Source organism: Schistocerca americana, chromosome 2 (assembly GCF_021461395.2).
Source record: "Schistocerca americana isolate TAMUIC-IGC-003095 chromosome 2, iqSchAmer2.1, whole genome shotgun sequence".
Taxonomy (NCBI): domain Eukaryota; kingdom Metazoa; phylum Arthropoda; class Insecta; order Orthoptera; family Acrididae; genus Schistocerca; species Schistocerca americana.
The window spans coordinates 425,442,425-425,514,513 of NC_060120.1; positions in this window are offsets into that span (position 1 = coordinate 425,442,425).

Consider the following 72,089-nt stretch of genomic DNA (forward strand, 5'->3'; position numbering starts at 1 on the left):
ATGTCGGTATGGTTCCTCCATCTTTTTTTCCCCCGGAAAACCGTAATAGATTATACCGGTTAAATGTCTGCGTTTTGAAACCTCAAAGGGAATAAATTTTCCAAATTGTGATTCATCCGATTTGTTTTACAATTTGATATCTCATCTCGCTTGTATCTAAGGATGGAGTGAGAGAAATATGAACCTGCCTTATGGCAATAATTCAGGTACGCCGCGTATGGTTACCAGCAGCGCTTTACATTCCATCATTTTCTTTTCACGTTAAAGCAACAGTGGCGGTCTTTGTACGTACATTCTCTCTACACATTTTTAACTGCAGCACGCAGGTTGCATATTGAACCACCTTTGAAAAGTGCCCCTTAATGCTAGACATTAGTGATCCACATTTCACTACTATGTATCTTGAATCTTTGGTATGTGAATTATTATAGGCAATCAAATATTTGTAGTAATAGTATTTGTTACTGCAAGAGACTTTAAGGGAACTCTTTGATGCTTGTAAGTTTTCATCAAGATAGACTAAGGAAGTCACCTTCATTCCGCTTATGTAAATCTGAATTCACTACCGTAGTAAAAATGTTATTCTTTCTTATTGTTCATGAAATGAAGAATGTGCGCAATTATTGATATACACAAGCAATATATTTTCGGCTAGTTATTCTTTGTTTCTCCCCCATGAACCATGGACCTTGCCGTTGGTGGGGAGGCTTGCGTGCCTCAGCGATACAGATGGCCGTACCGTAGGTGCAACCACAACGGAGGGGTATCTGTTGAGAGGCCAGACAAACGTGTGGTTCCTGAAGAGGGGCAGCAGCCTTTTCAGTAGTTGCAGGAGCAACAGTCTGGATGATTGACTGATCTGGCCTTGTAACAATAACCAAATCGGCCTTGCTGTGCTGGTGCTGCCAAAGGCTGAAAGCAAGGGGAAACTACAGCCGTAATTTTTCCCGAGGGCATGCAGCTTTACTGTATGGTTAAACGATGATGGCATCCTCTTGGGTAAAATATTCCGGAGGTAAAATAGTCCCCCATTCGGATCTCCGGGCTGGGACTATTCAAGTGGACGTAGTTATCAGGAGAAAGAAAACTGGCGTTCTACGAATCGGAGCGTGGAATTTCAGATCCCTTAATCGAGCAGGTAGGTTAGAATATTTAAAAAGGGAAATGGATAGGTTAAAGTTAGATATAGTGGTAATTAATGAAGTTCAGTGGCAGGAGGAACAAGATTTTGGTCAGGTGAATACAGGGTTATAGGTACAAAATCAAATAGAGGTAATGCAGGAGTAGGTTTAATAATGAGTAAAAAAATAAGCGTGCGGGTAAGCTAGTACAAACAGCATTAAAATTAAAGAAACTGCAAAAAAGTGGGAATTTAAGGAGATGGGACCTGGATAAACTGACCAAAACAGAGTTTGTACAGAGTTTCAGGGAGAGCGTAAGGAAACAATTGACAGCAGTGGGGGAAAGAAGTACAGTAGAAGATGAATGGGTAGCTCTGTGGGATGAATTAGTGAAGCCAGCAGAGGATCAAGTAGGTAAAAAGACGAGGGCTAGTAGAAATCCTTGGGTAACAGAAGAAATAGTGAATTTAATTGATGAAAGGAGAAAATATAACAATGCAGTAAATGAAGCAGACAAAATGGAATACAAACGTCTCAAAAATGAGATCGACAGGAAGTGCAAAATGGCTAAGCAGGGTTGGCTAGAGAACAAATGTAAGGATGTAGAGGCATATCTCACTAGGGGTAAGATAGATACTGCCTGCAGGAAAATTAAAGAGACCTTTGGAGAAAAGAGAACCACTTGTATGAATATCGAGAGCTCAGATGGAAACCTAGTTCTAACCAAAGAAGGGAAAGCAGAAAGATGGAAGGAGTATATAGAGGGTCTATACAAGGGCGATGTACTTGAGAACAATATTATAGAAATGGAAGAGAATGTAGATGAAGATGAAATGGGAGATACGATACTGCGTGAAGAGTTTGACAGAGCACTGAAAGACCTGAGTCGAAACAAGGCCCCAGGATTAGAAAACATTCCATTAGAACTACTGATGGCCTTGGGAGAGCCAATCCTGACAAAACCCTACCATCTGGTGAGCAAGATGTATGAGACAGGCGAAGTACCGTCATACTTCAAGAAGAATATAATAATTCCAGTCCCAAAGAAAACAGGTGTTGACAGATATGAAAATTACCGAACAATCAGTTTATTAAGTCACAGCTGCAAAATACTAACACGAATTCTTTACAGACGAATGGAAAAGCTGGTAGAAGCCGACCTCGGGGAAGATCAGTCTGGATTCCGTAGAAACATTGGAACACGTGAGGCAATACTGACCTTACGACTTATCTTAGAAGAAAGATTAAGGAAAGGCAAACCTACGTTTCTAGCATTTGTAGACTTAGAGAAAGCTTTAGACAATGTTGACTGGAATACTCTCTTCCAAATTCTAAAGGTGGCAGGGGTAAAATACAGGGACCGAAAGGCTATTTACAATTTGCTCATAAACCAGATGGCAGTTATAAGAGTCTGGGGGCATGAAAGGGAAGCAGTGGATGGGAAGGGAGTGAGACAGGGTTGTAGCCTCTCCCCAATGTTATTCAAGCTGTATATTGAGCAAACAGTAAAGGAAACAAAAGAAAAATTCGAAGTAGGAATTAAAATCCATGGAGAAGAAATAAAAACGTTGAGGTTCGCCGATGTCATTGTAATTCTGTCAGAGACAGCAAAGGACCTGGAAGAGCAGTTGAACGGAATGGACAGGGTCTTGAAAGGAGGATATAAGATGAACATCAACAAAAGCAAAACAAGGATAATGGAATGTAGTCGAATTGAGTCGGGTCATGCTGAGGGAATTATATTAGGAAATGAGACACTTAAAGTAGTAAAGGAGTTTAGCCATTTGGGGGGCAAAATAACTGATGATGGTCGAAGTACAGAAGATTTAAAATTGGCAATGGCAAGGAAAGCGTTTCTGAAGAAGAGAAATTTGTTAACATCGAGTATATATTTAAGTGTCAGGAAGTCGTTTCTGAAAGCAGTGTATGGAGTGTAGCCTTGCATGGAAGTGAAACATGGAAGATAAATAGTTTGGACAGAAAGAGAATAGAATCTTTCGAAATGTGGTGCTACAGAAGAATGCTGAAGATTTGATGGGTAGATCACATAACTAATGCGGAGGTGTTGAATAGAATTGGGGAGAAGACGAGTTTGTGGCACAACTTGACGAGAAGAAGGGACCGGTTGGTAGGACATGTTCTGAGCCATCAAGGGATCACAAATTTAGCATTGATGGGCAGCGTGGAGGATAAAAATCGTAGAGGGAGACCAAGAGATGAATACACTACGCAGATTCAGAAAGATGTAGGTTGCAGTAGGTACTGGAAGATGAAGAAACCTGTACAGGATAGGGTAGCATGGAGAGCTGGATCAAACCAGTCTCAGTACTGAAGACCACAACAACAACAATTCTTCGTTTTGGTTACAATATTCTTTAGTTTTTACGCACTCAAAGTTTGTATAACTCGCTGAAAATTTGGAAGGTGTTACCTGCTAGTTAGGTACATAACAGATATCATAAAGTGAGGGTTGTTGCTGTCTTACTGTCATTTATACACATTACTTGTTTTATTGTACTTCCATTACTTAAGGCTATGCGTCTTATTACAAACAACACCTGCACGATACTACGGTATTCAGAGTGTTCCTACACACAGAACCTGCATGTTACTACAGTATTTACATATTAACAAGCGACAAAACACGAAGTGTTTAAATTTCTAGTAATTAACTAAAACACAAGAAAAACAAATAATACGTAACTGTTCCAGTGCACTTTGTAGAAAATATCGCAGAATGACCGCAGTAGAAATGACAATCGATAAAGCATTTCACAGTAATCTCTCACCCACTATGTCACTGGTAACACCTTTTAAATGTCGCCGCTGGACATTACCATATACTGATATGACGGGCTGCTTCGCACAGTAGGCCTATCTGAAAGTATGTTTCCTTATCAGTGGACGGTGAAATTAAGCCAATGAATGTAAAACATTTCATACCTCGATAATGTCAGTGATAGAAGCATAACAAACACTGGACATCAGCACATTATGCATTCATGTATGTTATGTCTGATTCACCTATCACGATTCGCAGCCTAGTGGACATTCAAATCGCAAAATTTTTCGTTTCACTTCGGATAATAAAGGTCAACATCCACGAATTTACTCTCAACAAAGCAAATATGCTTTTCAAAAGATACGTTCATTGTTCTTGGTTCTTAAGCACTATCTGATACGTATAAACGTCTGACGACTAATACTGATGTGTTAACACATTCTCTGTACTGTCGTTGAAGCACGCAAACCTTCCCTCCTTCCCACCACTCCATCTCCCCGTACAGTTTAACCTGTTTCCCTGAGAATTAGAATACCTTGCAACATTTTACATGGTCGGACGCATTTTATAGGTCGGCAGATTCTATGAACGTGCCTTAATTTTTTTAAAGTCTTGCTTCCATTATCAAGTCCAGCATAAGAACTATCTTGCTAATTGCCTTATCCTTCCTAAAGCCAAATTGATGGACATCTAATATATTCTTAGTTTGTTCCCCATTCTTTGTATACAATTGGTGTCAGGACCTTTCATGCACTATTGTTAAGTCTGTTAAGCTGTAGTTCTCACATTTATCTGCTTTTGAAGTCTTCGGTAATGTGGTGATGATATTATCAAGTCTAGACTCATGGACTTTAGAAAAAAATGGTCGTTTAGAAATTCGAAGAAAATACTGTTCACGTTATCCATTATACCGCAGAACCTCCAAAATTGTCTTAAAATCTGATACTGGAGCCACTATATCTTCGATGTGAATTCGTATATCTTTTATCTGGTTACCAGTTCCTCCCACTCCCAGATGCCTTCAGCACTCTCTCCTCCTATTCAGTCCCTCTCCTGGTTTGCCGGCCGAAGTGGCCGTGCGGTTAAAGGCGCTGCAGTCTGGAACCGCAAGACCGCTACGGTCGCAGGTTCGAATCCTGCCTCGGGCATGGATGTTTGTGATGTCCTTAGGTTAGTTAGGTTTACCTAGTTCTAAGTTCTAGGGGACTAATGACCTCAGCAGTTGAGTCCCATAGTGCTCAGAGCCTCTCCTGGTTTTAACGGTGACGTTCCTCCTGCACGCTTAATGTCAACACCTCTGCTTTCAATTTCACCGTAGGTTGTATAGAACCTTCTGTACGCTGAATATGTTCTTCCGATTACAGATTTTTTTTAGAGTTCTTCACAGAACGCCTTGGGTTAACTGCACCACTTCTTCAAGTCATTCTCAAACATCTTATGAATCCGTGACCGAAGGGAGGCGTCGTTGACCAGTAAATAAAACGTCCCGTGTTCAGTCTCAACCACCGTTTCCATTCTGAATAAAAATTGTCAACTATAACTTCCGAAGATTTTCGTTACAAAGAGTCACCCTCATTAGACCAACGAGCCTGTGAAAGATGGCGAAAGAGCAGACAGAGTTCCACGGCAACATTTTGATCATGGGGCGTAGAACTGCCTCTGAAAGGTGGAGCAACCAGCGATTGTCAACAGTATGAGCACGTAGTAGGCAATGGAAACCACTACATTTAAGACACCTAATACGTATCCGCAGGACGTTTGACTGTAATAGGAAAAGTGTCGTGATATTCTTTCATTCGGCAAGATATCCGTGTTAGATCGCCATTAGGAACACTGGAGGGGACTATCAAGAGAGAATTAGCTATGGGAAACGATTGACTAACCTAAGAAAAGATAACATTCCACGAGACGGAGTGAGGGATGTCAGAAGACCGAATGTGGTCGAAATGGTTGATTATCTGAGAATGGGAATAGAAATAAAATGAAGTGGAAGAAAGACAAAGGATTTGTGGTCAGATGAATGTTGAGTAATATCATGAATAACAGGAAACTGTATAAAGGGAATAGCTTTTGTCATGAACTGGAGGGTAGCACAGAGAGTGAGTTACAAGAGAACAATTCAGTGATAGGGTTGTTCTCAGTAGAATTTATATCAGTCCAAAGCCAGCAACAATAGTTCAGGTATACGTGCCAACGCTGCAGGTTGAAGAAGAAGAGATAATGTCTGTGAGAATATTGAAATGGTAATTAAGTAGGCAAATTGAGATGAAAATCTAATAATCATGGGTTATGCAGTAGGGGAATGAATGGAAGATAGATTATGAAAGGATATGGGGTTGGTAATGACACTGAGAGTATGTTATGCTGTAGCATGGTAAGGAATAGACGAAAGAGCTACGATAGAATATGGAATTGGCTGTGACACTGAGAGAAAAGAAAGGCTAATCGAATTCTGCAATAACGTCAGTAACATAGAATTCAGAGTTAAACCATGGCGAGAAGAGGGAATAGTAGGAAAATATCCGGTAGCACAGAAGATTCCAGCTACTTTACCTTTTGGTAAGACAGATTCAGAAATCAAGTGTTGTGTTCTAGGGTACACTCAGGAGTAGAGGTGATTCAGATCACAATTTAATAGTCACAAACAGTAGACTGAAGTTTAAGAGAACTGTCTGGAAGATTTGGTGTGGGAAGAAATGGGATACTGAAATACTTAGGAATGGTGAGATGCGTTTGAAGTTCTCTAATAGTATGCGTAATACGATATGGAGTACCACAGTAAGCTTCTCTGTTGTAGAGAAGTGCACAATTCTAATAATAGCAGTCACAGAATTTGGACAGGCAGGTACAAGGAAGTCAATAATGGATAAACTATCGGTATCAGAAAAATCACTCAGCTGATCGATGAAAGGAGAAAATACAACTATGGTTGGGGTTAGAGAGGAATATACCAGTATTAATCACTTTGTAGTGAAGTAAGTATAAAATGCAAGAAAGTCAAGGCAAAGTGCCAGCAGCAAAATTTCGGTGAAAGGAGAGATTTAACATACGGAAAGAAAGAAAGGAGAACCTTCAGGGACTGCTTTGTTTGTGTGGCCTTCATCCACAGTTAACATAGAAATATTTGATTGTTAAATAAAAACCGCCTTTTTGTAGCTCAAATGCACTTTATTTATTCCATACACTTTTTCCATACAGACAAATAAACAGTAAAGTGGGATAACTAGTGGAGAAATGATTAAAATACTATGTAAATTCAGAAATAGAAGAGGATTACATAGAAAATTTAATTATAGAAACAGGAAGTACATCGGCAAGTGAGGATAGCAGAGAAAAGAGCAGTGTCAGTATTGGATTAACTGGAGAAATAGTAAAAAAATAAATATATTGTATAATTACCCATACCAAAACACAACCACAAACACAGAATCTGTAACTTTCAGAAAGTGTAATAAAAAACTTCAAAATCAAAATGTCGTTGTCTCAAAAGCAAACAATGCGAATACAGTAGCACTTACAGACAAGAGACAATATATTTAAAAATACAAGAATTTGTCTCAAAAAATAACATTATAAAATTGATTTAGAATCCACATATAAATTCAAGACAATAATGAAAAACCCTCTAAAAAGTGTAGATATCCTAATTTATAAGACAGAAAAAAGAAAATTGACAATGAATAATTTCACTGCACCTTTCTTCTGGAGCCAACTAATAATCCATAAACTGAATATCCCAGGGGAACCAATAGTAAATTTCAGAAAATCCTCCAGCTACAAGCTTGGGGGATATGTGTTGAAATTTGAAAGCTTCAAAGTACAAGAAGATTTAACCATTCAAAACGCTGCGCAGATATGCAACAAATAAAATATATAAATATTGCAGAACAGCAATACTCCTCTCATTTTATATAGAAAGCATGTTTTCCAGCATACCAGTAGCAGAAGCAAGAGATATGATCGAAAAAATCCTGATAACGCACAGTAGATCACTTTTACAAAAACAGCAGCAAAAGAATACAATATATTGTCCTGGTTCTAGTATGCGGATGACATCCTCTGCTTAACAGATAAACTACACACAAAAATTGAAAAACTGTTTGGTGATTTGAATAAGGTACATGAAATTATAAAATTCATAACTGAAAAAGAACAAAATAATCAAATTAACTTTTTAGGGAGAACAGTCAAAAAACAACCCAATAAGCATATGTTTGAAATGTACTGTAAACCCACAGCAGCTAGTATTATCACACCCATATCCCCAAACTACTCACACTCTCAAGAACAAGCAACACTTCGACACATACTCTGTAGACTCAACACATTTCCACGACACAAAGAAAACTACCAAAAATAACTTGACACAATAACGCAGATAGTGAAAAACAATGCTTAAAATACTAACATAATCAAAAGCTAAACAACAAAATCGCAAGGAAAATAAAAACAGTAACACAAAACCACCAAAAACAGCAAAACAGAACCGAACAGAACCAGAAGCAGTTAGTACCGTAAAAACTACACAGAATAACCAGGAAAATGTAACAGAAGACACAAGACTGTGCAAATGACATACAGACACAAACTCATACATAAAATCACCTACGTTTACAAAGGACAGGACACAAACGTAGCACATACATAACAAAATTCTATCCAAAAATACGCCGCAAAACCGTCAAGTCATAGACACACATCAGAAACCAAATATGTATCAATTACAGTGTAACACTTGTGATGGCAGATCCGTAGGACAAACATGCAGATTGTTTGATGTCACGAACATAGAACACATGAGAGCCTGGAAGTATGGGACAAAACATTTAAAGAATACCAAGAGAACACAATCATAAGCCAACCTCTAGAGAAGAAGCCATGAATCATATACAGAAAACCGAAGCAGAATAGAAACCAGAGTTTAATACTCAATTAACATGACAAACAACTCACTGTTAACATTAACAGATGAAATATAGAATAACACTCCAACAGTGGATTATTGCCGTAATAATGCCACCCAATCGCTTTACACTCACTATTCGACGAACCCCTCCATAAAACATTTAAACCAAAAGTTAAACCAGCTGCACGCCAGAACTTTCAACTATTCTCTGACAGCTGTTGCATTCACATACAACTTTTCACAACTCGCCCTGGTTAACATCAACCCACCCACCTACCCGGCCACCAAACCACACGCATACACACACTTATAGATATTAGCTTACACTTTGTTATGTTGGCTACATGTATGAAAACATAACTCAGTAAGAAGATATATAAAATGTACACTGAACACACTGTAGTTACGACTTTCAACAAAGGTTCCGGTAACATATCTACAACTTCTGTCATCAGAGTAATAGCGTTCTACAGAAATTAGCAAAGAATTCGAAAACTGTGAAGAAAAAAGTTCGTAACGTGAAAATTTGCTTATGTTTCGTACGTGAAATTATAAAGCGTCCACCAGCGAATGACCAGATGAGAGCAAACGCACATGCCAATCAAAACTTCGTATTACTGTAAGTAATCACTTATTTACGTAAAGAAAACGACGTTAAATGTTCTATAATCTACAAATATCTCATATCAAACCAAAGTTGCTGCGAATTCCACTGAAGGTGCCTTAAAGTAAAATGGCGAAACACATCTGTAATAAGTAAAATATATGGTAACAAGGAAAGGTAGTTTTTATTTAGAAAACAAGTAAGCCTTGAGTGAAATTAAAAGTAACAGCGTCAACAATTAAAATCGCTCAAAAGAGGAAAGGCCGCTGGACCTGATGGGATACCAGTTCCATTTTCCACAGGGTACGCGAAGGAACTTGCCCCCCTTCTTGCAGCGGTGTACCGTAGGTCTCTAGAAGAGCGTAGCGTTCCAAAGGATTGGAAAAGGACACAGGTCATCCCCGTTTTCAAGAAGGGACGTCGAACAGATGTGCAGAACAATAGACCTATATCTCTAACGTAGATCAGTTGTAGAATTTTGGAACACGTATTATGTTCGAGTATAATGACTTTTCTGGAGACTAGAAACGTACTCTGTAGGAATCAGCACGGGTTTCGAAAAAGACGATCGTGTGAAACCCAGCTCGCGCTATTCGTCCACGAGACTCAGAGGGCCATAGACACGGGTTCACAGGTAGACGCCGTGTTTCTTGACTTCCGCAAGGCGTTCGATACAGTTCCCCACAGTCGTTTAATGAACAAAGTAGGAGCATATGGGCTATCAGACCAATTGTGTTATTGGATTGAGGAGTTCCTAGATAACAGAACGCAGCATGTCATTCTCAATGGGCAGAAGTCTTCCGAAGTAAGAGTGATTTCAGGTGTGCCGCAGGGGAGTGTCGTAGGACCGTTGCTATTTACAATATACATAAATGACCTTCTGGATGACATCGGAAGTTCACTGAGGCTTTTTGCGGATGATACTGTGGTACATCGAGAGGTTGTAACATTGGAAAATTGTACTGAAATGCAGGAGGATCTGCAGCGAATTGACGCATGGTGCAGGGAATGGTATTTGAATCTCAATGTAGACAAGTGTAATGTGCTGCGAATACATAGAAAGATAGCTCCCTTATCATTTAGCTACAATATAGCAGGAGGCAGTTAATTCCATAAATTATCTGGTAGTACGTATTAGGAGTGATTTAAAATGGAATGATCGTATAAAGTTGATCGTTGATAAAGCAGATGCCAGACTGAGGTTCATTGGAAGAATCCTAAGGAAATGCAATCCGAAAACAAAGGAAGTAGGTTACAGTACGCTTGTTCGCCCACTGCTTGAATACTGCTCAGCAGTGTGGGATCCTTACCAGATAGGGTTGATAGAAGAGATAGAGAAGATCCAACGGAGAGCAGCGCGCTTCGTTACAGGATCATTTAGTAATCGCGAAAGCGTTACGGAGATGATTGGTAAACTCCAGTGGAAGACTCTGCAGGAGAGACGCTCAGTAGCTCGGTACGGGCTTTTGTTGAAGTTTCGAGAACATACTTTCACCGAGGAGTCAAAGAGTATATTGCTGCCTCCTGCGTATATCTCGCGAAGAGACCATGAGGATTAAATCAGAGAGATTAGAGCCCACACAGAAGCACACCGACAATCCTTCTTTCCACGAACAATATGAGACTGGAATAGAAGGGAGAACCGATAGAGGTACTCCGGGTACCCTCCGCCACACACCGTCAGGTGGCTTGCGGAGTATGGATGTAGATGTAGATGTAGAACATTAAAACCGCAGGGCGTAGTTCACCGTTGAAAGCAGAGGGGAGAGCTAGCAGTTAGAAGGAGGACACTGGATGTCCGTACGACTTATCTGATGAAATGGAAGCCGATATGGAAAACATAGGTGATGCATTATTAAAATCAAAATTTATGACGGCGAGGAAATAAGTCAAAGGGTTGGTAACAATTCTATTGAAATTTCTAAGATATTTGAGGAAAGTGACAACATGGCTGTTCAAGGTGGTGTGTGGAATCTGTAACACTGGAGACATTACCATCAGACTGTCGGAATAATATCAGCTACACGTTAAACAAGAAAGAACTATAGCACAGTAAGCATAACATGTTATTCATCCAAGCTACTGACAATAATATAATACTGAGGAATGGAAAAGCCAGTGGAGGAGCGGCTATAAGATGATGAGTTTAGGTTTCGGAAAAGTGAAAGCACTTGAAAGGCTGTTTTAATGTTGGGCTTGGTAATGGAGGAAAGATTGAAGAAAAATCAAACTGCATTCAAAGGATTTCTCGATTTTGCAAGAATGTTCGACAATGTAAAATAGTGCATGATATTCGAAAATCTGATAAAAAATAGGAGTATGCTATAGGGAAGGACGGCTGATGTAAAGTGTGTACAAGAACTCAAACAAAACAACAAGAATGAAAGGCGAACAACGAGACACAGAGATTAAAAAAAGGTGTAAGGCGGGATTATATAGCATTTCATCTTTAGTGTCTCATCTGTACATCGTAGAAGCAGTGATGGACATAGAAGAAATGTACAAGACTGGGATTAATATTCGGCATGAACGGGTATCATTGACGAGATTCACTGAATACATCATTACAGTCAGTAAAGTGTAAAAGAGGTACAGGACTTGTTGATTTAAATGAACTGTCTAATCAGCACAGAACATACATTGAGAATAATCCGAAGATGAGTAGCAGAAATCAGGATGGTGATCAGCTTTACAACAAAATTGGTCTTTTTAGGAATGTACTACTATGAAATTATGGCGTGGGATTTTGCAATATGACTGTAAATGTTCATCTTGATATTTATCTTCGTGTGCAAGCAAATCATGATAATCTTAGAAAGCTGGAACTTGTATTTTGTTCTACAAACGAATACCGGGAAGGTAACTGGACAGAATAGAAAAATGTTAGAAGAATGGCCTAGGTGAGAAACACATGGAGAACGCTGAAGCATAAGGAGCGAGAGGCTATTGATATATCAACTGTGGAGGAATTTCAGCGTGGAATGAGCAGCAGAAGTAAACAGAAAGGCTAACATATTGTTCATATAGTATGCACGTAACTATGGTAACAATACGAGGTAGGAAGTGACGAAGGAGTTTAGATTATCGGTAGAAAGACTAACCCCACAAACAAAAAACAGAAAGATTGACGCTGTTTGTGCGACTTCTGTACGAGGTATGTACGGTAAGCTTCATAGCAGTTGTTGACCAAGTGTGCTTCTACTTAGAATTTAATTTTCACTCCGCACCGGAGTGTGCGCTTGTGTGTAACTTCCTGGACGACTAGAACAGTGTGCCAGACGGAGACTCGAACTCAGCACATGGGTCTTTCCCTGGCAAGTTCTCAACCAAGTGAGCAACCGACCCGTCCTCACAGCTTTACTTCGATCAGTAATCTACGTCCTATCTCTCAAACTTTACAGAAGATCTCCTGAGAAACTTGCAGGATTATCACTTCTAGAGGAAAGGATATTGCGGACACATGGCTTTGTCACAACCTGAAGGATGAAATTTTCGCTCTGTAGCGGAGTTTGTGGTGATATGGAAGTCAATGCCAGTGCTATTACTGCTTTTCGCAGTCTTTTTTCTCCTTTTTATTTTCCTGGTATCGACTTTCGATAGTGCTGGGCCCGTAGCTACCCTCTACGAACAAATACTCCTACATCATTGTTAATGTAGCAAAATTTGTTTATAGAACTTGCACACGATATATTATAAAGTAAAATTTAATGAGAGGTTAAGTTTCAACCTGCTTTCCGAAGTTTTGTTTGTTTTTCAAAATAAATTTTGACTCCTTGAAGAACATAGTTAAAACATGATAGTAACGTACGTTTTTCCTCTTATTTATTTTGTGAGACGAGTTGACATCATACAGAAGAGAAATTTCATCAACTGGAGGCCATGGTTGCTGCCAGCAGGCTCGTCTTCCATATTTGCCGCTAGCACTCACCTGCCACGGGTTCCCTAGGGCGGAACACGAGAAGGCTGCGGTGGTGGAGATGCAGAAGTCTGCTCGGTGCAGAGTCGCTGCTGCTGCTGGAGCAGTCAGCCGCTGCCTGCAGCAACAACACACCAGTTATTGGAGAGCTAACCGTTGAATGCCTCAGCGTCATAAGGAAACTGATTGGCGACTCTATGGCGTGTTGTGTGCACCACGACCAAAATAATGGATAGAATTGGAAAGAAAATCAGCATTGGCCGTATTTTGTTGTTTTATTGTCAGCAATATCGATTTTCGGTCCCTTAGTGACCATCCTCAGTGCTGTAATATACAATTAAAATTGGTAGGCACTGGTATCAAGCAATAACTGGTATCAAGCTTAAAGCGATCACATAACAGTACCTACCAATTTTAATTGTGATCGCTCTAAGCTTGTGGTTATAGCTTGTTACCAGTGCCTACCAATTTTAATTGTGTATGACAGCACTGGGGATCGATTTAGCTGACAATAAAACGACAAAATAAGCCAATGCTTATTTTCCTTCCGATTCTATCACAAGGAAATGTTTTGTAGGTGCTTCGCCAGTGGCGAGCAGGTACATCATGTAACACCTTAATTTCTGACTTTGATGTAATGTGCCCAGTATGTTAGCTACATGTATTTAACACGTGTAGTTGAATGGAAAGAATGATAACAGTATTTCGTTCATTTTATGGTATATCTTGACAGTGCTAAGGTAAGCGCGTTAATCATGTCTTGCTACCTTCTGTGGTGAACCCGCAGCGCTATAAAATGAACCTCATCTAGCTGGCCCGGTTAACCGAGCAGCGTAACGCACGGCTTTCCGGGGTGGGAAGGAGCGCCTGGTCCCCGGCACGAATCCGCAATCCGCTCGGTGGACTTGTGTCGAGGTCCGGTGAGCCGACAATCTGTGGACGGTTTTTAGGCGGTTTCCCATCTGCCATGGCTAATGCGGGCTGATTCCCCTTATCCCACCTCAGCTACACTATGTCGGCGATTGCTGCGCAAACAAGTTCTCCATGTACGCGTACACCACCATTACTGTACCACGCAAACATAGGGGTTACACTCGTCTGGTGCGAGACGTTCCTTGGGGGAGCCCACCGGCGGCCGTACCGCACAATAACCCTGGATTTGGTGTGGGGTGGCGGAGGGGTGAAGTGGACCGCGGCAGTCATCGTTGGGTCGTGGACACTGCGGCTGCATCGGGGACGGAGCCTCTCCGTCGTTTCTAGGTCCCCGGTTAACATACAAAACAATGCAATTCAGCCTCATCCAAGATCAATGTTGTCACACCATCTATCTCTTTTATTTCTACTTGCGAGACAAGATAGTCCAGAAGGGCTACACCCATTGTAACATTGAGCACGTCCTTAACACTGCTTCACATGGCTAAATAAAAAAAAATCCATCTATTGACTCGTTTTGGGCATTTCAATCTTCATAATAACAGAAGTAAACTTGATACAAACTACAGTGTTAAGTGGTAACAGAGCAGATGTAGAGTTCATACCTCACACGACGCTTTGTATCTGTTTCTTATATTCTGGCAGTCGACCATGCACGAAACAAAAACAAACACCATGGTAACAGCCGTTGATGGTCCGACGGTGCCGACCGGCCGCCATGCCATCCTCAGAATGGAGGTGTCACTGGATGCGAATACAGAAGGGCATGGCGGCACACCGCTCTCCCAGTCGTTTTCACTTATCGTGGCCAGTGTCACTACTTCTCAGTCAAGTAGCTCCTCAACTGCCATCACAAGGACTGACTACACGACGCTTGCGAACGACACTCGGCAGACCCGGCCGGTGATCCATCCTAGTGCTAGCCAAGCCCGAGAGCGCTAAACTTCGGTGATCTGACGGGAACCGGTGTTATCACTGCAGCAAGACTGTCGGCATACACGAAACGCGTGATTAAAATTTTTATGAATTATTGTTTGCCGATATGAAGCAGTGTTAAGGCCACACACAGTTAAAAATTATCACTAAAGCACCCAACATGCAGCCACATGCCGCTAAATATGTATTGAACGTGTACAACAGCAAAGTCTCTCTTTTGTTGAAACTGGCAGACACGCTTTGTAATTGACCCCTCACTGAAAATCATAATTTTGTAATTGGAGCACCTGCGAGATAGGCGTTAAACCTTCTTTCAGATTCTTTTTGGCACTTTATTTTACAGGTCACACAAATTCTTACATTTATGTAACCAAGACGCATCTGTAAAATAAAGTTCCAAAAATATCTTCACTGACTCATTTTCAGACTTTATGTCTTCAATCGCTTCTTTCAGTTTAAAGGAGAGAATCTACATGAGATAAACCAAGCACAAAATAGAATTGTTGGTGGAACAACGAATGTGTCACCCGTGAGCCGCAGATTGTTACAATGCACATAAACATAATACCTTTAGCTAAACATTTTATCGTTTCCTTTTCCAAAGGGTATACCACTTCATAATCTTTCTGACAGGAATAACAGCTGATGAAATATAAATCAATACTATTCCGATTCAAAGTTTAATGAAGAGCTATGCTTATGTAAGCGCGGTGAGAGCTAGACTGGAACAAAGTAGCAGACTGATATGACTATCCGAATGAGAACATGACTACGGTGTCAACGAGTCCAGAGCGGCTACCGGAATTTGCATCTGCCACCGTTCAGAGCCCTGAGGGCCCGTGCACAATTTCGCCAAGAATACGCAAGACCACGGTCGTCGTGGAATTTTAGGTCCAAGCCAAAACAATAATCCTTCAGGAAAGCAGGCTGAAAAATTCAGTGCTCAGGGTGACTTTAAAAACTGCACTAATCTATGTAGCCCCAAAAGTTTTATCAAAAGTTTAATCTGACCTCTAATGGCGTAAAACCAAAGAGGGGAGCTTGCAGACACAAAAAAGCTGCTGAAATTGTATTTGTGAGGGAGAAAAAGAAAACCTGGGGGTCTAGAAGACGGTATGCTGTCACCAGAGAAGTAAAAGAGAGAGAGAAAAAAAGAAAAAAAGAAAACTGAAATAAATTTCTTTGCAGCGTGTTTATGGTCTCTAAGTCGTAATTATTTTTATTATATGGTTGACCTTACATTCCACTGATACTAAATCCTGCTACATTAGAAGAACATGTAAAATAACAATTTCATGTTTGTAACTGGTTCCTGAATTAACTGCTATGAACATGTTGTAACAAAGTATTAAATGGCAATATTTTCAACAGAATTCGGAACTCCGCTGTAGTAATCTACTAGTTTATATTCTTCCTACATATTAGTTTTGTCAACGGCTGTACCGCAGAGGTAACAACGATTTGCGTCAGATCACTGAAGTTAAACACTGTCGATCTTGACCGACATTTGCATGGGTGACCATTCGGGTCTGGTTAGTGCTGTTGCAAGCGGGATGCATACAGCTCCTGTGAGGCCTCTTGAGGAGCTGGCGGCTTCCCTCAAGAAAACTGACGACGGCCGGAAGAGCAGTTGGATGACAACATGGCGGTGAGTCAGTATCGTTGGTCTTTTCGAGACCTTGTAGCACGGAAAGAGAGAGTCATTAGTTTTCACTAGAACAAAATCCATTTCTAGTTTTCTGGGGGTTTTGCTAACTCTGAGTTGACGGATTTTGTGTTTGTACAGGTCGTATAGTTCAGGATAGCAAAGTCTCGACAATTGAACAAATATGCAATATTATCCATTGTTTGTTAATAACTAAACAGATCTGTTGACTATAGAGGCATACTCTGTTTCTGTCAGCCTTGGCGTTCGCCCATTCGGCAATTTTCCTCCGCATGTAGAGGTCATGACGGCTCACATATTTACTGTACGCGTATAAAGGAGTGATTTTAAGTTGAAAACGTAGCGAAAAATTTGCAGGATTGTGGAGAGTGAGTAATTAGTAAATCAGGCGTGAAGCTAAAGACCCTTTGAGACATTTAGAGCGTATAAAAAGTCCATTCTGTCCTGTATGCACTGGTGGGTGACATACAGAAGTGCTACGTTAGCCAAATTTATTGGTTAAGGACAAACATCGTTCGCTCACCGACTGAAATAACATGCAAATGACTTGTGCAAATGAATTGATCACAACGGGTCAGCTGAGAGCTGAGGTCACAGCTATGGGGATACACAACGAGGTGAGTTACGTAAATGGTAGCCCCTAGTGATTAGGCCGTTCCGGTGAACGGATGTCACGTCCCACTCTGCGCCCATATCCGGATCAGCTCTTCGTAAACAGAACAGAAAAACAACCGAACGCCCGAAGCGCTATCGCATACTGATGAACTGCGCAGTGGTCGACGCACCGTAAATAAAGGAGTGATGCATCGCACTGGATTGCCACTTGTTGGCCACCGGCCTCCACAAACATCGATCCGTGTTCGCGCCTACTCTGCTGCTACCACTGTCAGTGTGAACTATTTTACGCCAGTCGGCCGTGGATCACATTTATATTTCTCAATGGCCTAGAATCAGCACATAACTTTTGACAGAGTATGTCATCTGGAGAAGCTAACAGTTCATGATCGGCTATATTTTTGAAAAAAGAAAGTCGCTATAAACCAATTAGAAAGTTCTTTGCAACCGTTTCCTGAGAGTATGTGTATAATGTAGATATTAGTGAAAAACAAATGCCATCTCATAATGTATCTCAGTTATATTACGTAAGATTAACAGTGCAGTTCCCAGTCTGTGATAATTTTACTTATGGAAACCCTGCGATCTGACCCCGAAAACCACGTGATAGTGCATCGATCGCTGTGTCACCCTCATTCATTCGTCATCGGATGCGGTATGGAGCGACTTGGGTTCAGTATTGCCGGCAGTTGTCTATATTCAGACCTTGGAGCTGCTACCTCTTAATTAGTTATCGCCTCAATTGGCACTAAGTAGCTGTGTGAACCCCTGTGCAGTCCTCCCACTAAGGAAAAATTCCTAGCTGTACCGGGAGTCGAAACCGGGCCTCCCACATGAGGGTCTGTCACGTTGACCATTCGCATAAGGAAGATGACAATTTTGCTTGCAAAAATATACATTTATCCACCGTAATTTCTGTGTCTTCAGAATGTAACTGATCTCTTTCCAAAAAATCTGCCAAACACTACATTAACTTAGGACACAGCAAGGTTGTACAGCTCTGTTTACTATAATTCCACCTTTTAAATAATTTTTTTTTCTTTTCCTGTTCTGCATTGTACACAAATGCATATGTCAGAAATACATAACATAGTTAAAACCTTATCCCACTTCACTAAACGTTATTATTTTTCTTAGACTTTCTGTTACGAAATACTTTTGATTCAGAATTCACAGATACCAGATGATCTTCAAAATTCGGCCTCTCAATAATTCTCTGTTGTTGTACTTACATAACTTAACTGAAGGCTCTCACTCTCCGTAACGATAGTTTTACTTTTGATGAAAACTATGTACTTCAAAAGTTACACATATTCAGTGTAACCGTATACCAACATACCTGTTCGAACCTTAAGACGCAATCGTGTCAAAATTCAAACATTATCGTTTTATAGCCTTGATAGTCATGATAACAAAAATGTATAGCTTTCCCAACAGAATGTGTTAATTAACAAAATATTCCAATTTGAAATTTTCACTTTCCAGAATATTCCTGGCGTGATTTGGAATCCCCAGTGTACACAGGAACATCCCCATCACAAGACTGTATTTATTAAGTTGTAGTTTTAATTATCCAGCTTATAGTTAATCAAGATAACTTCACTATCTATTTTTTGTTGAAATCTTTTTTTTTAATTTTCCCTACCTTTTCTGTTTGTATCTAATATGTAATAACTTTGAAGTTTAATAGTATGTCGTTTCTGTAATACGCGCATCTATTTATCGACGACGAGCCATAAGACGCAGTCGGCTGTCCCCTATCACTCAATACGGAAACATCTAAGGTAACTTAGAAGTGTGTTTAGTACATGAGTTTTTGCAATTGTGAATTGTATGAAACCAATAATGAATCTTGCGAACTGCGAACCACATATTAACACACCTCAGGCATGATGAACATCGTGGGTATCAATAAATGTGAAGAGGATGAAATTGTGTGTTCGACAGTGTAGTTACAGTTATTTACTGTTTGTTTGAAGCACCACACAAGTACAGGAAAAAAATGAGTGCACCTGCATGAAGCTTAAGAAGCACAAACGCAGGCCGTTAACATTACAAGCCGGCCGGTGTGGACGAGCGGCTCTAGGCGCTTCACTCTAGAACCACGCAACCACTACGGCCGCAAGCTCGAATCCTGCCTCTGGCATGGATGTGTGTGATGTCCTTAAGTTACTTAGGTTTAAGTAGTTCCAAGTTCTAGGGGACTGATGACCTCTGATGTTAAGTCCCATAGTGCTCAGAGCCATTTGAACTATTTTTGAACGTTACAAACTCACTGAAGAGTGAGGTAACTGTGAAACGTAATGGATTTCCTTCCTTCCATACGAACTATTATGAAAGAAACGAAGTTAAGGCATAAGGTGCCTTCGACGACAATATAGTTAGAGACAGAGCACAATATCGAACAGGGAAAGGATAGGGGAGAAAATCGGCCGTGCTCCCTTCAGTCGTTCCTTCCCACACTTGCCTTAAGTGGTTTAAGAAAATACGGATTCCCTAACGCGGACCTGAATCTTTGTGCTTCCCACTACGATTATATTGTCTAACAACTGCTCTACAATGCTCATTGAGAAGTATGAAAGACGTCTCACACATTTGAAGTTTTATTGTAAAGTATTACTGGACACTTAAACCTCTGGCACATATGCTACTTACTTCTTAGTAGGAGTAATAGGGAAGAAAACGTATTTAGTTTCAAGACTTTATGTCACTAATAAATCAACTTTCTTTCCTACGACGTAGCGAAGTTGAACAGTGGTATGAAATTGCATCCGTATTTGGACGGCCATTGCTTCAGATCCCCTTTCGGTCATTCCGATACAGAGTTCTGCCATACATCTACGTGATGGGCTCGTTCCGCCAAAAAAGACATCATTGATTAACTTTCTCACCTCCCCAACGCAAGGAAACGGTTATTACTGGAACATATCGATCCCAGCTGAGGTACAGTGCATTTCTTAACTAGACACAGACCTTATCCCACGCAGTTAAATCGCGTGAGCCTCAGACACCAAACTCCAGAACGAACAGTCGTTTTGTGCACTTTACACCAGGACTGCAGTAAGACAAAACCATATATGAACACAATAGCTAGAACGAATTTGGGGGAATTTAAGGAGATTGGACCTGGGTAAAATGAAAGAACCAGAGGTTGTAGAGAATTTCAGGGAGAGCATAAGGGAACAATTGAGAAGAATGGGGGGAACAAATACAGTAGAAGAAGAATGGGGGGAACAAATACAGTAGAAGAAGAATGGATAGCTTTGAGGGATGAAGTAGTGAAGGCAGCAGATGATCAAGTAGGTAAAAAGACGAGGGCTAGTAGAAATCCTTGGGTGATAGATGAAATATTGAATTTAACTGATGAAAGGAGAAAATGTAAAAATGCAGAAAATGAAGCAGACAAATAGGAATACAAACGTCTCAAAAATGAGATCGACAGGACGTGCAAAATGACTAAGCAGGCATGGCTAGAGAACAAATGTAAGGATGTAGAGGCATATCTCACTAGGGATAATATAGATACTGCCTACAGGAAAATTAAAGAGACCTTTGGAGAAAAGAGAAACACTTGTATGAATATCAAGAGCTCAGATGAAAACCCAGTTCTAAGCAAAGAAGGGAAAGCAGAAAGGTGGAAGGAGAATATAGAGGGTCTATACAAGGGCGAGGTACTTGAGGACAATATTACGGAAATGGAAGAGGATGTAGATGAAGATGAAATGGGAGATACGATATTACGTGAAGAGTTCGACAGAGCACTGAAAAACTAAGTCGAAATAATGCCCCAGGAGTAGACAACATTCCATTAGAACTGCTGACAGCCTTGGGAGAGCCAATCCTGACAAAACCCTACCATCTGGTGAGCAAGATGTATGAGACAGGCGAAGTACCGTCATACTTCAAGAAGAATATAATAATTCCAGTCCCAAAGAAAACAGGTGTTGACAGATGTGAAAATTACCGAACAATCAGTTTATTAAGTCACAGCTGCAAAATACTAACACGAATTCTTTACAGACGAATGGAAAAACTGGTAGAAGCCGACCTCGGGGAAGATCAGTTTGGATTCCGTAGAAACATTGGAACACGTGAGGCAATACTAACCTTACGACTTATCTTAGAAGAAAGATTAAGGAAAGGCAAACCTACGTTTCTAGCATTTGTAGACTTAGAGAAAGCTTTACACAATGTTGACTGGAATACTCTCTTCCAAATTCTAAAGGTGGCAGGGGTAAAATACAGGGAGCGAAAGGCTATTTACAATTTGCTCATAAACCAGATGGCAGTTATAAGAGTCTGGGGGCATGAAAGGGAAGCAGTGGATGGGAAGAGAGTGAGACAGGGTTGTAGCCTCTCCCCAATGTTATTCAAGCTGTATATTGAGCAAACAGTAAAGGAAACAAAAGAAAAATTCGAAGTAGGAATTAAAATCCATGGAGAAGAAATAAAAACTTTGAGGTTCGCCGATGACACTGTAATTCTGTCAGAGACAGCAAAGGACTTGGAAGAGCAGTTGAACGGAATGGACAGTGTCTTGAAAGGAGGATATAAGACGAACATCAACAAAAGCAAAACGAGGATAATGGAATGTAGTCGAGTTAACTCGGGTGATGCTGAGGGAATTAGATAAGGGAATGAGGCACTTAAAGTAGTAAAGGAGTTTTGCTATTTGGGGAGCAAAATAACTGATGATGGTCGAAGTAGAGAGGATATAAAATGTAGACTGGCAATGGCAAGGAAAGCGTTTCTGAAGAAGAGAAATTTGTTAACATCGAGTACAGATTTAAGTGTCAGGAAGTCGTTTCAGAGAGTATTTGTATGGAGTGCATCCATGTATGGAAGTGAAACATGGACGATAAATAGTTCGGACAAGAAGAGAATAGTAGCTTTCGAAATCAGGTGCTACAGTAGAATGCTGAAGATTAGATAGGTACATCACATAACTAATGAGGAGGTATTGAATAGAATTGGAGAGAAGAATTTGTGGCAGAAGTTGATTAGAAGAAGGGATCGGTTGGTAGGACATGTTCTGAGGCATGAAGGGATCACCAATTTAGTATCGGAGGGCAGCGTGGAGGTTAAAAATCGTAGAGGGAGACCAAGAGATGAATACAATAAGCAGATTCAGAAAGATGTAGGTTGCAGTAGGCACTGGGAGATGAAGAAACTTGTACAGAATAGGGTAGCATGGAGAGCTGCAGCAAACCAGTCTCACGACTGAAGACAACAACAACAGCAACAATAGTTAGAACAAAGAGCAAAGAACCAAATCAACACACTATCAGGTAACATCTTCAAAGTTACACATGAATATTGCATACGAACACGATCACCCGTGTGACAAGCCGACATGCAACCTCATGAGGGATTCCATGCGGAAGATGTCGAGAAGAAGAATAAGATGAAGAAGAGAGCGACACTTGACGTAAAATAATGCCAAGTTTGGACGATTGACAACCGTACCATACCCCAAGTTAGTATGAGACACCTATAATGTTAGTGATAACGGATAATTAGGCTACAAATGACAGAATAATGCATACACTGCTGCATTGTCAACGATACCATCATTGAGCAGAGTCTCTTCTGCTATTAACATAATTTTAAGAACTGTGATTGGCGGCCAACTGCTCGAAGCAACAGTACCGAAGTACACACACACTCAGTCACAACACTGGCAGTATTAACCAGTATTTCATCTATCTTATTTTCTAATTTCTTCTGATCCTTTGCAGATTCTACATATTATATACACTTCCGTTTACAAATTTTATCTTCAAGCACATGGTAAAAATGCTGCAGTGCTGCAGAAGACGAAATAAGAGAAAAGAAGCAGGCAACGATACGTGTGGAGGTGGGCAGCTGAGGTAACTGTAATAGGCCGCCCTCAGAGTCCTCAGCACGACATAGTGGCTAAGTGGCCAATTAAAAGCCCACGTGAAGAAATGGGATGAGGGGTCATTAAAATAAAAAAATTACTTATAGCTTTCTGAATAATTATTTCATCGGTAACGGAACTTTAAACGCTATTCCTTGTTATTTTGTCTACTTATTAAACAATTTCGCAAACCTTACTCTTGCTCGTTTTAGTGGCATCCCCTCGCAACGGGTAAAAGATTGCATACGAACTTAACGTAATCAGCTACTTTGTTTCACTGAAAACTTCCAAATATATTAATCCCAGGAGAGATGACTACGGAATACGATTAACATAGTAAAGACGATTTACATGTATATTTATTGTAGGTAGAGCAATCGTAGTTTCCAGTTACCATTCCAATACAGTGATACAATGATTAACACTCTGATTTCGTATACTCTACACTCATACCGCAATGCTTCTTAAGCTGGGTTACGGCTGATTCCTTAGCACATCGCCTCTGATTATATAAGTCAGTACACACAGTCTCATTCCCATAGTGGACATTTTAACTTCCGTTCTTTCTTTCAATCAGCAGCTGCAATGAGGAGCTTTGAAGTAGATCAAGTAAATGTCCTGTAAATTGATGAATAGTATATCATACGATCAGGCCATCTATATGAAATTCTGTTGATAAAACTCAGGACTGTTGGAGTGGTCGTTTGCCAGTGGTAATGTGTGCCCGAGTGGTTAGTAGAACTATAGAAATTAACGGATGTCAATATGTTTGGGGATGCCTTTGCTCGTCGTGCTCTTTCGTTTATCTTACGGAACGAGTATAGTGCCACTGGATCAGTTATATTAGTCATTTCACTTTTTTACCTGCACAGAGTATTCAAACTGCTCCTGCGTGGTGCTGGTGTAACCAGTAGGCATAATTTCCGTTTGCCTGGGAAATGTTGGTCGGTATAGTGAAGACATGGAGGAGTATTCAAACAATGCAGAAATTCTGTACGATCCAAGCACATCGTATCGCCTCATCCGACGTTCGACAGAAATACTTGCTAACAAAAAGTGCGACAATTCACCGCAATGACGATGAACTTAGCATCGACCAATGGTAATTTCTTGCAAAACAATATGGCTTATTTGAAATTTGTTAAAAACTCTTATGGTCACGGTGATACCTTCATCGTGGACAAAATACTCTGTTCAAGATGTGAGAGGCCGAAGAAGTTACCTAAAAGGCTTCCAGGTATATAAAGTCCAGGAAATCAGGTTCAGTCTTTACACGGAAGCGTATTATATCTAAGTGGTTTGAATATTGGACTTTCGCTACCAAACCGTCTGAATAAGTGACGGATTAGCGTATTTTGTCGTATCTTATATAATCTCACTACACGGAGATTTGTGAGTATAGTTATATGAAAGGACCTGCATTACGTGCATCCTTTATTATAGTAATATAAAGCACTTATGTACATGCCGTTAAGACGTACCTGTCATTCAGTTTGGAAACATACAAGAAAAAGTGAACAAAATGGAGACAGTTAAACTACGAATGTCAAAGGCTACTGCTTCATGCCCATCACCCCGCAGAAAGGAATCATGCGGTCCGTCGTAAACATCGAAGTTGGCGCAGACTATGACATGTGTCAACGCCGTGTTGCTCCGAGTCGGAGGGGGGAGTGACTTATCTGGGATTCACCCTAGCAGATGGTGCCAGACCTCGATGGGCTGACTGCCGTAGCAGACCACTACTAAGGAATCCTGGGCGCTGTCTTCTATTCTCGTTGCCGGCACTACTTATTGTTCGAAACAGTAATTCAAAAATAATGGCTATATATTACGACCAGCTGACACAAAGTCATTACAGTCAGAACAGTCCATTGTACAAGGATAGGGAAGGAAGCTACTGTGGTCATTCACAAGTAACCAGCCCGTCATTCGTTTCCAGTGTTTTTGAAGAAAACATGGAAAATGTTTATCAGGGACGCCAGACCTCAAGATACTAGTAATTCAGAGTTCAGCCACTTTCTTCGTAAATCAGGAATGAATAACTTTCTTTGGCCCTATGTGAGTGTTTTTATCATTCTCACACTCACGTACCAGTACAGTAACTCTTTTTACTGACGGAATCAGTTTCGGCATGTGTGTGTGTGTGTGTGTGTGTGTGTGTGTGTGTGTGTGTGTAGCAGCATAACGATTCTGAATATCATGTTTCATGTTACGAGTTCACGGCAGCCATCCTTACCAAAATTCATTGGTAGAGACAGCACAACAAAGCATTAAACTGTTATTCAGATTCTGGGCAATTTTAATTAGTGATCGTTGCCAAACAATTTGTGACATTTTTTTCTGTAATGCAATTCTGTCAGTGAACTTAAATTTACACGACTGCAGTAACTTAGCACGAGCTCGAATCTCGTTGCAAAAGAATCTTCATGAGCCCATATAAAATAGGAGTAAAGAGCAGTTTCAGCTGGTTCTCTCATTCTCAGGAAACCTGTCATATGCAGACTGCCTACGCTGGGGTCGGCGTCCCGTGACAACGTGTGGGCCTAACGTCAGTAACGCATTAGGCGGTGACGTTGGTCTCTCATAATTTATCCGTTCATTACACTACACCTCCACAGAATCTTTACCAGAGAAAGCACTTAGACTCTGGAACCTCACGACAGCCTCCACGTCAACTTCCGGTACCTGTCTGAGGCGTAATCGAATGTCGCCACCACCACCGTGGAGGGTGTCAATCACAGTCTATAAGTTCATTTCGGTTAATTATCATACTTCCGTCCAAAATCGTGTTTTATGTGTTGACTTTATGGACCCTCATAAAAAGCTGTATCATTTTTATGCCCAATCTAAATCTCGTTTTAATGTGTAAATATTGTGAAAGTCGATTGCTTCTTCCGCCGCTTTTTCATAGATTAATTTTGAGGTCTTGGGACAAAATCAGGCATCATGTATGTTCAAATGTATGTAATTTTCACTTTAGCCAGCTTTCGTTTTACAAGAATGTCTTCATATTTTTTACCTGCTTGTCACTTTCAGTTTGGATGTTCTGTTTAATACAATGAACTATATCTTGACTATTCATTGTAGTGGATTGTGATAACCAGCCATATAAGATTAGGAATAATAAATAAAATAGCCTCTCTCTCCAAGGATGCTTTTCTTACATTCCTCATTCCATGATTAGATTTCGGGACTGCTAGTCCCATCTTCAGACCAGTTGCGCACATAGCAAAATTTTCTAAAAATTACGGCAGTGCATTTTCAACGTACCAGCATTTTTCTTAAAGTATACATTAGTCATTGTAGTCTACCTGTCATAGGCTTAAGTTCTATGCTTACGTCAGCATACATGAGATAACAATTACCCATAGCGAATGTCAAATATAACGTCTATAATATTTCGTATTTTCGAAGTGTTAATATCATTACGCGTTGTGGACAACGAATTTACAGTTGACGTAAAACGAGTTGTAGTTCAATGCGTAACCACTTTCTACAAGCAATACACGTTTAGAGCATTGACAACATATCTCTCTACTTTGGTAGAGAAATTAATCTGAAACAACATTGAGATATAATATAATACTGTTTCATGCCCCATAGACTACATTATAAGAGTGTAAAGTTAGATGAACGTCCATCTACACGAATGTCAGGCCATCACGATGTCAGGCCATCAGTTATTATCCAAACTTATATGTAGGCTACATTATGCCTACAGGCGGAAGATCGGCAAAAATTTGTCAAGCCACAGTAAACTTTTTGTATTTTACCTCTTTAATTGAGGGTAAGGTAGCCAGAAATTTGTTTACTCCCAATAAAATACATACTGAAAATTTTAGTAGTTTGCTTTATTTCCTCATTATTGTATTGTATCATATGTGTAAACGTGCCCCCAAGGGACAATAAACGTGCCACAGGTGTTGGGGGGCACATTTACACTCTCGACGTGAGCACATATAAAAATTTTGTGCTCTTAAATGAAATGTTGAGTTAGAAGTACATATATACAAGTTTTCTTTACTATTCATGTTATAAGACTAAACAATTCCAAACACTGTAAGTCGAACCAAAAAATTTAAAAAATTCCGAAAAGAAAACAATGCACATATGCCACATTATCCCATACTGTGCAGCCTAAGTTAATTGGACGATTGTTACATGCATGCAAGCTAAACGCTAAAATTTTTACACCTTCTTTCTACTATAACATAAAATCCGCGATATGCATTACATAAGATGCATCCAAGCGATCGCTTAGTAACGTTGAGACAATATATAAACAGGCAAACACATCCTTTCAAATTAGGTTCTATGTATTGTTATTTCATGATATCCGTAACAAATGCAACCCAGAATGAATGCAGTATGAGTATCTAATAGTTCTTCTATACATGTGTTTGTTACATATTCTGTCCATTTATCTGACTCATACATGTAGAGCAAATATGTACATGTGTGAACAAGATACTTATGTACAACACTTCTGACTTACAGAGTTCAAAACTGCCCTTACAACGATCTAATGTGCATATGAATGCTTAGAGGGTTTTACATGTTTGGAGTATAAAACTTTGTCATTAGAATTTTATTTCAGTACTACACTCTAAATCGAAAACTACAATATTTCTGTTTAAATAGATTTTTGCATAAAATTCAGACTGTGAAATTCGTTATACAAAACTATAACTAGCCTCCTGGTAGCATATGAACGAGTGTGTGCACCAGCCAGTGGACTTTTATAGCGTAGAGACATTTCGTTGTATCAAATTATTATTCTTAGTTTATATTTTATTTTGATATCAGTCCTAACTAGGATGACATAGTTTAAACTGCATATTTTTGCACTGCCATAAGGTACTACCAGCTTTCATGAAATAGATGTACAGTCTTATATTGTATCGGTGTGGAACTTAGTGACATAGACTGGATTAGAGATAATTCTGAAGTGGTGTAAGGATGTACGTGTTTAGGCAATAGACGGATGTATTGTTAAGTTGTACATTTCCACACTATAACACTCATAGAAATTTGCAGTTGCATTTCACTACTTGAATTTATATCACAGATTCTAGTACTGATAATAAGTTATTCCCCACTTACGTGTAACACTGTTGCCAAATAAATCAGGTAATGAGCTGTTACTACGGTTTCATATGTTCATGCGCCACCAAAATTGTAAGTATTACTGAGTGGTGAACTGAGCTTTCTATGTCCTGTTGGCAGATTATAACTAAAGAAACTGCCAAAAAGGTAGGAATTTATGGAGATGCGATCTGGATAAACTCAAAGAATCAGAGGTTGTAGAGAGTTTAAGGGAGAGCATTATGGAAGCATTGACGAGAATGGGGGCATGAAATGCAGTAGAAGAAGAATTGGCAGCTATGAGAGATGAAATTGTGAAGACAGCAGGGGATCAATTAGGTTAAAATACAAGGGAAGTGGAGATCCTTGGGTAACAGAAGATATACCAAATTTAATCTATGAAAGGAGAAAATATACAAACGCATGAAATGCAGCAGGCAAAAAGGAATACAAACGTCTCAAAAATGAGATTGACAGGAGTGCAAAACCGCTAAGCAAGAATGGCTAGAGGACAAATGTAAGGATGTAGAGGCATATCTCACTAGGAGTAAGATAGATACTGCCTACATGAAGATTAAAGAGACGTTTCGAGAAAAGAGAACCACTTGCATGAATATCAAGAGCTCAGATAGCAACCCAGTTCTAAGCAAAGAAGGGAAAGCGGAAAGGTGGAAGGAGTGTAAGAGGGTCTATACAAGGGCGATGTACTTGAGGACAATACTATGGAAATGGATGAGGATGTAGATGTGGATGAAATGTGAGATATGATACTGTGTGAATAGTTTGACAGAGCACTCAAAGACCTAAGTCGAAACAAGGGACCGGGAGTAGACAACATCCCATAAGAACTACTGATAGCCTTCGGAGAGCAAGTCCTGACTAAACTGTACCTCCTGGTGAGCAAGATGTACGAGACAGGCGAGATACTCTCAGACTTCAAGAAGAATATAATAATTCCTATCACAAAGAAAGCAATTGTTGACAGATGTGAAAATTACCTAACTATCAGTTTAATAAATCACAGCTGAAAATAATGACACGAATTCCTTACAGACAAATGGAAAAACTGGTAGAAGCCGACCTCGGGGAAGATCAATTTGGTTCTGTAGAAATGGTGGAACATGTGAGGCAATGCTGACCCTATGACTTATTTTAGAAGATAGATTAATGAAAGGCAAACCTACATTTCTAGCATTTGTAGACTTGGAGAAAGCTTTTCTCAATGTTGACTGGAATACTCTCTTTCAAATTTTGGACGTGGCACGGGTAAAATACAGGGGGCGAAAGGCTATTTACAATATGTACCGAAACCAGTTGACAGTTATAAGAGTTGAGGGGCATGAAAGGGAAGCAGTGGTTGGGAAGGGAATGAGACAGGGTTGTAGCTTATCCCCAATGTTATTCAATCTTTATATTGAGCAAGCAGTAAGGAAAACAAAAGAAAAATTGGGAGTAGGTATTAAAGCCCATGGAGAAGAAATTGTAATTCTGTCAGAGACAGCAAAGGAGCTGGTAGAGCAGCTGAACGGAATGGACAGTGTCTTGAAAGGATGATATAAGATGAACATCAACAAAAGCAATACGAGGATAATGGAATGTAGTCGAATTAAATCAGGTGTTGCTGAGGGAACTAGATTAGGAAATGAGACACTAAAAGTTGATAATGAGTTTGCTATTTGGGAAGCAAAATAAATCATGACGGTCGAAGTAGAGAGGATATAAATTGCAGATTGGCAATGGCAAGGAAAGCGTTTCTGAAGAAGAGAAATTTGTTAATATTGAGTATAGATTTAAGCCGCTTTTGAAAGTATTTGTGTGGAGCGTAACCATGTATGGAAGTGAAACATGGACAATAAATAGTTTAGAGAAGAATAGAATAGAATCCTTTGAAATTTGGTGATACAGAAGAGTTCTGAAGATTAGATGGGTAGATCACATAACCAATGAGGAGGTATTGAATAGAGCTGTGGAGAAGAGATATTTGTGGCACAACTTGATTAGAAGAAGGGATTGGTTGGTAGGACATGTTCTCAAGCATCAAGGGACCACCAGTTTAGTATCGGAGGGCAGCTTGGAGGGTAAAAACGGTGGAGGGAGTCCAAGAGGTAAATATACTGAGCAGATTCAGAAGGATATAGGTTGCAGTAGATACTGAGAGATGAAGAACCTTGCACAGGATAGAGTAGCATGGAGAGCTGCATCAAATCAGTTTCTGGACTGAAGACTGCAACAACAACAATGCCCTGTTGAGACCTTTGGTGCGACATTTGGATGTAAAACTGTTCACTAAGTGTGCACTCTATTGCCCATCAGTGAAGTATCACTTTCTGTGTGTTGTGGACATGGTGTCGTGATTTTTTAATGTACTACCAAAGGGTGGGGATGGACTACCAGCAGTGCAGTATCACACTCTTTCAGCCAAAAGCCTTTCGAATGTAAGTGAGAGACATGACAACAAGAACTTAAAGGTACAAAGTTGAAAGTCTTTAAAATTTATGAGGTGATGGTTATAAGATGGTTTTTACATGTAAATTACTTTTTTCCTCTTAGTTTTAAACTAATATAAAAATATCTAACAGGCAGAGGTATAAAAGGAAATGATAAACACTACATTGTTAAAACACACTGGAAAAATGGCTATGAGTTTCTTAGAAAGAATAGCTCCAATTTCACCAAAATGGTGAAAGGAAAGAAAGGCTGGGGAAAGAAAGGCTGTTAAGGGGAGGTGGAATAGGAGGAGGAATAGAGAGGGTAAAAAAACCAAAGGAGATGAAATTAGGCTTTAGTGTGGATAGTGGAAACGCAGATGGTGCTGAGAAGTGTGGTGCATGGTCAGGTCCATGATATCAAGAGTAGATGGTACAGGGTGATGTGGACTGATGTACAGAGAAGAAGGAGAGAGGAGCCCTGCTGTACAGTGGGATGGGTGGGGGATTGTAGCTAGTTTTATGGATAAATATCAGGACAGATTTGTATGTCTGGGAGAGAGAGTCCAGTTGAAACTACTTTTGGGATACCATTTGGAGAATGTGTAGGTGGTATGGGACGGTGGGATGTGTTTGTAAATGTTTGCTTGAATGCCAGATATAGTGACCACAGGGAAAAAAAAACAATATTATGGGAATCTAGTTTGCAGATAGTGAAGGATATGAGGAGGTGATCAGTGTGCTGAAGATAGCAATAATAGAATGAGATGGTACACAACCCACAGGAAGAAAAGTAAACGGATGCAGAAAGTGGAGCAGAATTAACGATATTCAAGGATTTAGAGTTACCTATAGAGCTTTGGTGGGTCAGATATCTATTCAACATGGATCAAGGTTTTGCATGTATGGAGAATAGTGGAACAGTCTACTCCCAATTGGACTGTCGATGGTTTTAGTAGTTTTTGTATGTTGTTGGCTGTTGGATGGTTAGTAGGTGAGATATCTGTGGTAGCTGTCAACGAGCATTTGCAAATTTGTTAGCTGGTCATAAATGGTAAGACAAAAGTCAAGAAGACAGAAGGTGCCTGTGTTTTGTCATATGATTATTGCCTGGGTTTTGGAGGTATTGATCTTGAGGAGTCTCTGGTTGGCTGGCTTTGAGCACAATAGGACTTAACATCTTAACATCATATGATTATTGCCTGGGTTTTGGAGGTATTGATCTTGAGGAGTATTTGGTTGGCTGGCTTTGAGCACAATAGGACTTAACATCTGAGGTCATCAGTCCCCCAGAACTTAGAACTACTTAAACCTAACAGACCTAAGGATATGACACACATCCATGCCCAAGGCAGTATTCGAACTTGCGACCGTAGCGGTCGCGCTGTTCCAGACTGAAGCGCCTAGAACCGCTCGGCCACAACGGCCAGCTAGGCTTTGGTTGCACCAGGAAGTAAAGTGAGAAGTATTTGGAAGGACCTTGGGTATTTCAGGAGCACAGCAAAGATGGTGATGAAATTGGTATGAGTAGAAAACTGAAGAAGGTTTAATAGCAGTGTAGAGGAGACAAAAGGGGAGTCAAGACGATGGAGCCTTGGGGGGCACACGTGAAACAGAAAGGAAGGTACAAGGTGTTGTTAACAGTGACAGAGGATGAAGGGATTAGACGGGAAGAATGGATTAAGGCCGACATAGTTAACAGGAAGTTCTTCTGGTGAACACTTTGAATAGGAGACCAGAATGCTGTATATGGTCACATATATTCCATTGGTCGAGAGAAGAAAAATTGCAAATTTATGGTTGTTGAGTTGGTGGAATAAGAATGGGTCTAATACAGGATCTGATCATCAGAGGAGAAGTTTGTACAGAAGTTGGGGTTGATGGGAAAGAGGTGGTGTTTGTTCAGATGTTCAAAAAATGGCTCTGAGCACAATGGGACATAAAATCTTAGGTCATGAGTCCCCTAGAACTTAGAACTACTTAAACCCAACTAACCTAAGGACATCACACACATCCATGCCCGAGGCAGTATTCGAACCTGCGACTGTAGCAGTCCCGCGGTTCCGGACTGCAGCGCCTAGAACCGCACGGCCACCGCGGCCGGCGTTCAGATGTTGATGGATGGTTTGGGAATACATGAATTCTAAGACCTTGTTAAATAGGGTGGTTGGTTGATTTGGGGATGGGGGAGGGGACCAAGCAGCGAGGTTATCAGTCCCATTGGATTAGGGAAGCATGAGGAATTTTTTGTATCCTGATTGGAAGGCATCTCATGGGTAGGAGCAGGAAAAGGTGAAAATCTCTCGGTACTGCAGTGTGAATTAAAATCACCTTTACTCTAGCAACAAGAATGATACATACAATTTTGCCCTGAGGTACGAAGCTGAAGCGAAGTGTCCCAGCCATCTGCTCTTGATCAAATTGGCAGACTCTGCAGCGGAGCTCGTAGACCTGCACAGCGCCTGCTAGAGAGCGCTGTCGTCAGTGTCGGTGTCGTAGTGCCAACCTACGTCGTGGCATCATAGCTATCGCTATCACAGAATTAAGTCGAGTGAACCCTTTCAAAGGAACCATCCCAGCATTTGCCTAAACCAGTTTAGGGAAATCGCGAAAAGCTATATAAGGATGGCTGGACGACCGTTTGAACTGTCATCCTCCCAAATGCAAATTCTGTGTACTAACCACTGCACCACAGCGCCCAGCGTTGCTAAACACTGGAGTGAGTCTGATGGTGAGGGGAGTCATCCGCATGGGGTTTGTTTGGCTTTAAGAAAAGTTGGATTTTGGAGGTTTCCCTCTGTTCTGATTATTTGTAGTAACCTGTAGAGGGGAGAATCTTATAAGGGGTTGCAAAGAAGAGTAGAAAAAATATGGGGCGTTTTTTGTGGTGTTGATATGCAAAGTGTTTGTTGATAGGGGAAATGCAGAGCTTTCTCTCGAGTACTTCTTTTATGTCATGTGCTATGATTAGTGTATTTAATTCTGTTTTTGGTGTGTTGGCCAAATACTTGAAGCTGGGAGCGTGGTAGGGACAGTCTTATTTGTGGTATTTGTGCGTTCATGGATTTTAGGGAACAGGGAGAAATCAGAATAGGGTTGGTCAAGAACTCAGAATGTCAGAGTGATGGAATGCAACGTATTCAGCTGTGCTCAGGTTGTCAGGTAAGGGATTATTGTCATGGGGGAGTGGGTAGTGAGGGATGGAACTGCTGCCAGTGAGTCGATGGAATGCTTTCCAGAACTTGGAAGAGTTAATGGGTAGTGTAGCATTGAGTCTGGTGCATTTCAGGCGACAGCCTCATGAGTCCATATCAAGTATTGGTATATGCGAGAGGTTTTAGAGAAGGAGTAGGGTTCGCGGGGAAACAGAGGGTGATGAGGATACATGGTCATGGCAGGAATGTGGATCCCGATAACAGCTTCTGCTGCAGGAAGAAGGTGGCTCAAGGGATATGTCACGATACTGGAAGGATAGGAAATGTCTTCTAGTCTGAGTACCTATGGAGTCCTGATAGACATCCCAAGTTGCATGGGAGTAGACGCAGATAAGTTTTTTTATAAAGGTGAGGATGTGGTGCCTAGAGATGAGGTCATGTACGGGATATAGTACAGAGAAAAGGTTGGTGCTCACTTCCAGTTGGATTGAGGACTTCTGTAGTGAGACGTCGAAGGAGTTTGGAAGATGGTAGGACGACATCTGGAATGTTTTTGCTTTCAGGATAGGTATGCTGTGAGAATAGTACAATCTTGCCTTGTGCAAACTTTGTAAACTGACACAATTTCTGAAGTCCTGCAGGGGATCTTTTATGGCTTTTGAGGTCAGCGGCAGTAATATAGGTACAAAGTATATGTTTGAAATGGAAGTCATAGCGGATGTAGTGTTGGGGTTAGAAGTAGATGGTGACGTCGATCCGGTTGAGATTTGTGAGAAGAAAGTAAGGATAAGGTGATTCATGGGAAATCAGTAGAACAGTTGTGCTAAACAGGGATGAACTTTAGCTGGCCAGTTGTAGCTCCAACACTGGCCAGGGAAGGGGATCATCTCTACAATGGAGGATATGGGGAGTGGTCTGGCTTCAAAGCCCTACAGTGCAACACTTCCTATCTAGTAGACCGCCAGCTGCGATTCGGAAAACAATACCTTACATCGATTAGAAGTGTACTTATGGTTGGTTCTTCTTTATTATATAGTTTAGATCGTAATCCTTTAACAATTAGAGTCCACTTACTTACAGTGATCCCTCTATGCATCTGTAATGACCCATTGCTCACAGTGATTTTTATTCGAGTACTGAGTGGTGCCCCAAGGACCAGGAGGACGGAGGTAAGACACTTATTTAATTGTGTATTCTGGATGTTATAAATCGTGAGCTGGATACCCAACATAGATCTGGTTTATAATAGTTCCGTAGTTACGCAGTTTTCACTTCAGTTGTGTGGTAGCCTTACCTTAAGGTTTAATACGTCACTGGACAAGTGTGACGGAAGTAATAATAGAGTGAAACGGATATCTGCGTTCAGAGGGTTACAGAAGCTGGTGTTTTTGTGTTTAAACATCAATGTGGTTATGAATATAACCGGGAAATTACCATTATGTAAACACCTCAGTGGTGTAGTGTAATAGTGGCTTTGTGTTATCTATGCACAAATTCATCCGCAGTAGACTGGACCTAAAACATGGCATAACTATACGATGTACAATTATTAATAATCATTCCATGCAATTCCAGGAACTATCATACTATGTACTGCTGTAATGACTTTAATACTCCAACAATAGGAAACACGAATGTTCTTGGCTAAGGGTATTTGCAATTTTGTATATTCTGCCTTCAACGCAAGAACATTAATCTAATTTTATGACCGGTAGGCTCGATGACTTGTAAGATATACTTTACAAGGAATTCTGTTATGCTGTATCTAGTAACTATTGTTCTACACTTGACATTCAAAAGTTAACCCACCTTTTCGTCATATGACTAATTGGTACATGGGTACAGAATATTAATTTCTTGTGTCTCAGTGCATTTCCATAATACTGTTCGTGGAGTTTTATTCTAACGGGTGTCAATTACATTCATTATATATGCTCTTAGCAACGATATTCCCACTGCAAATTATCCTTAACTTTAAATGAAATATCGGTTGCCAGCATTACATGATGTTGTTCAATGTGTAAGGTAGAAACAAATATTTTATTTTTATTTTTTCGATGACTTTAAAACATTTATGCAGTAAAAAAATATGCAGTAAAATATGCAGTAAAAAATAATGCTTTTCCTATGGCACCACATCTTGAGCCCACGTTTTGCGCCTAAGGCATGTGACCCATTCGTGATTTATTTTCAGTTGGTTGTATTGTTCCAAGTAGTAAATAAGAAGGTAATTTCCATCCTCTCCATCAAACTCCTGCAGGATTATAAAATAAAGAAAGAAGAACTGTGCGGGACATTCGTTGAGACGAAAGTGATTGGCAACGAACACTTTGGAAGGACTAGTTTGTGAGAGGAGATTGAGATGACGAAGCAGATACAAGGTAACAGTCGACATAAAGGAAAGCAGAAATTACGCAGACCCTTACAGGATGGCAGAAGGCAGGAGAACATGGAGAATTACCATGTGAAAACGTGCATTTTGGCGTAGCACTATCATATCATCAAAAGTAAGCCTATCAACAACATTTCCTTATCCTTGCTTTTAGCAATTTATTGCTCTTATTCGTCTTTGCTCTCTCTGAGATGCATTTGATTGAAATAACGTTGTTGGCAATTTCTACCGTTTATTCTCCTGTATCTTCAATTTCTTAGATTGCATTTACAACTGCTACTTTCAAAGTTTTCTTGACTGGAGTTACAGTTAGCATGACAATGCAAAATGGTGCGTAAATGTGTCTCAACAGAACTGCGTAAACTCACCCCACCGCCATTTTTGAATTAGTTTCGAAACTATAACAGTAACTTTCAGGTTTCAAAACTTTGCAAATGTGTCTTTAAAAGTAGAATAATGTCATGAAAACGAGCAAGTATTTATCTATTTTCAATTCTATAGGGTGTACTTCCTAGAAGCTTTAATAATTGAGTAACCAAATTTAGTCACATTACACATAAACACCAATATGTTCCTCGCGCTAAGACTTTCACTCAACTGTGTACCTGTCATACTGATACCAGAGGTACCTCAAGTACTATTCTCTCCTGTGGATCCTGTCTTACCTGCAGAAAGTACAAGACCTCTCATTATTCGTCCACTTGACTGCGACTGGCATGTCAATGGTAGATCTAGGAATGCCGTACAAGATGAACGGGGACCGGGCAGGACTCAAGGAGTTGTACCGACCCCAAAACCAACAATTTTGAGGTACTATCTTTCACTGTACTGCAACTGAGCCAGTGAGATTCACTTCACCAGTTTTAGGGCAACCTCTTTCGTCAGGTGTCAAGACGAAGCAAACACAAAAGCGTAGGGGTCTGTTAATTGTCAGCAGTTCAAACGTACGGTGAATGTTGGTAGCCTTGGGGAAATGGCAGCAAGGGACGGGAAAGGACAGAAGGTGCACTCAGTGTATATGCCTGGGGTCTCATTCAACATACGGAAGAGGCTATTCAAGCAGCCATTGAGCGGACTGGATGCAACCAACTGCAGATTGTGACGCACATTGAAACAAATACTGCTTGTTGCCTAGGCTACAAGGTCATACTTGGATCATTCCAGCGGCTGGCTGAGAAGGTTACTGAGAAGATCAGTCTCGTGCATGGAGATTTATCGAAGCTCACAATTGTCCTCAGAACTTATACTAGCCCTCTGACTCTGAGTCGAGTGGAAGGACTGAACGAGAAACTGTGATACGCCAGAGTGCGTCTACCTCGACTTGCGCTGTGGGGTTGGGAACTTTGGGGCCTTCTGTGCACTATACTTCATAGAACGCCACTCAGGTGATTGACTGCATGTAGAGTGGACGCAAGGTATTTTTTTTTTTTTTAGATTAGGTGATATTCCATCCAGTCCAGATGATGATAACTGTAAGAAACCCAGAAGTATCAGTTTAAGATTGAAGGAAATATCTCTCACAGGTGAGAATATCAAAATCCTAATGATTAACTTCCGAAGTATTCTCAACAAAATGCCAGTTTGAAGTGCTCCTGAAAAGCAGTGAAGCTCACATAATACTAGGCACTGTAAGCCGGTTGAAAGCTAAGATTGATAGGAGTGCGGTTTTTGAGGAAAATTTAAATGTATGTCGAAAGTATAGGCATATGGGTAACGGAGGTGGTGCATTTGTAGCAGTAAAGAAGAAACTCAGATCGACTGAGATAGAAATTGAAGTTGCGTGTGATATAGTTGGGAATGACTCAGTACCGGAGGTGGGCATAAAATGATAATTGGATTCCACTACAGCCCTTCAGAGTCATCTCCTAATGTAACCACATACTTTAGAGAAACCTCAGTTCAGTTGTACGTTACGTTCCACAGTCATACCGCTATTATCGGTAGAGACTTTAATCATCCAACAGTTAATTGAAAAAATGCCTGCTCTGAAAACTACCTAGAACAGATAGCTGAGAATCCGACGTTTGATGAATATGTACTAGCAACCAAAGTACAAAGGACAGCTAAAACAAGCGGAAACCACTATACGTTCAGCAGTGTCATATCTCAATGGAGAACTTCAGACTTTCAGCAGAGAGCACGAGCATGTAGAAATACTATGGCTACAGTTTAAAGAGTAACTGACTATTCACTGGATAAAAATGTGCCCAGTACAAGAGTTCATAATGGAAGGAAAACACCTCGGTATACACTGTAAAGAAGCTTTTAAGGAAACAGAAATTACTGCATAACAGGTGTAAAACGAAGTGTAGGGCTATAGATAGAGACATCTTGAATGAAATGCGTTAGGCTGTCAAAAAAACAATACGCGTTGCCTCCAATGACTACCGTAACAGAATATTGTAAAATCATGTTTAACAAAACACGAAAAATTTCTGGTCGTATGTAAAGGCTATTAGTGGCAACTAAGTTAGTGTCCAGATACTAGTGAATGTGAAAGTAACTTAAACTGAGGGTAGCAAAGCAAAAGCTGAAACGCTTAACTCCGGTTTCAAATGTTCCTTTACAAAGGAAAACCCGGTAAAACTGCCCCAGTTCAATCCTCGAACCACTGAAAAGATGAATGAGGTTGTATTAGTATCAGAGCTGTTCAGAATCAGCTAAAACCATTAAAACTGAACCAAGTTCCAGGGCCTGATGGAACCCCTATCAGATTCTATACTGAATTTGCAGCTCAGTTAGCCCCTCTCCTAACTGCAATCTACCGTAGGTACCTCGAACAAAAAACCGTCACTATGTCTCGGAAAAAAGTACAGGCCACACCAGTCAGCAAGAAGGGTAGCACAAGATATCCACAAAACTACCGTCCAGTACCCTTAATATCGATTTGTTGTAGAATTTTAGAACGTTTTCTGAGCTCAAACATAGTGAGGTATCTAGAATAGAAAGAACTCCTTAATGCCAATCAGCACTGATTCCGAAAATATCTATCATGTGAGAGAAACTTACATTTTTCTCACATGGCACTCTAAGAGCTTTGGATCAACGTCGCCAGGAAGAAGCAGTATTTCTTAATTTCCGAAAAGCAGTATCACATCTACGCTTACTGTCAAAAGTACGATAGTGTGGAATATCAAATAAAATTTGTGACTGGATTGAGGACTTTTTGATAGGAAGCACGTAGCACGTTATTTTGTGTGGGGAGACAACGTCAAATGTAAAAATAACTTAAGGTGTTCCCCTAGGGCAATGTGTTGGGGCCGTTGCTCTTTATGTTGTATACCAGTGACATTGCAGACAATATTAATAGTAACCTTATACTTTTTTGCAGATGATGCAATTAACTTTGATGAACTACTATCTGAAAGAAGCTGTATAAATGTTCAATCAGATGTTGATAAGATTTCAAAGTGGTGAAAAGACTGGTAGCTGGCTTTAAATGCTCAGAAATGTAAAGTTGCGCACTTTACAAAACGAAAAAGGGTTGTTTCCTATTACTGTAATATCAATGGGTCGTTGTTAGAATCGCCAACACATACAAATACCTCAGTCGCGCATAAAGCAGGTGTTAGACTTCGGTTTATTGGTAGAATGGTGGGGGAGTGCATAAGTGTACATAGAGATTGCTTATAAATCACTTGTGCTACCGGTTCTAGAATATGGCTTATGTGTTTGGGACCCATACTAAACAGGACTAACAGGGACTATTGAATGTGTACAGAGAAGGGAATCAGTAATGGTCACAGGTTTGTTTGCTCTGTGGAAGAGTGTCGCACGAATACTGAAGGACCTGAGCTAGAAGACTCCTGAAGATAGACATAAAGTACCTTTAGAAAGTCTATTAACAAAGTTTCAAGAACCAGCTTTAAGTGATTGTAAGGTGTCAGGCAAACCAACACCCTCCATGAAAACCCTGACATGATAAGCAAATTCAGAAGTATGTCACATAGCTCCGAATAAATCGTGACATTAAATTAACCAAAGTAATACGAGTAACAAGTGGAACACTACAGACTAACACAAGAATGCCTAAATGCATGTCATACCTTCCCACCGTGAGACAGACGCAATTCCGAGGGGAGAAAAAGAGAACAGAAGCCGAGAGCAGAACCGTGTTAAGCTGGAAGGCTCTACGAAAAGGGACGGACGGACACCCACGTCGCCTGCTAACCGCTAGGACCACACCATCCGAAAGTTTTAGCGTGAGACTGTTTCGCATCTCTGTTACGTTAGGACCACCCCCCAGCCGATGTTAAAAGCTAGAGCCCTCCAGAAGAGCAGAATAGATCTTACGATGACACAAAAAGGACCACACACCACCCGCAAGTTTTAGCGTGAGACTTTTTCGCGTCTCTGTTACGTTGGGACCACCCCCCAGCCCGTGTTAAAAGCTAGAGCCCTCCAGAAGAACAGTATAGATCTTACGATAACACTAAAAGGACCACACCAGCTGCAAGTTTTAGCGTGAGACTTTTTCGCGTCTCTGTTACGTTGCAAACTTTAAAAACATTGTCCCACCACGAAAAGTATAACGTTTCTCATTGGATGGACAGAATTTTTGTAGGCGGAGCTTACGGTTAACATTGAGACCCTGATTGGTCAGATGAAAAAACAGCCAGATAGTTTTTTTAAACCAACTTCCGTAAATTGTAGTAAGGAGAAGTTAGGAGGAGAGTTGCTTCCGAGACGGCGAGATGAGCGGAGCTGCGCCGGCCGCTGTCCTCTGACGTACACCGACAAGGTAATGAACGCACGCGATGCCGCATAACAGTGCATAAAGCTTCACTCAGAACTGCAGAAGTATCACCTGGTACACCCCCTTTTTACGTAATACTAGTGTCGATCGTCAATTAAAGCTCATGGTGTTCAGATTTGCCACTTGAAGTAAAAATCTGAAACGCGATGATTTTTCTGTTGTATAGTTATTGAGAAGCCACATCAGCCACTGTAATTTACGACTAGTTAGATAATTAATTAAAGATGATTGAAGGTCACTGTAGACCATTTTGATAGTTTTCTCTTTTGTGAAACTTAATTTAAACCTAGATTATAGATGTGATATGGCATAGGTCATCCTTCGATCCATTGTAGAACTTGGAAACCCATTCACGGAATATTCGTTCACATTTTTGTTGAACGCAGTTGGTTTTTACCATCCTGTATTCAAATATATCCTTTTATAAACAGTGCAATTTATAAACAATGTTTTGTGAGTTGAATAAAATTTCCAATGGCAAACTTAACCGCTTTTTCGACGTTATTTTACCAGCTAACTAAAAATAGGAAAGCCTTGAACCCCTTCCACTAGATTTAGTTAGTATTAAGATTCTTTTACAGGGAGTGCAGTGGAGCTGACACTGAAATCATTAAGTATTTGGTTATATCATCGCTAGTCTCACTGAACTCTTCTGAATTCTACATGTCATGTGTGGTGTGGCGTCTCCTTACCAGCAACAGGTCCCAGGTTCAAACTAGACAATTCCCTAAAAAACACGCTCAGAGCGCCGTTGCGCGAAACTGGTAGGGAGACACGATATAGAACAAACAGACACCACGGAGAATGTTAGAAAATGGTGAGCCTGCCAGGATGGTAATATACCGTGATTGAAGGTCGACCACATGCCTAACTAGGTCAGAAAAATATCCTGTTGAATAATTTTCGCAGTAAAAAAAAAATTTAACCTTATATAGACGAAAACAGCAGCTGCAGCGATAGATTGTAAGAAAGTATTCAATATAGACATTTTAGCAAAGACAATAGCATAATTAAGTTACAAATTTTAAAAAGCGCACAGGTGGCGGATACATCGTTGACAAGTTGGTTCTGACCCAACAAGTAAGTGAATGGATTGTCAGTCTTGGTAGTGTCAAGTCCTGTGAACAAAAATTTTCTAAAACGCGTGAGTTCGTATGAGCTCATGTTGACTCGAAGTAGGGCACGTGAATTGCTTTTAAAACAGAAAATAAGGGATTCGGAAAGCTTAGCAATGGCAGATCGAGACCTTGACCGAATTGACGTAGAGACCCAGCATGAAAATGGACAGAGAATGGAGGACAGTACAACAGACGATGCAGTATCGCGAGAAATAGGACATGTAACGCACCATACCGCCGATAATGTACGCCAAGGCACAGAAAACGTAAGTCAACATACGACAGAGGAGCAGGTAAGTAGAGAGACATTCGATGAGGATTCTAACTTGCGTCTTGAACACGTAGAACCCATAGTACAAGCAATCAGAGCTCCCTCACCACAGAGTACAAGGAATGCGAGCAGAAACGTGTAACAGCACAGTTCAATGCAATCGGTTGCAAACCAACAATTGGGCGAAAACACAGAGCGTAGGACGTCGGAAGAAAACGCAATAGGACCTACTAATCTGGCAGAATTATTACAATTAATGACGGAAACCATGACAAGACAAAATAAAGAAATTGCGAACCAAATTAAAATTCAGAATGCGGAAATGACGAAACAAAATGCAGAAACCACGAGACAAATGCGTGCGATTAAATAACAAAACAAAAAAATTCAGTTACAGCTAAGTCATATTGAAAACGAGGCAAAAGAATCTCGAGAAGTGATAGGAAACTTAATAACATTTCACAATCAATTGAGAATAGACATTGACAAGGTACAAGCGGACGTACAAACATTGCGTAATGACATTCGGGACGAGATCAAAACATTACGTAACAACACCCACGGAGAAGTCAAGAAACTAGGGAAACAGATAAACGTAATTACTAGAAAAGCAGCAGGTACAGCGCATGAAATTGTTGAAAACAGTGTGTTACACAGACGTATCACAAAAGCAGCGCTGAAAAGATATGATAACCGCATAGTCAAAATAGAAGCGCAAAAAAAGCGACAATTTCAGAAAATGCGAACAGAGTTGTTGCAAACCATTGAAGAGCGTAGTGAACAGGATCGAACAAGCACTGAGTCTGCAACCACATCCGTATCTGTAACAGCACCGGAAAAACAAGCAATTAACGAAGATATTAGGCACTTGCGATTCCAATCACATTCGGAAAGTAACATACGTCAAATCAGACAGCCTGCACAGCAACAAACACGTTTCGAAATTCTTGATGAACAAACGTCATCACAAACACATGCGGAACCACAAATGTATGTTTCAAGACAGTTTGGATCGTGCAATGAAGCATCAATGTTAGCCAGACAAGATACCGAACCAATACCTGACAATGGAAAGCCAGGTCGCGAAGAGTTCAGTGCAATGCATTCAGCTACACGTTCACTATCGATGGAAGAAAATTATTGTGTACCACTCCAACGATACTACGCAAGGGTTGGCGAAAGTTACAGTGGACAATATCCAATGGATCTACCACAACCGGAGAGAACGACGGGAGAAATGATCAGAAACAAAGTGGCGAAGAATCGCGAATTTCATATGGAACTATGACGAAGTACGACAACGATCATTTCCTCACAGTCAGAAAATTTCAACACTTTCGAGAAGGAAACTCATTACATCCTCGAACTTTTATTGATCAATTCCGAGTAGGATTAGCAGAACACGGGGCGCTAGCACACAAATTAGACTTTATATGTGCACACATGTCAGGAACAGTCGCAGAAACCATGCAGAATGTTGCAACGACATGCCGATCGTACGAAGATTTCAGAGAGAAGTTTCTCTCACGATATTGGTCCAGCGAAGCACAGAACAGAGTGAAGTACGAATTATTACAGAACCCATATTTTGAAAATTCAGGAGAGAAGAGTCCCGTGAAATTTTTCGAATTAATGGCAAAGAAAAATCAATGCTTAGATGTACCATACAGTGACGGAGAGTTGATTAAATTATGCGCGATGAAGCTACCATGGAAATACCAGCAACCATTAGTAGGTCGCGGAGGCAATGACGTCGAAGCATTTAAAGGTATTCTAAGGGAACTAGAGTTCATATTTTCGGAAGATGACGCAAGAAAACGACGAAGTCCACGTGAAAACGAAAGCAAAAAGCAGTGAAATCCACAAGACACAGTACGAAGAAACCATAATTACGAACCACGTGATAACTTCACACCAAGAAACGACAATAGATTTCAACAAAGAACCGGTTATGGATTTAGAAGACAATATGGCAATAACTATAATTCACCCAGGAACGGCAACAACTACTACAGAGGGAATAACGACAACCGGAACAGGTACTGGAGAACCAATAGACCGACAAATTATCAACAAAGAAACCACTATCAACAAGCTGAACAAGAAAAGAGAATACAGATAGAAGAGGTAGAGGTAAGAGCACCAAACCACGATAAACGTTCGAATTGACAGCTAAGCGCCCACGCCAAAGAGTATGACGCATCGACCCAGGACAATTGCAGCACCTTGAACAGAGAAGTAAAAATCTTATCACGAGAAGAGAAGAAGGAAGAAACAAATCCGCAGGCACCAGATGAAAACGAAGACTAGATAATAATAATATCGTGTTGGGACGAAATTAATTGGGTGAATACTGACGAGGAAGACGAATTACCAGAGGCATGCGCAACGAATGTAGGAGGAAAGGACGAAGTAATGAGTATTGCAGAGCTATTTGATATGGAAACCAGGGAAAGCGAATTCAATGAGGATAATGCGCAGTCGACAGAAGTTGAAAATAAGTTACGAGTGGGCACACAACCCAACATATATAATGAAGGAAGTTATGAAGCGATAATTAGAGCATTTAGATGCGATTATGTGGAAGTAGCGCCGAAGAAGGAGAATATAGACGAGGATTAGGAAAAAGTAGAGGATGTTTAAGAAAGCGTAAATGAAGGAAGAAATAGAGAAGAGGAAATAAAAGAGAGAGAAGTAGCAGTCGAAGCTTATCCTACAGAAAGTTCGAATTCACGAGGGAAATTCCTAAAAAGACTCATGTATGATTCAGTGGAGGGTTCGTTGATGCAAGAAGAAGAAGAAGAGAACCAACCCTTTCAAATTCAACCAATTGTGAAGACCATGGTAAAGCATACCCCAGTCAATATTGTAATTGATAGCGGAAGTGAACTGACGGCGATCTCAGAAAATTTATTCATGCAGTGTAATGCCAATGAGGAATTGCCAGTTCTGAAAACACGTAAGTTTAAAGCTAGAGGTCCTATTAGAAACAATGCTGCGGAAGTTACGAGACAAACAAGGTTAACTCTTTCGTGTCAAGGTCAAAAGATCGAAGCGAACTTCTAGATTTGATTATAGGTGCAGATTTTTTAAATGAGAGACGAGCGATAATACATATGGGGAAAGGTAGCGTAACATTCGGTAATGTCACACATCTCTTTGAGCAAAAGCTAAAATTAGAAGAAATACCAGTTATAAACAAACAATTAAGAATGACGCGAGATAAAGAGGAAGAAGAATTAGAATGGTATGCACAAAAGGGGGAATCGCCTCAACTCATGTTAGAAGTTCATAAAGAAATCTACGAAAAATTGCAAGAAGTTCAAGGTATTTCGGAACACAGTAAAAGAGAATTAGAGGGTATTTTACGAGGTAAAGCAGAGGTATTTTTACCTGAGACTGGCAGTATTAAACACTTTCAGTACAAGTTTGAAGTAAAACAGCACAAACTATTTAGAGTGCCACCCTATACAATCCCATTAAGCTACAGGAATAAAGTATTCCAGGAGATATCTAAAATGTTAGATGACGATATTATTGAACCAGCTACCTCCACATATAACATCCCGCTCCATATTGTACAAAACGAGATGAGAGTATCAGGTTAGTGCTTGATTCCAGACAGATCAACACAATCATAATCACTGAGACAGGTCGCCCAGAAAAATTAGAGGAATTGATACAAAACTTCCACGGGGCTAAGATATTTTCATCAATTGATTTACGGAGTAGTTTCTGGCAAATAGAATTGGCCCCAGAATGTAGAAAATTTACAGCATTTATCGTATTCGGTAGATGTTACCAGCTTAAACGATTGCCATTTGGTTTAAACATATCATCAGCAGCGTTTATTAGGGGATTTAATACTATACTCAGTACTGAGATTTTACCAAAAATTACTTGTTATGTTGATGATGTGATTATAGCAGAACCCTCTTGGGAACATCGCAACGACACATTAAATCAGTTTTTACAGATCATGAAAGAGCATGGGGTCACAGTAAATATAACAAAATCAAAATTTGTAAGGCGAGAGGTGAAATTTCTAGGACACATAATTTCCGAGAAACGGGTAATGCCCGACCGGAAAAACTAACGGAAATCAAAGAATTCTGTACTCCATATAATAAGAAAACTCTCAGAGGATTTCTAGGTCTCACCGGATTCTATAAAAAATTTATTTGGATCGACTCTCTCGCAACACCACGCCTATGTGCATTGACTGGAAAAAACACGCCATGGGTATGGGATCAACAAGCCAGTGAAGAACTTTTAAAAGAGAAAAACTCACTAACAACAGCACCGATTTTAGCACATCCTGATCTAACGCAAAATTTTTGTATGGCCACTGATAGTGCGAAAACAGGTTTAGAAGTTATTTTATTCCAAGAATACGAACTGGCAGGGCTAAGATCGTATAGAACAATTGCATTTGCCAGTCGGGTACTCACAAAAAGCGAGAAAAACTATTCAGTCACGGAGCTGTAAGCATTGGCCATTGTATGGGGCTTCCAACGTTTTCGGTACTTCCTATTGGGAAGAAAAACAAAAGTATACACTGACTAAAAAGCATTAGAATTTCTGTTATCCGCCAAACTAGCTCATCGGAGGTTAGCCAGATGGATGTTAATACTGCAAGAATTTGACTTCACTATTACACACATACCAGGACCAGCGAATGTATTAGCAAATGCTTTATCACGATGTCCACAGGGTGCATCCAATGACATAGGTTTGGAAGCAGCAGAAGACCAGTTTACAATGTACTATATGAAACAAGTACCTTTCGAAAACTACATTACGACAGCATTGAAAAACATAGGCAAAGAACAGGACAAGGATCCCGAAATACTAGGAGATCAAACACAAGTGGAGAAGTAAGGATTTTCCAGACATTCGACAGCACTGTCTTGTAAAAAACAATGTTTTATTTTTTAGACGAAATGTTGCAACGAATTAATGGTTAATTTATATCCCAGATGAACTAATTAATAAGTACATATGGTATACAGATTTAAGTAATGGCCACTTTGGACCAAAGAAATGCTTTTTAAAAATAAAACAAACAAGCCATTTTCCTAATATGGAAAGACGAATTAGAACAGTGTTAGTCAAATGCAAAAAATGTATGAGGTCTAAACACGTCACTTTCCAAACCAAACCACCTATGTTTCCAATAATCCCTAAAAGATTAAAACAAATAGCTGCAACAGATTTGATGGGGCCCCTCCCACGCACAAAAAATGGATATATTTCCATATTTGTCGTTTTCGAACTTACTTCTAAATAGGTTACCTTGACACCATTAAAACGGGCAACAGGTCTTACTATAAGTAAAGCATTTAGACAAGTTTTTCTCAGACAAGTAGGTCGAGTGGAACGAATAATTTCGGATGATGGCCGACAATACAAATCAGTGCAATGGCAGAACACGTTAAAACAACACAAAATAAAACCCATCTACATATCTAAGTACAAACCTAGCGTAAATCCAGCAGAACGATCTATGAAGAACATAGACACTTTATGCCGATTATATGCAGGCAAAAGACACAACACTTGGGATATATACCTTAAAGATTTTCAAGAAGTAATAAATGAAATGCCACATAGCACTACAGTACTACCTCCAGTTACTGTACTTAAAAATATTGAACCCCCAAACATATCAGAGAAAATGTTAGATTTCCTATTGTACCATGTAGACAGCACAAACAAGTCATAGCAATAGCACTCTCCAACATCAGAAAGGCAGCCATTAAAAGAAAAGAAAGAGGAGATAGAACAGCAATTGAAAGAACATTCTCAGTAGGCCAGAAAGTATTTGTAAAAACACACCATCTCTCCAGCAAACAGAAACACAAAATACATAAGTTTTACACTGCATACAAAGGACCTGTCATAATTAGCCAAATTGGTCATGATAATGCTGTGGGACTAATGAACCCAAATACAGGCAAAACCTTAGGACTTCACCATGTGAGCCATATCAAAAAGTTTTAAGATTAATTTTATTACTGACAAATAATCAGCACAATATTTCAAGATTATGTTGCAGATAAGATCGTCAGGAGAAAGAAGAATGAAGAGAGAGGAAGGTGGGAAAAAGAAAGTAGTTTCAATAAAAACAAAAACAAAAATAACACAATAGTAGCCTAGGTTAAGGTGAAGGGATAAAGCATAGATAGTCTAACAGCATGAAATACTAAAATGCTATACACCACGACACTACACAAAAAATTAAAAAAAAAACAATTTGAGGATTTTTGTAGAAGTTAAGACTCAAAATATGTTAGAATTGTAACATGGAAAGAGCGCCAAAATTTGTAAAGCTTTTTAGGAAGGCATAAAACAATGTAGGTACTAGACATATGTTAGATGATTATAAGTAAAACTTTTCTAAGAACCATTGTAAAAACTCCAGCAAGGTCGAGATGCAACGACCCACAAGTTGCAACGCGAGAAGTATCAAGAAAGAAAAGGATGTAATTAGCAAGACACGATTCCTACAAGGCAGAAGCGTCAAGAGAAGGGAAAGGACAGCGAGACCAACAGAGGGCCCTCGTAGAGTGGGCAATAAATCTGGCCGCTAGGCGGAACCCTGCTGGGACGGAACACGGAGCCGCACAGTAGCGGAGCCCTGCAGAGACGCGATGGGACACCGAACGCCGTAATGTCTCCAAAGGCCCCCACTCACCGGAGCGAGCAAAAATCGTCCCGACGAGAAGACCGCTTGGGCAAGCCACCACTGGCAAAAAATATGTGGTAAAGTCACACTACCGCTATTAAAAAGCACGCTGATGCACAAAACTGAAGAAAACGTCCACAAAGTAGAAATGACATGCCCAAACAATTTATCAAACTGTTACTAAGAGGAGAACTTCAAAGCGACTAGTTATCAATAAATACTGTATTTCCTTATCCTGCCCAGAGAAGAACCAAGAAAGTGAGAAAAAGCAGGAAGAACAGAAGTTGAAGATTTGCAAGATTGAGACCAAGAAAGAAGATGGGTGAAGAATAGACGACATACCTTCCCAAATCGCTGTCCTATTGTAAACTAGTCGTCTGCAAAGTATTATAACGAAAAATGATCGCTTTCAGCGACACATAATGATGACGTTCACGCATACTAAGCCAGTAAACCACGAGATTCTGCTCCATTCCATTATGGGACCTCCACAACAGCAACACACACTTGCAAAGCCAACAAGGAATGACGAACGAAGGTGTACATCAAATACTTGCCCACATCTATCTCGCTCAAGCCCATCACCTTCGTGCAAAAACATTCGCCAACCTCATGCTTAAACATTCATAGGATTGTGTGAATGTGTGAAATCAAATTATGTGATGTAGGAATTGTGCCAAAGAAACGTGTGAAAAACTAAATACGTGTAGCACACCAGACAGCTAATAAACTACAAAATAACAGTCATTGACTATGGACTTAAGTAAAAAATAGACTATCGATAAAAATAAGTCATTAGTTCTGAAATGGACAGTATATGAAGAACAAAAGTAAGGCATAATAAACACTAAAACTATATGCCACGTATTTTCTCCTCATAAAAAATAAAAGATTAACTATATATTACTTATTTTCTTCTTATAAAAACAAAGAATAAAAAATTATCTTGTTAGATGTTTTCCCTTTTTTTAACATTTGAACCATTTGTTAGGATAATATCTCTGTACTTGTGTATGTATATTTCTTTATCAAAGCATTTCTTGGAAGTAATTCTTATTTCTTAGTGTAACAATGTTAAAATGAGTGTCTCGAAACAAAAACATTTTACTTGTAGATGATATTTAGAAAATGTGTTAGGAATAGATTTTACTTAATTACTACATTTATAAAAAAAATATATTTCTAAGAAACTCGATGTGAAAGACTCATCACTTTCGATAACAAACTTCTTAAAAAACAAGCTTTGCACTTAAATAAAGAAAGAAAATAATTAAAAATTAATAATAACATAAAAATATTCTTCTCTTGTCATTTCTGAGAATAATGTGGAAGAATATAAAAATATAAATTAGTAATACAAACTAGCACATAACCAGAATAACATGGCTGAACAGTAGGCAACAAAATTGAGATAAAGAAATAATTTTTGACTGACTTAGACAACGATTCAACCATTGCCTAACTTCAGTGCAAAATTTATGATCGAAGGGTAGTGATATGTAAAGTGTCAGGCAAATCCAACACCTTCCATGAAAACCCTGACATGATAAGCAAATCCAGTAGTATGTCACATAGCTCCGAATAAATAGTGACATTAAATTAACCAAAGTAATACGAGTGGCGAGTGAGCAAATGGAATACCACAGACTAACACAAGAATGCCTAAATGCATGTCATACCTTCCCACCGTGAGACAGACGCAGTTCCGAGGGGAGAAACGAGAACAGAAGCCGAGAGAAGAACTGTATTAAGCTGGAAGGCCCTACGATAAGACACGGAGGGGCACCCACGTCGCCAGCTAACCGCTGGGACCACACCATCCGCAAGTTTTAGCGTGAGACTGTTTAGCGTCTCTGTTACGTTAGGACAACCACCAGCCCATGTTAAAAGCTAGAGCCCTCCAGAAGAACAGTATAGATCTTACGATAACGCTAAAAGGACTACACCAGCTGAAGTTTTAGCGTGAGACTTTTTCGCGTCTCTGTTACGTTGCAAACTTTAAAAACATTGCCCCACCATGAAAAGTATAACGTTTCTCATTGGATGGACAGAATTTTTGTAGGCGGAGCTTACGGTTAACATTGAGACCCTGATTGGTCAGATGAAAAAACAGCCAGATAGTTTTTTTAAACCAACTTCCGTAAATTGTAGTAAGGAGAAGTTAGGAGGAGAGTTGCTTCCGAGACGGCGAGATGAGCGGAGCTGCGCCGGCCGCTGTCCTCTGACGTACACCGACAAGGTAATGAACGCACGCGATGCCGCATAACAGTGCATAAAGCTTCACTCAGAACTGCAGAAGTATCACCTGGTACACCCCCTTTTTACGTAATACTAGTGTCTATCGTCAATTAAAGCTCATGGTGTTCACATTTGCCACTTGAAGTAAAAATCTGAAACGCGATGATTTTTCTGTTATATAGTTATTGAGAAGCCACATCAGCCACTGTAATTTACGACTAGTTAGATAATTAATTAAAGATGATTGAGGGTCACTGTAGACCATTTTGATAGTTTTCTCTTTTGTGAAACTTAATTTAAACCTAGATTATAGATGTGATATGGCATAGGTCATCCCTCGATCCACTGTAGAACTTGGAAACCCATTCAAGGAATATTCGTTCACATTTTTGTTGAACTCAGTTGGTTTATACCATCCTGTATTAAAATATCTCCTTTTATCAATAGTGCAATTTATAAACAATAATTTTTGAGTAGAATTAAATTTCCAATGCTAAACTTAACTGCTTTTTCGACTTTATTTTACCAGCTAACTAAAATTAGGAAAGCCTTGAACCCCTTCCATTAAATTTAGTTAGTATTAAGATTCTTTTACAGGGAGTGCAATGGAGCTGACGCTGAAATCACTAAGTATTTGTTTATATCATCGCTAGTCTCACTGAACTCTTCTGAATTCTACATGTCATGTGTGGTGTGGCGTCTCCTTACCAGCAACAGGTCCCAGGTTCAAACTAGACAATTCCCTAAAAAACACGCTCAGAGCGTCGCTGCGCGAAACTGGTAGGGAGACATGATATAGAACAAACAGACACCACGCAGATGTTTGAATATTGGCTCCAAGAATATACTACAAGCCCTTCCTGTCGCTCACATTGGAATCGTGAGGATACGATTATAATAATTACTGCACGGACAGAGGCATTAAAACGACCATTCTTCCCGTGCTCCATACGTAAATGAAACGGAAAGAAACCCTAATAACCGGTACAGGGGAATGTAGCTTTTGCAGGTATTCCACGGCGATTCGCAGAGCACAGACGTAGGTGTAATGTGGATGTGGAACTGGTTCCGTGAAGTTTGTGACAGCCTTCAGTAGATGGCAGTGCTAATCTTCTATTGTTGGTAGCATTGTACCAAAAATGGTTCCAGAAAAAGGTGCTTTAGGTAGACGTGTTCTGAGCATGGGCACCTGGCCTCCCTTCCTTCTTGAAAATTACATAAATGCGTCATATTTGGAGATTTATTTGCTGCTTCAACAAACTATCGGGCGTAATTAATGACTGACCATAATTTTCAGTTTCTTCCAAAATATTCAATGTCTCAACTTTATCCAGTATACGTAGGTCATCTTGTACGTTTTCAGTTGTCAGGTTTTCCGTTTGTAAATATTCCTTAAAGATTGAATTATTGTTATCTGTTATTAAATGCTACATTTTTCCTAAATCGCTTTTTTCGTGCCCCATCCGTTTGCCCTAAACACATTTTCTCACAATCGCTCATTATTTTGAAATACTCATGAAGACAACGTGAAGTACATCACTATGCTAGATTCATCAATGATTCTTTTGACCTCTTCAGACATTGCCCCATAGGTTGTTTTCGTAGAGAAATATTAAATTTTTTGTTGATTAATTCGTCTATACTTCGACTCCTTTTTAGTATTTTATTATGCAAGTTTTCTACCATTAATTGGTCGTACCCGTTATTAACTGTGATATCTTTGAGAATATTAATTTCTTTTTTTACTTCTTTCTTCAAATGGTTCCAATGACTCTGAGCACTAAGCGACTTATATTCTGAGGTCGTCAGTCGCCTAGAACTTAGAACTAATTAAACCTAAGTAACCTAAGGACATCACACACATCCATGCCCGAGGCAGGATTCGAACCTGCGATCGTAGCGGTCGCTCGGTTCCAGATGGTAGCGGCTAGAACCGCACGGCCACTCCAGCCGGCACTTCTTTCTTATGTATCATTCTGGGTACTATTCTTTTTAAAGACGCTGTTTTATAGATAACAGCGTGGTCTGAATTTTTATGAATGGTTGTGTCTGTTGTGTGTATTTGTTTTGTTTTTTGTATACCTCAAATATTTTTCATCATCAATATGTATTGTATATCTAAGAATCACGTCATTTTATTATTTTCCTTATCAAAAGTGAGGTGCATAGACTGTTGAATATTATTAAAATGCCATAGGATTTTGTCAGATGTATCACTTTCGTCACAATAAAGAGATTCGCGTCGTCTATAGAATATCACAGGTGTCACCAAGAATTGTTACTTTGCCTATATGGTATATGAGATACGTATCGAAGTTCGTCCAAACACAGCTTGCCACAATTATATGTAAGTGTGGTAATTAGAGCGTATGAGTCTCCGTGGAAATGGTCTTTAGTCCGTACTTGAGAGGAGAGAAGAAAGGACTAGTATGAAATTTTGGAGGAGGACGGTAGAACTTCGAGGAATGGAGAGGTATTAGGAAAAGGATTAAATCTTGAAGGGATATTGTTCAGCCTCTATTGGAGAAATCTTATATCATTCGGAAAGTTACGAGTTGTTAACTGAGATTACACTGTCAGTGTTAGCGATTTTTCATGCTAATAGTTTCAAAATATATATCGTCAGTTATGAAAAATAAATCATCTCAATTTATTTTAGATGGAACCCATGTAGTTTTTAGTCATGCAGTTCGTATGTCGTGTGGATCGGCGGTTTTCGGATGCTGGTAAAGAATCGGAATCGTACGGTCCTGTTCTAATTTGCAGATCAGTTGACTTTTCCATTTTTCAGTGCTATATAGAGCACTGTTTTATTGGACAACTATCATCCATATCCGCCGAAACATTCGTCACTGAGAACGTAAGAAATGATTTCAGAGATAATTCTTGATAAGCTGCTGCACCATCGTAACTGAACTGATACAGAAGGCCGCCAATAAGACAGGGAGTGGAAACATTCTGTTTAGCTTGAGTGAAGACAGGTTTAAAAATTGTTCGCTAACTATTACGTGTGCCAACCTTAGACGCAACTACAAGTTTTTTGTAGCTAGGTGTTTCACCTGATTCTTGGCTGTTTCTCAAAAGAATTACTAAAGCTTAGGTTTTTCTCCAATACTGATGAAAGTCTGTTGCTTAATTATACCACTTGTTAATTGTCAGATACGAACAACATTTACACGGTACACCCTTGAGAATATCAGCTTATTAAACACACAGATTCTCAGAAAAAATTTATTTGCTCTCAGTTGCCGAAGAAGGTAATGTAGGTATAGTTCAAATCCACATAATTAAAATTGTATAAAATGTCTTCTCTCATTTCTAGAAATTGTCTGAACATATTGTTCTCTAGATGATCTTTAAAAATGTGTTGCAAAGTCCTTAAGAGGCCGTATCCCACTGCTATCCCACTTGCCTTATTCATAAAATTCACCACTGGAAGTAGTTACGTGCTGTGTTCATCCCCAATAAATATAGAAATTCGAATACTTCTGCCGCAGGCATTCTATTGTAGCGCAGAATATATTTCCGAATCGGCTCTTTTCTTTCTTACATCGGCATTTTCTTGTATAATTAACGATGTCTAGGGAAACACATTTAGCATTATCTACAATGTGTTTTTCTTAATTTTCTATACCATGTTCTTTGTGCTACTAATGATGTGCCGACTGTGAATGAAATTTACTGCTGACCTTGGTAGGAATGAATAAGATTATCAGGCTCTCCTGTAATTCCCAAAAACATTGTCGCCAACCATGAGCGATGCAGTGTAATTTATCAAACATTACTAACGTCATATTTTAATGTAATATTAACCTCTGCTTCAAGATACTATTTAATTTAAAACCCATTTTATAAGCAGAGCTACTAATGTAATTTTGAGGTTTAACTCTGTGTCGTGGAACTCGTGGTTTCATAACTGTTAGGGTTCTACGGTCAGTATCAATACTTCAGTATCGTTACTCAAATTAACTCACTGTTTTAGTTAGACTTTATTTCTTGTTATAATTTATCTGCACGTCTTTGAGTTTAATTATATTATTGTTCTGGAAAATTTCTTTGTTTCTTGAACATAATACCCTTATCTAATTCTATAACGATTGTTTCATGTCCACTAAATTTCTTATGAATGCCATAATCGTTAAATAGTGCCATGACTGGTATTACGTAGATCACTAAATTACACTCATCTTATCGTACTCGTTTTGAAGAAGGTGCTTCAGTCAAGGTGTTTCTATTCGTAGGGACGACTCCCGTATTGTGGAAAGGACATAAATACCTTCGTGCCGTAATTGAACACATCGTAACAGAACTTCGGTCTTGTGTAGCATCCTTTCTTTGCTCTATGGTATCAGGTGTATTTTATGATACTTGATTTTACTTTTATTTTTTCAAATTTTTTGGTCACCTATGGATCTACGTAATGTAAGCTACTGCTACCAGCATACTGAAATTGTTGCGCAGTAATTGTCTCCAGTTTTTTTAAAACTAAGTTCAGGTAATTAAATAATTTCTGTGAGAGGAACATTCCCAAGTCCTCAACCCGAAAATCTGCTGAAGTGCAAACGAATGTGATGCTGTTCGTGACAACAGCTAATACTGCGTATTGTTCATCAGACGGATGTGTAAGGTTAGCGAAGTATAAGTACTTACCATTGTCTTCTTTGCTGTAACAGCTTATCTCATGAATAATCTGAAATTCTTCCGTTCTGCAGACTTCGCGTGTGATCTGTATAATAAATCAAGTATAGAGATGCAGCATTTTGAATAATACGGTTTATTACCACACTTTTAGGATCCCAAATTGCAATGAATCACTCACTGTTCGTGATAACGTATTTTTCGAATTACAAAAGAGACTGATAATCTTATTCATTCCTGGCAATGTCAGCAGTACATTTCAGTATACATAAGATTATTACTTAGTTATTGTTTCCGCAATATTTCCCTAAAATGACTTATAATCATGTTCGGCTGCAGTATCTAGACATTAGTATTTACTAAATAAATATTTTATATATGTCTTCGGAGACGATCGAAATCAGCTTTCACGTTTCAAACTAAAATAGTGAAACATTCTCTCGTGGATGATTCACTATCCCTCCTGAAAAATTCACGTCTGAATGTGCCATTCTCTTGGCCAAACGTTTATTCGAAACGCTCCATTGTTCGTTTTTAAATTTATAACGTACAGCAAATGATTTATGTACGTGGTGTGCCAGAATTTTCAATCAAATCATACGAAATATCCCACCAAAGCTCTTGCGATGTTTCGGAACGTAATTTTATTATTCATGGATAAATATCTTCCAATACCGCTCAGTGTAAGTTATTTATTTAAAGAGTCTTCGTCAGTATAACATTTTTATCATACTTTTTGAGGATTTAAATTTTATTCAAAGCTATTAATATTCCAAAAGTTCTCTCTCGTTTTATTGATTTGGAAACCGTTTTTATATTGTTCTTACTACCTCCCAATGTATGTGCTCTTCAGAGGGTGGATTCAGTATTAACTCCGTGCTATGAATTACTCTAACAATCTCCATTCGATATAAACATTATTGACGGCAGTGTGTCCACAATATAGGATGTCCCAGAAGGACAGTCATTCGAAATAGGAAAGTATAGTTAACATGGGCTCTGAAATGCGTACTTAGGATCTTTGAGCACTTTGGGCACTTCTTCATCTTCCGTACTGTGAAATAAATCTCTTCTACTGGAAGCTTTTAGCTTTTCATATTTCCAAGGGCGGTAGAATGGACAAAAACAAAAAAACTGTGCAGTGAACATGGGCTCTAAAGGGGATACCTTAAGAACTTTGCGGTCTTGTTCACCTTTGCTACATCTCTTCTACTAAATAAGTGCTCACAGCTGTTAAGCTATACATTTTAGAGCGAATGTTTAATAGACAACTTTTTCTTGTTTGGTCCACACTACCTCCTGCCAAAATAAGGAAAATAAAACAACATGCAGCTGAAGAGGTTTGTTTCACAGTAAATAAGATGAAGAAATGCTTACACCCCATAAAATATCCGTTTCAGAGCCCACGTTTATTAGAACACCTCGCTCCGAGTGATCGTTCCCTTCACATCAGTGAATATTGACCATTACTCCTGGGAAAGTTCTTGATTGCACAGGCATCGTTCAGGTGTCAGTTAACAAAAAACTATCATCCCTTTTTGTTCCAAAAGAGTTACATAATTTCTACAAGGTTTTAGATTTACAAAAAATACAACAATTTTACTTCACTCGCCGCTGTTAAATGAATGCGTTTTTATACCAAAACACTCTCTGTTTTGTGGGCAGAAGTACAATTTCTATGAGAGACTGTTCGCTCCTTCTTGTTTGATTTTCTCAGTTACATAACGTAACGCCAAATAAAGACGAAGATTATATAATCTACATGTGCAGCAAGGTTTTACTGAGACAAAGTAAGAAAATTTGTCCTTGTTGAAAAACAATTGTTTCCTGCTTTTGTAATTGTAGACCAGGGATGATTGTGTAGTAACAGAGAGTACCTACTGTTTGAATGAATGACCGTTTCGACAACATCTGTCCTAAGTAGCGTCATATTTCCCCCTTAGATGAAAATAAAATTTTTATTTAATCTCTATAGTACACATATGATGTCCTTTCAAATAATGTAAATTATACCATGATGTAGAGACGTAGGTTGTATTTGTACGAATAAAAGCTTGTGAGAATACGTTGTGGTCAGTGTTGCAACTGCGCAGTATAATTATTTCCCAGCAGCATAGTGTCTTAACCTCGCTTACAGCCAGCACTGCTCCATATTTCTTTGGTTAAATTCACTGAAGTCATGTACGATTGTGAGCTCAGCATTTCGACATTGTCCATGGTATCATACTTTTCCACAGGACTTGCCTAAGAAAACTAAAGTCTGACAGCAGGCCGGTCACGGAGGTTTTGACATGTTGTATCAAAAAAAAATTTCGTCTGAGTGGGGCCTCCAGTTGGGTAGACGGTTCGCCTGGTGCAAGTCTTTCGATCTGACGACACTTCTGCGACTTACACGCCGCTGTCCCGAAATTGACATTCTGTCGTTCAGACCACTTTTTTTCTTTTTTTTTTTTGCATTTTCTTCGTTATCGATCGCTGTGTTTGGTCGTTGCGGACGTCGCAAGACATCCTGTCCAAGTTCGGTGGTTGATCCTTCCACTCAGTTTTTTTTTTTTTTTATTGCAGAGGCCAACCGGCTCTCTCACCGAACACACTGAGCTACCGTGCCGGCATACCACTCAGCTACCTGGGGCGGTCGGCATGTTGTGATGGAAACAAGATATTAATATCACTGGCCCAGCGTTGGTATGATTTTGGTGTAAATCCGCGTATGATCATTCAGATTAGCTTGTTTCCCCAATGAATTAAGGTGATTAATGGGGTGGCTGTTTTGAAACGAACACTGTTGAATACCTTCCACTTTCTAGTACATCCCAGAGTTATGCTCACTATGGGACACTTGGGTCATTACACCAGCGATGGAAATATAATGGGACCACATTATAACCAGAATAACGGAGAATTTATGTGTTGCCTTTCCTAGCTGTGAAAGATTTATCGCGATAACCATACAGGTACTTATAAATACCAATGCTCCTTCTTGCGAACATTATGACAAGCCAAAACGTTGCCCAGATGCTAAGCATTCATGTGTGAATTGAACGTATTCCACTAACGATTAGTTCAATTTTGACTCATTCATCGGTGACTGCTCGGTTACATCTCCTGAGCTTTCAACCTCCACTCTTTTAGAACACAGGCTATCGTGATGTCAAGGGACACATCCGGAACCAAAATCCGTGGACGCCCCTGTATTTAAAGATCGCTGTGAATAGTTTCGGTGAGTATTTAGATCTTTTTCGCTGTTTGTAGCTGGTCTAGGTAAACATTCACTTCATGTTTGTAGCGTACCTACTGTAGGTCAAAAGAGACTCAAAGTGTTGACTTCGCACACAGGAACATAAAAATAGTGTTGGATAAATAAATGACTAACTAGGTTTCCACCAAACAGTGGAATGCCGTGGCGCAGAATTTTTTACCCAGATTGCGGAGACCTTGCACCTCCCTTTCTCACATCTATGTGAAAACGAAAACTGAATACAGATTACTCCTGGGAAACTCTTGCACAGACACTGTGGAGCCCATCACCTGTGTGACACACTAACTTGTTTTGGAGAATGGTAGCTTTCCTTTATCTTCAGTTAAACTAACGAAAAAATAAAAATGAAAGGCCTGACGTACAAAACTGCTATATCTGAATAAATATGTGGTAGAGCGAACTTAAGTCAATGAATACCCTTTTGTGGACACAGAAAGAATCACTTCACCGAGCATTTTAGCACTTGAACATAACAATTCAGTTTCCTTTGTAGAATACGTTATGTAGTGTTTTTATCATGTTACCGAGCTGATTAACGCAATGCAGACACTGAGAATATTTCTTGCAAGTAATGGGTGTCAACCATGTTTACGGGCCTGTAAGAGACTGGTAGAGCCTTCCAAAGAACTGACCAGTAATTAGGATATAACGGTCAACGTTACAACCTGAAAGGATCATAATAAGGACATAGGATAGCAGGACAACAGGAAGTGATTCACAACTGAAGGTTTGATGTCTCACGGAACTGTGTCCACTGTAACTATAATGAAGAAAGACATTTGATGCTTGAGAGGTTACGAAGATTTCTTTTGAATTTTCACCTTAGTGAAAAATTGTGTCTCGCAGCAAATAGTACGAGGTGCATTCAAGTTATAAGGCTTCCGATTTTTTTTCTAATTAACTACTCACCCGAAATCGATGAAACTGGCGTTACTTCTCGACGTAATCGCCCTGCAGACGTACACATTTTTCACAACGCTGACGCCATGATTCTATGGCAGCGGCGAAGGCTTCTTTAGGAGTCTGTTTGGACCACTGGAAAATCGCTGAGGCAATACCAGCACGGTTGGTGAATGTGCGGCCACGGAGAGTGTCTTTCATTGTTGGAAAAAGCCAAAAGTCTCTAGGAGCCAGGTCAGGTGAGTAGGGAGCATGAGGAATCACTTCAAAGTTGTTATTACGAAGAAACTGTTGCGTAACGTTAGTTCGATGTGCGGGTGCGTTGTCTCGGTCAAACAGCACACGCGCAGCCCTTCCCGGACAATTTTTGGTGCAGTGCAGGAAGGAATTTGTTCTTCAAAACATTTTCGTAGGATGCACCTGTTACCGTAGTGCCCTTTGGAACGCAATGGGTAAGGATTACGCCCTCGCTGTCCCAGAGCATGGAGACCATCATTTGTTCAGCACTGGTGGTTACCCGAAATTTTTTTGGTGGCGGTGAATCTGTGTGCTTCCATTGAGCTGATTGGCGCTTTGTGTCTGGATTGAAAAATGGCATCCACGTCTCATCCATTGTCACAACCGACGAAAAGAAAGTCCCATTCACGCTGTCGTTGCGCGTCAACATTGCTTGGCAACATGCCACACGGGCAGCCATGTGGTCGTCCGTCAGCATTCGTGGGACCCACCTGGTGGACACTTTTCGCATTTTCGGGTCGTCATGCAGGATTGTGTGCACAGAACCCACAGAAATGCCAACTCTGGAGGCGATCTGTTCAACAGTCATTTGGCGATCCCCCAAAACAATTCTCTCCACTTCCTCGATCATGTCGTCAGACCGGCTTGTGCGAGCCCGAGGTTGTTTCGGTTTGTTGTCACACAATGTTCTGCCTTCATTAAACTGTCGCACCCACGAAAGCACTTTCGACACATCCATAACTCCATCACCACATGTCTCCTTCAACTGTCGATGAATTTCAATTGGTTTCACACCACGCAAATTCAGAAAACGAATAATTGCACGCTGTTCAAGTAAGAAAAACGTCGCTATTTTAAGTATTTAAAACAGTTCTCATTCTCGCCGCTGGCGGTAAAATTCCATCTGCCGTATGGTGCTGCCATCTCTGGGACGTATTGACAATGAACGTGGCCTCATTTTAAAACAATGCGCATGTTTCTATCTCTTTCCAGTCGGGAGAAAAAAAATCGGAGGCCTTAGAACTTGAATGCACCTCGTAGTATGGATCTGAGTAAGACCTGTATCACGCATCCAAACCAGTTTCACAAATAAAATGCACCAAATGACCTAATCTTCGTTATAAGGGTAAGTGTCTCACTTGCCGTTACACCTCAAACCGTGTATCACGAGTGTGATGCAGTAACAAATGACTCAGCTGTATCGTAGATCTTTCTTGTTGGGTAATTACTACAAGAATGGCAAGTAAGAAGGGTGTCATGCGACGTCATAAAGGACAGACTCCGGAAATTATAGGCTGAAGCACTGAAGTAGCCGAGGTACCTCCAAAACAGTAATCGGCTCATTCAGGTGCATTTGTTCCTCCAGAGAAACAGTGACTACGCACACAATTTTTGTCTGGGTACAAATAATTCTCCAAAATGTTAGTTAGTTCCCATAATAGATCGAAGCCAGATTTGTCACCAACGAACGTAATGTAGAACGTGACTAGACGGCGTCTCCTTCCGTCTATACATCCCTTTGTGAGAGTACAAAGTCTTCCACACTGACAGGATTTTCAAACTGTTAAGGGTTGTTTATGTACTCTGGGGAATTGATAACTACGATAGAGAGAGAGAGAGAGTAAGATTTATCGAGGTACTAGACGACAATAAATGCCGAGCAAGATTTGTTTAGCGAACCGAAAAACACTGAGAGAAAGTTTGTACAGAAAATAGTTTCCAGTAAGACTTGGGGAGTTTAATTTGGGAATCAAGATTTTCTAGTGCTATAATAATGCATAAGATTCGCTAAACATTTGTTGTGCTCACACGAGTTTAATGAAGGCTTAAATGAATTTTAATAGTATCATTAAATTTCATTCATTTACTGGCACGATTTTCCGTGTGACAATTTACGTTCTCGTAATGGTGAGTGAAAATAAATGATGTTTAAATGCCACCGTGACTCGTTTTACTGCAGGTACAATAACTTATGTGTTTTGGACCTAAACGAAAAATATTTAAACTAACGATAGATCATCGAGTAGTCTAGTCTTGGTACTATCAGTGACTCAGAAGCTAAGTAGCAATGCACACGTATGCAATAACATCAAACTATGAGGTGTTAATTTATGATTCACGAGGCATGTGGTAATTCTGTCTCTCTCTCTCTCTCTCTCTCTCTCTCTCTACTCCGAATTAAGTCTAATGCAACTTTCGCAGACACTCACAGTCAGAAAGTTACATAAGTCAGATATTATAAATCTGTTAAAAAAATTAGACAGAGCTTGCACCATAACAACTATTGCGACCTCGCTTATCAAAATATTTTAACATTTTTACGAGCATAATAGCCTGCATTTGAGAAGTATCTTTGTCTTTCAAAATAGAACTTACATGATAAAGTACTTCTTTTACAATTACGTAGCAGTCAGACGGCTGAGTGCATGAAGATTCAGTGAAGAGAGCGACACTGTAGGAATGACAGTCCAAATGCACTCTGAAGCACGGACATTCCGTAAAAATAAGTGTATCGGACTTAAATTAGTTAAAGGCGTGTGACCACCGCAGTTTTCTGACAGGAAGTGCCTAGTCGTGTTCTCATTGATGTTTATCTTCACAGACACTATTATGATCGTCAGTCAAGGATATGTCATGTTGCTTTGCATAATGAATAACACTGTTTTTGATCTTTACACTCAGATCAGAAAATCAATCTCACCGGCAGGTGTGGTTTACGTTTGTTCCAATTGAGGTACTAAAAATTGGCCTATGGTTCTAGCTGGCTACGACAGTCTCAATTAGTATTTCATTGTAGTGCAGCGTAGGTCATGTGCCCATACGTGCCGATTTACCCAATAAAACTTGCTTCCATTCCAGACCCACACCGCGTCAGAGGCGGATGTTCCACGCAACAACAAATATTCACTCGCCTCACAGACTAATGTTCCTGCAGTGTCACTACTGTGTCTCAAGACGGATAAGCCACCTTACTGTTTAAGGTCTTTTACAGGGCATTTTAGTTGTCTGAGTACACTACAGCTTAATTTATGTTTTAGTGAGTTTGCTTAGAAGAGATTGGAGTGAGTAACTTTGTTCATAAAATAGAAACTACCGAGTTTCTTACTTGTAAACGCAGTTTCAGTTTCTTTTAGTGTGGTTCTGTTTCTTCATAAACTAAAATGTTGCTGATTGGAAATATTTTATGTACATAGGTATGTACTTTACATAGTATCAGTTTTGATTTGACATATTATGGCTCATTCATTTTGTCATTCTTTCTTTAGTGTTCGCTTATTTGTTATAACTCTTTTCATTAATTACAATTAGTAAAGAAGTCTTCACTCAGGCTTTCTTCTTAGAGAAACGGCGGGAAAAATATTTGCAGATGTATCTAACAAAAGAAGACCAATTATGTGGATGACACAGGAGATGTTTCATGAAGCCTCTGACTTAAGTTGATGCCAGTGATTCGTTTGTTCCCCAATGAAAACGATCTGTCAACACGACACAGGCTCAGACATATCCGAAAATGAGCTGGATCAGAATATTTCGTATGAAGAGCCTGCAACTATTACAATTAAAGTCGTTCAACACCACCCATCAACTGGATACTGTGATGATATCAGTCACACGACCACACCGATGCCTGAGAGATCGATCCGCCGGATGCGACTCTCTCGATAAACGTAACAGAAGAACGGCTGTGTCAGCCAAAGAGTACGCAGCCAGTCGCAGTACTTAACGCTCGCCGCGAGGCGCCGCGAGGCGCCGCTAGGCCACTTCGTGTGCAGCAGGACAGTAGTGCAGTTGAGGCAGTCTACAGTTCGTAGCCGCGCTCAGTGATGAGCCAACGCCGATGTTAGTCATAGTCTGCAGCTCAGTCATTGCTGCCATCAAGTCTTTGTAGCTCCGTTCCAAGTTAGTCTTCAAATTCACCGGATTCGACATTCAAGATTACGAGAGATTAATTCGTCGCTGCAAAATTTGTGACTTGTAAATTATGTCATTCTACAGACACTTTGTCTAGTCGCGTCTTCTATAATTGTCAACCAACTCATCATGGACTACAGCAAAGTTAAGTAATAAATACTTTCTTATTTTTATTCCTGCTAATTAATTGTGTTTTCCTGTTCGTGAAATCTTCTCGGGTGATCAGCCGAGTAAAGGCGTCGTCTTCTCGCAACGTTTCGAAGGGTTTCGTACCCATCATCTTCAAGCGAAGTGGTCTGCTAAGCAGCTTGCCCGTCTTGAGTCGTAGTTTCTGTAGCATCTGGTAGCTGCGATGGATATCCTCCCCGTAGAGGTATGTTAAATGTGATTTGAGACTTTCTCGGCGTATTCCATTCGTGAAATCTTCTCGGGTGATCAGCCGAGTAAAGGCGTCGTCTTGTCGCAACGTTTCGAAGGGTTTCGTACCCATCATCTTCAAGCGAAGTTGTTGTAGCTACCAAGCAGTCTTGGAATAGTAGAACCCACGTTTCCACCTCCTTGGTTATCTCATATTTGCTGCCTCATGTTGATGGACTCGATTATGGTGGAAGATCGAGAGCCATCAGATACCACATTACTGGGAAACTCTTAAACTTGCACGAAGACCAATGCTACTGCCAAGTATGTGTAAAGAAGACATAGACCAAATTAATTCAGTTTTATCTCACTTAGCGATATTAAAAAGGCAACTGCTAATTATTATGGATATTAAATGAGCTGCACAGTCGAGCATATGGCAACTGTGAACAAGTCTGTCAGCGATACTGTCAATGTAAATTTAAATTCGCTTTACAAATTACAGTCGTGTTGTGCCATTTGTTTTTTCTTTTTTTTTACCGAATAGCTGTCGAAGAACGTCAAGGACTCATCCTGAAAAACGATGGTCAGAAGCTGGTATAAGTACATTTACGTTAGGTGCAGGATGCAACAGGCCGTCCTACCAGATATAACCAGGTCCAATAACACAATTAGGTTTTAGAGCCCTGAAACAGAAAAAACAGTATCAGTCCATGTGCCATGACGTCTTAAACTACTTACACTAACGGTAAAATGTATTTTATTCCAATGTACAGACACATCGTACTAACGAAACAGACCAAGAAAATAAATATTTTCTCTGTTATTGATTACAATACAATACAGTTTAGATTTTAACCTCTTCAAAGTACCCACCTTTTGCCTTCAGAACAGTTGCACAAACTCTTGGCTTTCAGAAGATGAGATTGTTTGTAGTGTCTTTGCGGTCATTGCAGTCCAACACATCCGTAAATTATACCAAACATCTTTAGCATCAGATGACCACAGTTTTCTGACGTCTGTGTCAGGTTCATGCCATAAGACATCAATGGAATTTAAGTCATGTTTCTCTTTTCTATTGACATACGCTCTACACAATTTAAAAGTATGTTTGAGATCATTTCAATAGGTTACGTCACATATATACAATATTTATAATCTGGAACTTACAGAAAAACTTTAGCAAATGTACAGTGGTAACTATTATCTTACAACAGTATAATGATGTGACAACGTGCAATGAATAGTAATATAAATGCTACAAACTGGGTAGAACTTTTTCAAAATAGGACAGTTTAATGTAGCCGTGTTTCTGAATGTATTTATCTTCTTCAGTTCTGTGGACATATGGTTTCAGATCTACTATGTTACCAACACCTTGGTGCTTCTTTGATTTTGGGTACACCAAGTAGTAGTAGTAGCTTGAAATGGGCCATTATATATATATAAATTTCAATTTACATATTTCGTGGTTCAATTCACTGGATCTCTCCTAATTTTTACGAGAACATAATGTCCAACTTTGAACCTAGTAAGCTTGAAGTTTTTGTCGTGTCTTTTACACCTGTCTTCTGCCCTCTGCTCCGTCTTTCCCCTTACTAGTTCTTTTTCCCTACCTAATCTTATTACTACATATGGAGGAAATTCTACGTTTTATTCGATAACACTTTCACTCTTGTTATCCCGCTTTCTGTTGTGGGGTAATAGTTTTCAAGCTTTCAACAATCAATTCGAAATCATTTTTCTTTTTATCACCATCATCTATTAAGCTCTTAACATGGTACGTCCCAACTATGCTGGTTAAACCTTCATTTTCCACCTCTAACTGCACTGATTCAAATTTACTGTCTGATGAAACCTCATTTATCGCAAACCATACTTCTAAAATTTTAGAATTGCTGGTCATTTTGACCATTTTTTTACTATAATCGATGAGGATCTTTTCTTTATTCAGCCAATCTATGCCCAAAATCATCTCACCATTTAAGTCAGGCACGGCAAATAAATCGTGTTCAGATTCCTGCCCCATAATGCTAAATTCATCTAGTACCTCTTTTTTTATTGGTTTACTGGATTTACCAGTAGCTCCTACGATTTTGACGCCATTTATGGACTTCATTACCAGTCAGGATTCGTCAGCAATATACTCGAAAAATGACTAGGAGAGAGAACTTATCAGTGAACCAGTATCCAGGAGTAGCTGTAATCTAACATCATCAAAGTCAACAGGAATAGTGGCCTGTTTAATGGTTAAACTCTCCGTATTATTTTCCTCTTCCCACAAAAAATCTTGGTCGACCACAATACGATAACAAGACAATTTTGTCAAACTTTCTGGAGTTTGAAGTTTTTAATTAATAGAACTCGCTGCTGACTAGGTATTTTACCATCCGATGGTTCCTTCTTGTTGGGTTCGGTACTTGTTTCTGCATTTTGTTTGGAAATTTCCTCATAAAGTGGTATAAAATTACTCTTAGTTACACATTCATGGGTTTCAGGGACATCGAAGTATTGGCCTTCTGAACTATCTCTCATTCTAACAATTCTGGGTCGTTCTCTGGTTGCAGCAGGAAAGCTTTTCTAAGACAGACAGTAATTTCTTTCTCTGGCATTTCGTCAGGCTTAAAACTGAACTCAAAATTCTCTTAGAAACGTATTGGTTCCTGTTGATCGCAGGATCTTCTATTGAGCTGCCGTCCTTGTCATCTAGTAATGTCCACAGATACTTCATGTTTCGTATAATATTCGTGGACTTCAAGGACACATAGACAACTGTCTGTAATCTACATCATCAGCGCTTTCGACAACAGTTTGTTCTGTTTGCGAATCGTGAACTGAGACTGCTTTACTATCAATTCAGAGGATTTCATTTTCCAACATATTCCTGTCGCTAGCGACCACTTTACTGGCAGCATGCATAATCTGCAAGGCGCCTTTTATCTCTCCGCCTACTCCCTGCATAGTAACAACATACGAACTCTGCATGGCGCTAATTACTTTCCTCTCCTCCTTAAATTCGGGCCATATCATTTTCTCGATGCCCTTTCTTCTCCTCTTATCAGCACTCGCCTTCTTGTTGGCATAATTTTTCTTAAAAGTCTCCAAGTCACATTGTATTAAGCCTCGGTGCACATCGTCTGTCTGTACACACCAAACGTAACATCTGATAATTCATTTTCGCCATCTAACCTACTGTTTAGACTGTCATCGGCACTTTCTCTTCCGCCTACGAATCCGTCAGTGTTGACCCTGACTACGGAATTAATATTCGTCGAGCGTGTTCACTGAGTTCTGTTGTGACGCCTTGATTTGGTTCCGCTGCACTGCTTGCAGCTTACCCAGAAGTAGTTGGTCGATTTATATCATCCGTTGCTAGCAGGGTCCCCGCCCGCCCGCTGACACATAGCATACTGCCTGCCGTCGGTGATTCGCATCTAGGCTCACCTGATGCTTCGCTGGCTGTGGCACGTTGTGCTGCACAGTCGTTCTCCTGAGTTATGACTCTGTTGTGACTACTTCGGTATGGCTTTCTGCATTTGGACCAGTTAAAATGGTCCCCGTCAGTTTGGTCCTTAATGTACGTAGATTTTTGTTTTTTGGCCCTATTGTTATTTCGCAGGGAGAGTCTTCTGCTTCACTCTCAGATATGCCTCCCCTCTGCCCCTGCCATTCTGAACCATATTGAAGCGATATCTGTCATGTTTAATAATATGTTTTTCATAATGCGGGGCCACAGTCGTAATATATTTCCTTAAAGTCAGTACCGCCATTAGACTGTTGTTTATTTACAGTGCTACATTTACACTTACACAATCATGATTTCGACTTCAAAGTGCCATTATCAAGTGTTTTAAGTATGCCATCTAAGGCAACTTATAATACTTAAAACACTTGATAATGGCACTTTGAGGAAGATATTATGATTTTGTAAGTGTAAATGTAACACTGTAAAGAAACAACAGTCTAATGACAGTACTGGCTTTGAAGAAATCTTTCATGTTGTTCGTTATTATTACAGCAGTTGTCATTACTCCTGTTATTATTGTTCTGTCGATGATCACAGTTTCCTCGCCGATGATATTCGTCTTTAACTTATACTACAAACACGAAGAAGCATCTGCGATTGCTTCCCACCTATCCTTTAGAATCATCAAGGAGTTTCTTCCATAATTCCCAGATGATTTCTGATTCGGATTGTCTGCTTCTTAAATGAGTCAGTTTATGGTGCCAATATTCGCATAATTCCTCAAGTTTAGCACAGTAAATTATCGCCATAAGCAATATTGTTTTTGCTCTGATTAATATTATTCGGTAAATTTCATTTGAATTCGTCAAGTCATTTGATCAATGTTCGACTTAAGTCCCATATTTCCTAAAATTACCGCTTGTCCTCTATACTGTGTCAGGAACTGCTTTTCTCAAGTATGAGATTTTTTTGTGTGTATGTCTACAATTTCCATTTTCAAGCCAAAAATTTTTTCGTCCAGTTTTGAGGTTATTAAACATTTTACTTTCTATTGGATATTTGTAATTTCATTTTCGAATCTTTCGTTAATATCGTTAATCTGTCCCTGCATAGTGACCATATTTGCATTTATAGTTAAACTTTTATCCAATCAAATTGTAGCTCAAGTTGGCAGTATCCAAACCCAAGTTAGTGGTATTGACAGTCAAATCATAACTCAAGTTAGTGGGCTTAATAGTCAACTTAAGACACAAAGAGTTAAAATTAGCAGGAAGATTAAAGAACTAAACAAAAAAGTGGTTACTTTGAGCACTGCAGTAAATGACATGAAAAATTAAATTAACACTATAAATGCAAATATGGTCACTATGCAGGGACAGATTTATGATATTAATGATACATATATTAATCTACACCAGCCGATATCTCTGAAACGGTACAATTCCGCAAAAGAAGTCGTTTGAAAAAATGAACTTGGCCTTGGTTTGACCTAGAACCCCACTTTCAAGGTCAAACTAAGGTGAAGTTCACTTTTGCAAATGGTAATCCCTATTTTTTATTCCATATTCATATTCTACGTGTAAAAACGCATTATGTGTAAGGAACATTTTTTTCGAAAAACCAATTTTCTGTCGCCAGGTTACCAGTATCTCGAAAATAAAGCGAGCTCGGAAAAGATTTTCAATGAAAATCTCGTATTATTTCTGTTGTTCACTGGTGACATTTTCGTGAACCTGAAATGGCCTTGAAATTATTCAGTAGGGGTTAACCTAAAAGCAAATACCGTCGGCATTAGCGGAACCCAATGTGCACCACTTGGAGGGTGCTGAATCAAAGACCAGCACTGTGCTTGTGCCGGCACAGTCAGAGAAGAAAAGGGTAGAGCTTAGAGGCTAACTAATAAGCGTCATTGTCGGGGCATTTGAAATCATTACTGGTGGTTCAAAGAAGTTTTGGCTTTGGAGACTCCGAAGATTCATCGGCTGTGCTCACTTAGAAGGATTCTTGACTGGCGTGACACTCATAAATTTTTCACTTATGGACGTAGAAAAAATGTGTGTAAAGGGATTTAGAAAAATTCCCCCTCGTCGAACTCTGATGAATTTCACCTCGTGGGACTCAGAACAATCTCGTCTCGCGAGACTCTAGTGAGTTTCTGCGAACTGAAGTTTTTTCCAAATTCCTACAAGCAAAATTATTCTCTGTCTACACCCCTTAAGAGAAATAGTTATTTGAGTCACCTTGTCTCGCAATAGACTTTCTCTGGACTGTCTTTTGTTTCTGTCTTCTCTCCATATTTGAAATGGGTGGATTAACAAAGGGTATTTCATTAGTTTATTATTTACATCAATATCGAGATATGTAACGGTGCCCTCTTGGAAGACACACATCCGTTAGACAACTAAGTAATTTTCTGAAACAATGCATTTGATTATTGCTTTGGTTTCATATTGTGGTGTAAACAACAGCGGGCATGCGTAAACAAACGGGTCTCGCACACTGTAATAAGTCAGTTGTCCTGCAACACGCTTGCCGCATTTTTCGTTGGAGGGAAAACCTAACAAAACGAATTGTAGTAAAAGTGACCAGTACAATATATTTTACCACTCTGATCTGTCCGAAATGGCTGATTACACGCCGTGATACATAGCGAAAATGATAAAAATTGTTGGCGAGTGTGTCGATAATGATGCAGCCGCGCAAATATTGTACGCAGGAAGGTATCCCGATGCCCGTCATCAATGAAAGAGGGACTTTGAAAAGGCAGAGACGAAAGTCGGGCCCGAGAGAGGCGATTGCGCTAGGAGTTCGTGCTATTGTCGCTAAAGATCTCCACCTTTCGGCTCGTTAGCTTCCACGAATGGATGGCGTGTCTCAGTCAACAGTATCTCGAGCTTTAAGGTAATTCAAGTCCCATCCATGTCGGCTACATATCACCCAAGCAATTCAGCCTGGGGATCCTGAGAGACGCCTGGCACTTCAGTCGGTGGACCGATACACAAATACGTCGTTATCCGTTTTCTTCGTACGCACTCTCTTTACAGACGAGGAAAACTTCGCTAACATGGGAGGAGGCAATATGCATAATGCGCACAATTGCGCGGAAACAAATCCTCGCTGTCAAAGAGATCATCGAACACAGAGACGGTGGTCAATCAATGTCTTTTCGGTCATAGCTGGAGATTACGTGATAGGTCCTGGTTTTTTCTGGCGTAACGTTGAACGGCTTGCGCTATCTTCATACTCTCCAGAACCTTTACTGAAAAATATCCCCCTAGACGTATGAGTACGTATGTAGTTTCAACATGACAGCGCCCCTGCAAATCAGGCCGTACCTATCAAATGACTTTAGTAAGTCGATGGATTGGTATCGGTAGTGCAATATCGTGAATTCCCGTCAAGATCGTCAGACTTAACACCATTGGACTTCTTCTCATGGGGACAACGAAGGAGAACGTAAACTCCACTCCGCCGACGACGCCAGAAGTTATGAGAGAAAGGATTGTGGTGGCTTTCCAGGCAATCACCCCTTACACATGGAATGATGTCGAGACCGGTTTCCGACAGAGTGCAGATGTGCATTAGACAAAATGAGCAGCTGATCGAGCATCTAAGATCCTAAATTCTCAGTGAGAACCACGTTAATCAGCCCTTTTCAGGGCTAACGATGTGCGAAGTCTGCTGGACAACCTCCACGTGGTGCACATTGGGTTCCACTAATTCTGACGGTATTTACCTTCAGGTTTATCCCTAATGAAGAATTTCAAGGCCATTTCAACTTCAGCAAAATTTCACCAGTGGACAGAGCTCAGAAACCATGCAAGATTTTTA